The sequence below is a fragment of the Lithobates pipiens genome, unplaced genomic scaffold (assembly GCF_037356315.1).
Source record: "Lithobates pipiens isolate NorthernLeopardFrog02 unplaced genomic scaffold, aLitPip1_a1.2 Scaffold_8, whole genome shotgun sequence".
NCBI classification, from domain to species: Eukaryota; Metazoa; Chordata; class Amphibia; order Anura; family Ranidae; genus Lithobates; species Lithobates pipiens.
In genome coordinates, this window is record NW_027507903.1 from 612,814,175 (window position 1) to 612,886,263 (window position 72,089).

At 45.4% G+C, this 72,089-nt stretch overlaps 1 protein-coding gene across 1 annotated transcript; it reads left to right on the forward strand.

Annotated features, from left to right (window-relative positions):
* The first annotated feature begins 5,036 nt into the window (after positions 1-5,036).
* LOC143962345 (vomeronasal type-2 receptor 1-like) lies at positions 5,037-37,229 on the forward strand. The gene is made up of 8 exons (XM_077471643.1): positions 5,037-5,311; positions 6,663-6,954; positions 15,201-15,293; positions 16,835-17,020; positions 26,458-27,294; positions 27,385-27,612; positions 35,611-35,734; positions 35,822-37,229. Exons 1-8 carry the CDS (start codon positions 5,037-5,039, stop codon positions 36,724-36,726), a joined length of 2,940 nt encoding a protein of 979 aa, XP_077327769.1. The 3' UTR covers positions 36,727-37,229.
* Positions 37,230-72,089: the final 34,860 nt, after the last annotated feature.

The window sequence follows — 72,089 nt, forward strand, 5'->3', positions numbered from 1 at the left end:
ATTTGTTGTTTATTGTTCTGAATTTATGTGTGAAGGAGCAGTAGAGAGGGGTCTGACACTCATAAGAGCCATTCCTCTGCTCTCCTCTAGCCTGTTCACATAGGCATTATATGCGATTGACATCCAATTTGGTCCGCTAAAAAACAGACGGATGGGGATACGTTTGCCATCCATTTGGCCGATCGGATGACAGTTGGATGGAAAACAGACAGGCGGTCTGTTTCCATCTGACCACTCCATGGAGAACAGCGGACCATGTCCGCTTCTGCTCTGCATAGTAGAGCGAACACAGGCCTGTCATCTGCCTGATCAGCAGATAGATTCCCTGCTGAGCGGGTGGATCTGCTTGGCGGAGTCCCCCCATCTGAAAGGGCCAAACAGAACAGAAAACTGAAATATGTCCTGGACTGAAAGGGGGTAAAACAATCCGGTATTGAAGTGGTTAGGAGGATAACTGAGTAATTAAAGTGTAGGTAAGCCCAAACAATAAAGTTGTGTAGATATCTCCCTTTATGGCTTGTAAATGTAGTTATGCAAGTTTTTTTGTTCTATTGATTTACTAACATTTTTAACAAATACCCACTGATACAGCCAGTTTTTGCTTTTTATGAGGCCTCTTTTATAATAGGGTGCCCATCAGCTACCAGTTCTGCAGGACAGTGCTTACCCGTGACTTTCATCCCAACCGCTGCAGTCAATGCCCTTTGCTGTTTAATTGACAGCTGCTCTGGCCATTTAGCAGTTGAGGCTGAGACCTCTTGTAACCTTACCCAATGCTTTGCTTTTTTTTAACTCTTTATTTTCAGATTTTTTTAAATAAAGAGTCATTTATTTTTTTAAATAAAGAGTCATTTAGAAGTTATGCAGGCCATACACGGTCGAATTTCAAACAAATTTTCTTTTCAAAATCAGAAAATTCGTTTTTTTTGTGATCCAATGGTGCCACCATTGATTTTCGAAATTCGGCCGACCAAGCCTTCAATTTCACCTCATGTTGCTACAGAAAAGAATTTTTTTGGCTGGGAATCTTCTTTTATCTCCGTACATTTTCTTTTATCTCCGTACATTTTCTTTTCTTATTATGTTTCTCGCACGATTCTCCCATCATTGATTAGAAAATCGTTTGTTCTTCTAAAAATTTCCAACATGTCCGATTCCTCAAATTTTATTTCCACATGAAAATCGGCTGTTGCTGCAGCCCACTAATGGTGCGAAATTCATACGAAAATTCTTAGATACGATTTTCGAAAAAAAATTCTATCGAAATTCGAACCGTGTATGGCCGACATTAGATAAACAATCAAATTACAGTAAAACAAGTTTTCCCCCTAAAACTCAGGGAATGCCAGGAGACCATCTACCTATAAAGAAAAGATAAAGGGAAGAGAAAACAGAGACAAAGAAAAAAGAGTCAAGACAAAAGGCAGAGGGGGTATGTGTGTAACCTGTGCCGAGCGAACCAGGACTAAGTCAATCAAAGACCAGGGTTTCCCAATCTGTAATAATCCTGCATAAAAAAACCCTATTGATATGTCTGTTGCTGGGAGTTCAAAATGTTGCATTAATCTGCTGAGCAGGTATGATCAGTCCATGCAAACCCCATTTTTCGGAAACACCCCGCCCAACATTTTTGCTGGACAGCTTGACCCATTACAGGAAGTGGAAAATAACAGATATCATGGCAGGATCAAAAGGGTAATACAAATCTCTTACAGGGGGGAGCTTAGAAGGATAAATCCATCATTTTAAAGCTACTGAAAGACTGCATCATACACACCTTTGTTTTTATGTTGCCTACAGTTACACTTTAACCCAGCCTTTGTCAACCTTTTCAACACAGAGGAACCCCTCAAATAGTTCTCCGGACTCGGGGAACCCCTGCTAAAAATTAGAAATCTATAACTCATGATACATTAGTGTGATGGTCAGTGGGAAGAATGGTCCTCACACTTGTGGTCATTGGGAAGAATTACCTCCTTACAGATAGCTAAAAAGATCAATGGTGTCGGTGGGAACTTATCTGAGAGTCAGAAATTGCCCAATGCTGAAGGAACCCCTAGCAACCTCTGGAGGAACCTGGTTGAGAATCACTGCTTTAACCACTTGGCGAACAGCTCACACTGATATACGTTGGCGGAATGATGCGTACAGGCATATTAACGTACCTGTACGTTGACCTTTAAGACACGGCATTGTGCCCGCCGCGAGCAATGCGAGTGTAATCGTGTACTTGATATCCGCAGGGATGCCCGCGATCGTCTCACGGAGAGGAAGAACGGGAAAATGCTGATGTAAACAATTTCCCCATTCTTCCTAGTGACAGGACACTGATCACAGCACCCTGTGATCGGGAGCGGTGATCATACGTAGCCCACCCCCCCTACAGTTAATACACATCCCTAGGACACACTTAACCCCTTCAGCGGCCCCTAGTGGTTAACCCTTTCACTGTCAGTCACATTTGCACAGTAATCAATGCATTTTTAATCGCACTGATCGCTGTATAAATGTGAATGGTCCCAAAATAGCGCTAAAAGTGTCCGATCTGTCCACCATAATGTCACAGTCATGCTAAAAATCGCTGATCGCTGCTATTACTAGTAAAAAAAAATTATCAATAAAAATTCCATAAAACTATCCCCTATTTTGTAGACGCTGCAACTTTTGCGCAAACCAATCAATAGACGCTTACGGCAATTTTTTTTACCAAAAATATGTAGAAGAATACATATCGGCCTAAACTGAGGAAAAAAATTAAATTGTATATATATATATATATTTTGGGGATATTTATTATAGCAAAAAGTAAAAAATATTGAGTTTTTTTCAAAATTGTCGCTCTTTTTTTGTTTATAGCGCAAAAAATAAAAACCACAGAGGTGATCAAATACCACCAAAAGGAAGCTCTATTTGTGGGGAAAAAAGTACGTCAATTTTGTTTGGGAGCAACGTCGCACGATTCACGCAATTGTCAGTTAAAACGACGCAGTGCCAAATCGCAAAAAGTGCTCTGGTCTTTGGCCAGCCAAATGGTCCCGGGCTGAAGTGCTTAAAGCGGAGGTCCACCCTAAAGTGGACCTTCCGCTCATCGGAACCCTCCCCCCCCCCCCCCCCCCTCCGGCAATTGGCACCTTTCAGGGGGGAGGGGGGTGCAGATACCTGTAAAGTACAGGTATCTGCACCCACTTCCGGGATAGCTCTCTGTGGAAAGGGGCGTAGATTACGCCCCTTTCCGCAAGTGCCCGCCCCGTTCCGCAAGTGCCCCGCTGCCTGCTGGGAAACACACAGATCCCAGAGGCAGCGGGGACCGTCCTTATTGCGCAGCACAACTCGCGCATGCGCAGTAGGGAACTGGGAAATGAAGCCGAAAGGCTCCATTTCCTGATTCTCATACCCAAGATGGCGGCGGCAGGACCCGAGAGACGATCTAGAGATCGGCTTCGGGTGCCGACATCGCGGGCGCGCTGGACAGGTAAGTGTCACTATTTTAAAAGTCAGCAGCTGCAGTATTTGTAGCTGCTGGCTTTAAAAAAAAAAAAAAAACGTGGAGTCCCTGCGGACTCCCGCTTTAAAGCCCATCTCTGGGCAAAAAAAAAGGTTTTCCCATGCAGGGGGGCACTGCACAGGTTAACTGCTTGTTTTTGTCTAGGGGGCGATCCTCCAATCTTCCCAGCCAGCACGAGACCTGTTCTTCACCCCTGCACTCAAGTGGTCTTGAATTGTGGACTGTGCCTGATGTGATCAAGCCCAGAGCAGGGTCTATTGACCAGAAACAGTCCACCACTGGACCATGGGGGAGCCCTGTTTTCCAGTGGAAGGATTGGGTGAGTATAAGCTTTCCAATCACCCCTAGACAAAACGAGCAGTTGTCCTGTGCGTTGGGTTTGCCCGGCGTTGGGTTTTAAAGCATTTTATCATACTAACTGTACATTACAGAAGAGCGTGAAACATTATTGTTAACACAAAATCAGGGACTGTTACGCAATTGTCAAAGTGTCCTTTGATACTGGCAGCTGTGACAAGGGAAAAATAAAATGAAGTAATGATGGTAATAATATCCTGGGAGATTTTTACTCCTTAAAAAAAACTGCATCATATAATCAGATCCAGTCTTATATTCCCTTAAGTCTAATTACCTGAAGTGTATAAAATACCTGTCAGATACGCTCTGCTGTGGTGCTGCCACGCAAGTGATTGTGTATGTGATATCTGCTTGTAATGAAGTCTTGCCTGATAGCTGTTGGTATCTGAAAAAGCAAGAGACAAAGGTACCTCAATTCGAGTGTCACTGGTATTCTCCACCCCAAGCCTATTTTTGCATTCGATTAAGGTAACTAACAGAGTCTTCACACAAGTGACTACCAAAGACAACCATTTAAACGTTAAATCTGACAGCAGAAAACTCACATCACATATATGGAAATCTGTTATTCATAAAAAGTCTGGTTGTCTGTTTCTTTGTTTGTCTTCTCTCCAAGTTTCTTACTTTTACTCACAATGAATAACGTACAATAATCTTCAGCTTTAAGACCAACAAAGATCAAAACATAGCAACCTGTCAATTCCTTCTTTTGTTATATAGTCAATTTGGTGGTTTTTATACAGAAGGTCGCTTGTATATAATGGAAATATAATGATTAAGGTTTTTTCTTGCATGTATTATTGGTGGAACTGGGAAGTCTTCTCTTGTACGTTACACTAAAAAACATAAAACAACTCTTGTTTTCCAAGACATAGACAGAATAAAGAAGGTGTTGCCTTGTGTGTAACACTAATAGAACAAAGAAGGTTTTGTGTTGTGTGCAACACTGATCTCTCAAGGCCTCCTTACATGTGCAATTTTACCTAAAGGCCAAAATGTAAAGTTTTTTGATGGCACTGAAGGTCTACTCTACACAAATAAATAATGGGTCTGTAGAAGTATATAATATCTGGAGCTTCATACTAGAAAATAAATATAATGGTCTTCTTCTGTGTACGTTACTAGCAGGTAACAGAAGGTATAGCATACTTAATTTCGGAAAGGCACATTCTACATGGCCTACAGAGCGGAGATGTTTTTCAGCTACAATGGCATGACCGGTACTATGTGCCTGCTGTTCCGTAAGTCTTGGGTGTTTTATATAGTTTTTATGGATGTGTTGGATTGTCTGGAGCCTATGCATGGTTGCCACTTGCCAGTTGTTCCTATCAATGGGTACCTGAGGCAGCCAGGAGATCTGGTGATTGGAGGAACTTTCCCTGTTCATGTGGACAGAAGCTATACTGAAAACACATTTACCAGCAGGCCAGAGGACCTCAAATGCAAGCTGTAAGTCTATGTAACTTTTATAACTAAATAAATGATTGCTTAATGAAACATTAAAGAAATAAATACAATAGGTATGATGTCACAAGTGGGACAAATCTCCCCTTTTAGTTAAGTATAGCCGCTTATGATTGGTCAAGTACATTTACAGCATTCTGGTGGGATAGCTCAGGTTGGCTTGGACTATGATCTGCACATGCCTGAGCTCATCCCTAGAAGCAACATAAGAAAATGCACCTCATTTGTACCATATCATGCCTACCTTAAGGCCGCGTACACACGCGGGGACTGTTCGCTCAACTTTGTTCGTCAAACAGTTTCAGCGGACAGTCCGCTCAAAATTAGCATGGACGGACTTGGCCACACACGACGAACGAACAGTCCGCTGAAACTTGCGCGATGACGTGAACGGCACGTACGACGGGACGAAAAATACGACGTCCTATACACTGCAATACAACTTTCGGCGTGTAAATCCTTTCTGAGCATGCGCGGAACGTAGTTTGACGAACAAGCCTACACACGAGGGGACTGTTCGCTGAAACAAAGTTTCAGCGGACAGTTTTTCGGAAATTCCGAAAAACTTTGTTCAGCAGACTGTTCGCTGAAACTGTCCGCTGAAGCCCACACACGAGCGGACTGTCCGCTGAAACACTGTTCAGCGGACAAAGTTGAGCGAACAGTCCCCGCGTGTGTACGCGGCCTTAGTGGTAAAGAGTTAGCTCACCATTAAAATAATATTTAAAGTAGCACCCACTGGGATCCATGTCATCCTATATATAAGGAAGAATGCATACCTTCTTCCCTATACTGCACATGTGAAGATTTGTGGATGAGGGCAAGGACTCATTTCATCCTCTGTCCTGTGATGATGGAGCTCAACATAACGTTCTATGATGATAATGTGCTCAACATAAAGTCTATGCTAGCTTATATGAAGGATGACTAAAATGGGTCTGGGTGCTACTTTTTTGGTCAAGATTTGTGGAGGGTACACTTGGCTTATAGGTAGGTAATTTAAACAAAGTTCAACTTTACTGCTCTGCACCATGATTTGTAACCTACTGGGGACAATTGACTGTGTTGAAAATTTTATTTTAAAGGTAGACTACCCTTTAAAAACAATTAGTCATTATAAAACATTTATTATGTTAGTACAAAATAAATAATCTATTAGCACTAACTCTCACTGTCCTTCATGTTGTATATGATAGTGGCATGTGTAGAAATGGTACACTAAATTCATGGATGTGCATAGATTGGAGGAAACTGGATATTGACTAATTAAATCTGGGTTTTTTTTGGATGCTTTATGAAATATATAGAGCATAATTATTTTTATTCATTTCACTAGCCTTGAACTTGACAATTACCAGAGAATGCAAGCCATGATATACGCCATAGAGGAGATTAACAAGAATCCAGATCTTCTTCCCAATATCACCCTGGGCTACCAGATCTTCGACACTTGTACTGTACTCAGACGGGCAGTAGAAGGAACTCTGTGGATGTTATCTGGAGGAAAAGAAAGCATTCCAAATTATCAGTGTGAACAAACAGGAACTCTTGCTGGTATCATTGGTGATTCTGCGTCTACACGCTCCATTCTAATGGCACACATTTTAGGTCTTTATAGATATCCACAGGTAATAAATAATACTTTTCTTATAGCTGAACTCTGGGCAGATATAAAAGATACACCTTAATGCTACTTAATGCTACTTAATGCTACTATATATAATTTTTTTTTTCCATAAAGATTTTATTGAGGTTACAATAAAAACAGAAACAGATACGTACAATCAAACTGATACAGCATATGATACAGCCAAAGAAACATTATATGATAGGCCAGGAAGAGTCTCCTGGGTGTACCCAGTTAGATAAAGGGGGAGGGAGACCCAACCTGAAGTCTTTGTTGTCTTAATTCTAATTTTGCTTGCGTATGACCATTACTATTGGAAAGGGTGACACAGGCGGCTACCAGTACACACCTGCGGCACCAGAGAGAAGGTTTAAGGGCAGGAGGGTAGGGTAGGAGAAGGCAAAAAGGAGGGTGGAAAGAGAAGAAGAAACGAGAAAAAAAAAGGACTAAAAAAGAGAAAGGGAAAAAGGTAAAGGGAGAGGGGACAGTGGGGACGGGAATGGGAGGGCCAGATGGGGGAGAGAGGGGGGTGGGTCAGAAAAGGGGGGGTAAGGGGGGTAGCACCTCGCCTTGCCCCGTAAGGTGGGGTGGGGTTGCAATACCCCATGAGAGAGTTGTCTCTCAATCTGGAGGGACATGTTGCTTGTATTCAGGGGTAGTTGTGAAGTGAGATCAGCAAGCCCAGGTAAGAGAAAATTTCTCCAGTCTCTCCTGTGAAATGTGGATCAACGCTTCCATGTTGCCAATCCTTGGAATGCTCGTAAACCATTCGTTGAGAGTTGGGGTGTGGGTAGTGCGCCAATGCTTGGGGATACATAGTCTTGCAGCATTGACCATGTGCATGGCCAAGGACTTGAAGTAAGCCTTTTTAGATAAGGACACGTGATGAAGGAGGAATAGTGCCGGTGTAAAGTCTAGAGTAAAGGTGGTTATTGCTGAAATAATTCTATGGACCTCCCTCCAGAAGGGTTGGATACCTTGGCAGTCCCACCATATATGAATCATGGTCCCTATCTCTGAATTACATCTCCAGCAGGTATTGGGTATGGCGGGCGAGAATTTGTGAAGGTGGGAGGGGGTCCTGTACCACCTAGTAAGAATTTTGTAGCCATTCTCCTGGATGGCGACATTCAGTGAACCGCCATGTGCGTATTCATGGACCCTGGTCCATTCCCCTGGAGATAAAGGAGTAGTCAGGTCTCTATTCCATGAGGATTACGATGGAGAAAGGGTCAAGTCACCGCGGTCAAGGAGGAGAGCATACAGGAGGGAGATGAGATGTTTTTGAGGAGTTTTACGATTGCACAGGTCCTCAAATGGAGTGAGTCGTCTCGTCCAACTGTCTGGGGCAGCATGGGTGGATAAAAAATGGCATACTTGTCTGTACGTCCAGAACAAGAAGGACGAGGTCCTCGAGAGATTTCTAAGAGTATCTATGGAGGTGAGTCTACCCTCTGGGTAAAAGTGAGAGGCAAGGACATCGTCAAAAGGCCATTGCCGTCTGAGGAAATTAGGTGAATTTCCAGGGGGGAAATCAGGATTGCCTCTCAGTGTGGTTAGTGGGCCTGGAGTCGATGCGAGAGCTCTGCGGGCGGGAATTTTCTTGCATAGCATTAACGAGGTGTAGATTAATGGGTGTGTGGCAAGTGTTTGCGGCCATTGTTTCGGGAGCAGCCAGGGAAGAAGGTGAATAGAAGTGGGGGGAAAAAGCGTTTTCAAGGGAGACCCATGCCTTTTCAAGGGGGTGGATGTTCCAATCCGCAATTCTTGTGAGATGGCAGGCTACATAGTATTTATGTAAATCCGGAAGCGCAATACCTCCTTTGGATTTGGGTAAGGTGAGTCGGGCGTATTTAATCCTTGGGGGGGAGTCCCTCCAGAGGAAGGAAGAGCAAGCCTTCCAGTAGGAGGAGAAGAAGCAAGCAGGTAGGGCAATAGGAATGGTTTGGATCAGGTATAGCAAACGAGGTAGAACAATCATTTTGATCAGGGCTAAGCGGCCAAACCATGATACATTTAAGTTCAGCCAATCCTTAAGATAGTTTTAGGCCTGGACCAAGGCAGTGTGAAAGTTGAGTGAGTAAAGGTCTGAGAGGCAGGGTGGAATCTTAATCCCTAGGTAGGAAATTGCAGTTCGTTCCCAGTGAAATTGGAAGGACTCTTGGCAGTGGGCCACTTCCTGGGGGGGTAGGGTTACGTTCAAGGCGTGAGATTTTGTGTAATTGATTTTGAGGTTTGAGATCTTCCCAAAGGCCTCCAAATCCTGGAGGAGTGATGGCAAGGAGGTGCGGGTAGACGTCAGGGAAAGCAAGATATCGTTGGCAAAGGCTGAGACCTTGAACTCCCTACCCCTCACCAGCACTCCCCTGATATCTGGGTTCACTCTAAGTTTGTTTAAGAGGGGCTCTAAGGTGGGAATATAGATCAAGGGGGAAAGGGGGCAACCTTGGCGAGTGCCATTACTACTGGGGAAGGCGTTCGACAGGTGGCCGTTAACTCTCACCGCCGCAGTGGGGCCGGAGTACAGTGCCATTATGGAAGCTAGTATGCGGTCTCCCAGTCCTATCACTTCCAGGACTGCCCACATGTAGTCCCAGGCCACCCTATCAAACGCCTTCTCAGCATCTAGTGAAAGGAAGAAGCCTTGGGTTTTGGAAGAAGTAAGCCTGTGGTGTAAGTTCAGCGCATGGGTAGTGTTATCCCGGGCTTCCCTGCCCGGAACAAAACCCACCTGGTCATTGGGGATCAGACCGGAGATCAGGGGCAACAGTCTATTAGCCAAGATCTTGGCATCAATTTTTATGTCCATGTTCAACAGTGATATTGGCCTATAATTTGCTACTAGAAGGGGGTCCTTGCCCTCCTTAGGTATTACGGTGATGTGAGCCGCCAACATCCTACCTGGTTGCACTTGTGGGTCGGCCAGGGCATTAAAAGTGTGTAGAAGGTGTGAGGAGATGACATCTAGAAAGGTCCTGTAATATTGGAGTGTATACCTGTCAGGCCCAGGACTTTTGCCAATTTTCATTTGTTTCAGGGAAGTTTCTAGCTCAAGGGGCGAAAACCGAGTTTCTATAGATCGCACACACTGGGGGGAAATGGCTTTGGGGCCGTGTAGGGAGGGAAAATCTGTGATAAGAGTTTTATGCGCATTGCGGGCGGTCTGGGACAGTTGGTGCGGCTGAAGGTTATAGAGCTTGGTATAAAAGTTTTCAAACGCGTTTGCAATGTCCTCGTTTTTTAGCGAGGAGAGAGCCTCTGGGGTTGCGTAGGTTATGGACAGCGGAAGACAGCTTGGCCGATTGAACTGATCGCGCCAGGAGGCGGCTAAATCTTGTTACCTTGTTCGTAAAAGATCCTTTGGCCAAGAATATACCGTCTTCTAGTGCGCCTGCCTAACTTCTCCGCAAGTAAAGTGCGAGTGCGGATCAGTTCTTGATGGGTAGTTTGTGCTTGTGCTTGTTTGTGAGACAGTTGTAATGTTTTCAACTTCCTCAGGAGGGCAGTAACACGTTCCTGATGAAGTTTTTTAGCCTGTGAGGACAGGACTAACAGTTCTCCTCGGATCACGCACTTGTGCGCCTCCCAGAGGGAGACAGGGGAAACATCTGAACTGGTGTTCTCCTGGAAATATAACTTAATGCGGGAGCGTATGCATTCCAGGGAAAGTGGGTCCTTTAATAGAGATGGATTAAAGTGCCAGACCTTAGTTTTGGGGCAGGATTTGGGGAAAGACAGCATAATTGTGATGGGGTGGTGGTCGGAGAGGAACATGGGTTCGATGGAGGAGTGTTGTAAGAGTGGGAGGTCAGTCTGAGACAGAAAAAAAATTCAATTCTGGAATATTTTTGGTGGGGGGCCGAAAAGTAGGTGTAGTCCTTAGTGGAGGGATAGAGAGTGCACCAAGCATCATGGAGAGACAAGGCTTGGAGTTGGGCTTTGATCTGGCGTAAGGCCTTGTATGTCAACGAGGACATCCCCATGAATGTGTCTAGCAGGGGGTTCAGGGGCACATTGAAGTCGCCAGCCAGAAGGAGTAGCCCGCTCTGGAAAGAGGATAAGAGGGCACAGGTTTCACGGTAAAAAGTAACCTGATGTTCATTGGGGCAGTAGATGTTAGCCAATGTGATTGGTGTGGAAATGTATGTGCCCTTAAGGAAGATATACCTGCCCTCTGGATCTATTAGGCCGCGTACACACGGGCGGACTGTTCGCCCAACCCTGTCCGCTGAACAGTGTTTGGGCGGACAGTCCGCTCGTGTGTGGGCTTTCAGCGGACAGTTTCAGCGGACAGTTGGACGGACAAAGTCTTTCGGAAATTCCGAAAAACTGTCCGCTGAAACTGTGTTTGAGCGAACAGTCCGCCCGTGTGTGGGCCTGTCCGCTGTACTTTCGAAATGAGCGGACTGTTGCCGCTCGGAAAGTCCGCCCATTTCGAGCGCGTGTACAGGTAGGCGGGGCCCGCGAAGGAGACGTCGCGGGCTCCGCCGCCTGGAATGGGCTTAAAGGGGAACCCCAACGCCGAAAAAAATCGGCGTGGGGGTTCCCCCAAAGTCCACACCAGACCCTTGTCCGAGCACGCTACCCGGCCGGCCAGGAAAGGGGGGCGAGCGAGCGCCCCCCCCCCTCCTGAGCCGTACCAGGCCGCGTGCCCTCAACATGGGGGGGTGCCTTGGGGAAGGGGGGGCCGCGCGGCCCCCCCACCCCAAAGCACCTTGTCCCCATGTTGATGAGGACAAGGGCCTCTTCCCGACAACCCTGGCCGTTGGTTGTCGGGGTCTGCGGGCGGGGGGCTTATCGGAATCCGGGAGCCCCCTTTAAGAAGGGGGCCCCCGGATACCGGCCCCCCACCCTATGTGAATGAGTATGGGGTACAATGTACCCCTACCCATTCACCTGTGAAATAAAGTACAAAAAAAAACACAACACATGGAAAAAGTATTTTATTGCACAGCTCCGGGGGTCTTCCGTCTTCGGGGGTCTTCTCGCCGGACTCCTCCGCTATGTGTGTGTAGCTCTTTTGCTAGCGGAGGAGTCCGGCTTTCTTCCTCCCCGCCGCCGGCCTCTTCTCCCGACTTCGGGGGTCTTGTCCCCCTCTTCGGTTCTTCTGCCGGGCCACCGCGCCTTCTTGTAGCTCTTTTACAGGCGGTGGCCCGGTCTTCTGCCGCCGCTGTCATCGCCGCCGCCGCCTTCCGTTCTTGTTCTTCTTGTTCTTCTTCTTCTTCTCCTGGAGATGTTGACTCGACGAGCTCTCCGGCCGGAATGCCAGAGCCGCGCTGTGCGGTCACTTATATAGTGACAATGGGGCGGGGTCACATGGTATATGTCACATGGGTTGGTCACATGGTGACCCCGCCCCCTTACGATGTCATAGTCCCCATGTGACATCAACCCATGTGACCAACCCATGTGACATATACCATGTGACCCCGCCCCATTGTCACTATATAAGTGGCAGCGGAGCGTGTCCCTGGCATTCCGGCCGGAGAGCTCGTCGAGTCAACATCTCCAGGAGAAGAAGAAGAAGAACAAGAAGAAGAACAAGAACGGAAGGCGGCGGCGGCGGCGACGACAGCGGTGACAGAAGACCGGGCCACCGCCTGTAAAAGAGCTACAAGAAGGCGCGGTGGCCCGGCAGAAGAACCGAAGAGGGGGACAAGACCCCCGAAGTCGGGAGAAGAGGCCGGCGGCGGGGAGGAAGAAAGCCGGACTCCTCCGCTAGCAAAAGAGCTACACACACATAGCGGAGGAGTCCGGCGAGAAGACCCCCGAAGACGGAAGACCCCCGGAGCTGTGCAATAAAATACTTTTTCCATGTGTTGTGGTTTTTTTTGTACTTTATTTCACAGGTGAATGGGTAGGGGTACATTGTACCCCATACTCATTCACATAGGGTGGGGGGCCGGTATCCGGGGGCCCCCTTCTTAAAGGGGGCTCCCGGATTCCGATAAGCCCCCCGCCCGCAGACCCCGACAACCAACGGCCAGGGTTGTCGGGAAGAGGCCCTTGTCCTCATCAACATGGGGACAAGGTGCTTTGGGGTGGGGGGGCCGCGCGGCCCCCCCTTCCCCAAGGCACCCCCCCATGTTGAGGGCAAGCGGCCTGGTACGGCTCAGGAGGGGGGGCGCGCTCGCTCGCCCCCCTTTCCTGGCCGGCCGGGTAGCGTGCTCGGACAAGGGTCTGGTGTGGACTTTGGGGGAACCCCCACGCCGATTTTTTTCGGCGTTGGGGTTCCCCTTTAAGCCCATTCCAGGCGGCGGAGCCCGCGACGTCTCCTTCGCGGGCCCCGCCTACCTGTACACGCGCTCGAAATGGGCGGATTTGCCTCCTCCTTACGTGGGCGAGTCCGTTCATTTCAAAAGTTGAGCCAACTGTTTGGCAAACAGTTCGCTGAAACAGTCCGCTCGTGTGTGGGCAAGTCCGCTCATGCAAATTTTGAGCGGACTGTTTGACAAACTGTTTGCCGAACAAGGTTGGGCGAACAGTCCGCGCGTGTGTACGCGGCCTCAGGGAGTCGGTCACATGGAAATTTGCATGTTTAGAAACAAGGATGGAGACGCCCTTTGATTTAGCGTCAGGATTGGCGGCATGGAAGGCAGACCGGTATACGTGGTTTGATAGCCTAGGGATGGCGTCAGATCGGAAATGAGTCTCCTGTAAGAGAATAAAATGAGCTTTGAATTTAGTGAGGGAGGAGAGAACTTGGGACCTCTTTTCCGGCAGGTTGAGGCCTTTCACATTAAGTGATACACACTTCAGCTTCAAGGGACTGTTAACTTGGATGGTGGGCTGCATTGTAGGAGGCTAAATGGTGGGAGATGCTATCTCCCGGTAGTGAAGATGCTGGGTTCTGCACAGAGGAAGGGGGGGCGAGGGCCATACCCCCAAAGCGAGGTAAAGGAGGGGGGTGGGGGGGGCAAGGGGAGGTCTGAAAAAGGGGGGATGTAGGGTCTGGGGTGGGGGAGATGAGAGATCAAAGCAAGGGAGGAGAAAAAGGGAAGGCAAGAAAGAAGAAGAAGAAGAAAGGAGAGGAGAGGAGAGGAAAGATGGGGGGGTGGGGGTAGAAATCTGGGGGAGAAGTAAACCAGAGGTGGGGTTAGTCCAGCTACCCACCTGAAGGGAAGGGGGGGAACCTGGAGTGTCAGCCTTGTCTCAGAGAGACCGCTGTGTGGGGACTGTAGAAAGGACGGGGACCACGGGATGGCCGCGGTCCGGGGGACCAGATAAAGATAGAAAGGACCTCACCTAAGATGAAGTAGGCCATAGCATAGTGGGGAGCCTACCATTGGGAGAAAGCTTAGAAAAACATACATATAAATAGTAAGATAAAACAGTAAAAACAATATAACTTAACGAGCAGGGTTTTCGGGCCATGGGCCACAGAGTATCAACAGTATATACCCAGTGTATAAACATTTCGGCTGATGATCGGATCCTTGACATTTCGGCCGATGATCGGATCCTTGACATTTCGGCCGATGATCGGATTTCCTCTTGACCGGATTTCCTTGACATTTCGGCCGATGATCACATCCTTGACATTTCGGCCGATGATCGGATTTCCTCTTTGACCCCATAGAAATATCCAATATCCCGGGGATGCCATCTTGGCGAGGAGCTTGAAGAACTCTATGCGCCCTATCCAATTCCAGCCTGTGGTCAGGGATATCTGGGATGAGGTCTTTAATCAGGGCTTTGACTGTGTCCTGCACATCTAAAGTGGATTTGAGGATGCCTCTGACACGGAAATTGTATCTTCTGCTTCTAGTTTCCAAATCTTCCAGTTTGGAATGGGCAGTTTCAAGTTGGTCTTGAAGTGATTGAATACACAGGGTATTCTGATTTGTGCGTGCAGTAGAATCATCTACAGCTTGCTCAATCGCATTTATCCTGGCCCCCAGGCTTTGAATGTCTGCTTTAATTGAGGTGGTGATCTGTGCTGCATTTTGAGCCAGGCCCGCTTCCAGCATGACAGAGAAGCTGTTCAGAAGCTGGGCCATGTCAGGGGTATAATTAGGCTGCATGGCGGAGACCTGCGGGGAGGCTGGGATACTGCCTGGTGTATTGCTGAGGGGGGAATAAGGCATGCCGGCCTGCAGTCTGCCTAAAAGTGATTCTGTGGATGCCGGGGACACACAGTCCAGGGTAATTCCTATCCTGAACTTGTTCTCCCCCCACCCTCTTCTCTTCTTCTTCCCTTTCTGGCTTTCCCTCTCTATCTTTGCCTCTACCTCCCTTCTTCCTCAGGTACCTCCAAGGGAAGCTCTCCATCCGATCTCCAAGAGGCCCAGGGGCCAGCTCTGCTTGTCTTCACCAATGAACTCTCCTCAGCCGGATCAGGTGAGACCTTTAAGACTTTCTTTGCTCCTACACCCTCATGTCCATGGCTGACGATACTCCCACACTCCCATCCCTCAGCATAGCGACACACAACACGCAGGGCCTGAACTCCCCAATGAAAAGACGCAAAGCCTTCCATAGTAATCACTCGAAAAAAATTGACATCATTCTACTACAAGAAACCCACTTCCCGAAAAGCTTCAGCCCCACCTTTTTACACCGAAATTATCCTACCTTTTTCCCTGCTAACGCAGAGGATAAGAAGCGAGGCGTAGCCATCCTTATCTCCAAACATATCCCTTTCACCCTCTCCAAGATAGTCAGAGATGATGAGGGGAGGTTCCTCCTAGTCAAGGGTCATATAAACGGAACCTTGTTCACCTTCATCTCCTACTATGCCCCTAACAAGGGCCAGACCCGCTTCTTCTCCTCTATGTTAACCTCCCTCTCTCCTCATATAGAAGGTAAAGTAGTCCTAGGAGGCGACTCAAACGTCGCCTTTGACCTCCTTTTAGACAAATCGTCCCTCCACAAAACCCTCCTCAAAAGCCACCCAAACAGAGCCTCACTATCGCACGACTTTTCTATTCAATGGGCATGATAGACACTTGGAGGGAGCTTCACCCAACAACTAGGGACTACACATATTTCTCTGCACCTCATAACATGTATGCCCGCATTGATCATATTTTCCTGCACTCCTCAGATATCCCATTGGCCTCTCAGGCTACCATAAGCAAAATCCCCTGGTCAGACCATTCCCTAGTCTCTCTCACACTCTCAGGTCTTTTGAATAAAGCTAGCACCCCTCAATGGCGCCTTAGGGAATCTCCACTCTCTAATACTGTACACCGCACTATGCTTGAGCGCGAACTGAAGGAATACTTCCGCCACACTACTGATATCTCTCCTAGCATCTTATGGGAGGCTCATAAGGCGGTCATGAGGGGCAAAATCATACCACTATCCTCACGCCTGAAACGAGAAAAACAAGTTGACATCACAAAACTTGAGGAAAACTTTCATTCTATTAGCCAAGCCCACAAGGCTAACCCTTCCCCCTCCTCACTCGCATTCCTGGATGCAGCCAGGCTTGCACTTAATACAGCTCTCACCTCTAATGCAGAACAACACCTGCACTGGGTAAGTGGTAGATTCTATCTTAACTCGGATAAATTTGGTCCCCATCTTGCGGCAAAACTCTCCCCAAAATATAGAGTACAGGCTCTACCAAAAATCAGATCCCTGTCTGGCCCTCTGACCCAAAATCCCAAACAAATTTTAGAGGCCTTCCACAAATTCTATTCCAATCTCTACTCGGGTCCTAGCCCAGGTAACAGCCAAATGATCGACTCGTTCCTTGACAGCATCCCCCACCCTAAAATCTCTGATGCCCACCGCTTAATCATGGATGACCCTTTTTCTGAGGAGGAAGTTAGTGCAGTAATTAAGACTCTGGCGGATTTTCCAATTGTTATTATAAATCCTTCACGGAGGTCCTTTCCCCTTATCTGACCCGGTTCTTTAATTCTCTTGACCAGAACTCGCCTATTGACCCTGCTTCCAATCTTGCATACATCTCTGTCATACCCAAACCCGGCAAAGATCAGAGCCTAGTAAGCAACTGTAGACCCATTTCTCTAATCAACAACGACCTCAAAATAATGACAAAAATTCTTTCTAACAGACTGGGTTCTTTTATAGGGTCCTATGTCCACAAAGACCAGGTAGGCTTTATCCCGGGGAGACAGGGCCCAGACCAGATAAGAAGAGCTGTGGACATCATCTCTTTTCCTCCTCTCACTTGACTTACAGAAAGCCTTTGATACTATTACTTGGCCATTTTTATGGGGCTTCGGCTCTCATTTCACGACCCACCTGGGGACCCTCTATTCCCAACCCAGGGCCCAAGTCAGACTTCAGGGACACCTCTCCGACCCTTTCCCGATCTCTAAAGGTACCAGACAGGGCTGCCCCCTATCCCCCCTTCTTTTTGCCATAGGCGTCGAATCACTAGCGATTGCCATTAGGAATCACCCAGACATCCGTGGAGTCCAATGCGGCCAATCCGTACACAAATGCGCATTATTTGCTGACGACGTCCTCCTTTTTGCTACCTCCCCCCTCATACAGTTCCTTGCGAAAGTATTCGGCCCCCTTGAACTTTTCAACCTTTTGCCACATTTCAGGCTTCAAACATAAAGATATAAAATTCTAATTTTTTGTGAAGAATCACCAACAAGTGGGACACAATTGTGAAGTGGAACGAAATCTATTGGATATTTTAAACTTTTTTAGCAAATAAAAAACTGAAAAGTGGTGCGTGCAAAATTATTCGGCCCCTTTACTTTTAGTGCAGCAAACTCACTCCAGAAGTTCAGCGAGGATCTCTGAATGATCCAATGTTGTCCTAAATGACTGATGGTGATAAATAGAATCCACCTGTGTGTAATCAAGTCTCTGTATACCTGCTCTGTGATAGCCTCAGGGTTCTGTTGAAAGCGCAGAGAGCATCATGAAGACCAAGGAACACACCAGGCAGGTCCATAATACTGTTGTGGAGAAGTTTAAAGCCGGATTTGGATACAAAAAGATTTCCCAAGCTTTAAACATCCCAAGGAGCACTGTGCAAGCGATCATTTTGAAATGGAAGGAGTATCAGACCACTGCAAATCTACCAAGACCTGGCCGTCCCTCTAAACTTTCAGCTCAGACAAGGAGAAGACTGATCAGAGATGCAGCCAAGAGGCCCATGATCACTCTGGATGAACTGCAGAGAACTACAGCTGAGGTGGGAGAGTCTGTCCATAGGACAACCATCAGTCGTACACTGCACAAATCGGGCCTTTATGGAAGAGTGGCAAGAAGAAAGCCATTTCTCAAAGATATCCATAAAAAGTCTCAGCTAAAGTTTGCCACAAGCCACCTGGGAGACACACCAAACATGTGGAAGAAGGTGCTCTGGTCAGATGAAACCAAAATCGAACTTTTTGCCCACAATGCAAAACAATATGTTTGGCGTAAAAGCAACACAGCTCATCACCCTCAACACACCATCCCCACTGTAAAACATGGTGGTGGCAGCATCATGGTTTGGGCCTGCTTTTCTTCAGCAGGGACAGGGAAGATGGTTAAAATTGAGGGGAAGATGGATGCAGCCAAATACAGGACCATTCTGGATGAAAACGTGTTGGAGTCTGCAAAAGACCTGAAACTGGGAGGGAGATTTATCGTCCAACAAGACAATGATCCCAAACATACAGCAAAATCTACAAAGGAATGGTTCACAAATAAACGTATCCAGGTGTTAGAATGGCCAAGTCAAAGTCCAGACCTGAATCCAATCGAGAATCTGTGGAAAGAGCTGAAAACTGCTGTTCACAAACGCTCTCCATCTAACCACTGAGCTCGAGCTGTTTTGCAAGGAAGAATGGGCAAGAATTTCAGTCTCTCGATGTGCAAAACTGATAGAGACATACCCCAAGCAACTTGCAGCTGTAATCGCAGCAAAAGGTGGCTCTACAAAGTATTAACACAAGGGGGCCGAATAATTTTGCAGCACGGCACTGTATCTACTCCTAATATTCTCCATCTCCTCAGCCTCAGGGTTACAGGTTAACATGTCCAAATCCATAGCCCTCAATATCTCCTCCCCCCCAAGCTTTGGTTGACAGGCTAAAAGAACACTTCCCCTTCTCCTGGAGCTCTACTTCCATTCCCTACTTAGGTGTTCACCTTACTCCCAACTTTGGCCAACTTTATAAACACAATTATCCCCCCATGTTCAAGAAGCTTAAGACTGATCTGAATCAATGGTCACTCCACAAATTGTCATGGATCGGTAGGGTCAGCGCGGTCAAAATGACCCTCCTCCCTAGGACACTTTACCTATTCCGCTCGCTCCCCATTTTTGTTCCCCAATCCCACATCCAAAACCTTCAATTGTCCATTAACCGATTTATCTGGGGTAACTCCAATCGTAGACTCCCCAAAAGCACTCTTTTCCGACCCAGACAGAAAGGAGGCCTGGGCCTACCTAACCTCCGTTGGTACTATCAAGCTGCTCAATTAAACCAAATCTCAACTATTTACTCGAGAGGCCCTAAACCAGATTGGATCGAAATGGAGAGACAGGCAATCCCCAAGTTCACCATTGACTTCCTCCTATGACACCCCCCGAAATCCAGACCCCCGATCATGTCCCCTACCCGCTCTCACTCCTTTGCAATTTGTGACACTCTACACAAACTAAATAGTGTTATTTCCAACTGGCACCCCCTAGCCCACATCTTTAATAACCCCGCCTTCCCCCCTGGGTTAAATATTAAAGCCTTTCAATGGTGGCTAGATAAAGGCCTTTACAGAATTGGGCACTTTTTTAACATGAATGGCCCCATTACTTTAAGTCAATGCACATCACAACTTGATATGCCCCCCACGGAGCAGTTCCTTTTTTACCAGATAAATCACTTCCTACGTACACTCCCTCTCACAAAATCAGGTCGCCTAGGGGTCACTCCCTATGAACAATGGTGTGTGTCGGCCATGGACATGAGGGGGGGAATCTCCCTGATCTACTCGGCTCTCTCCACTCCTTTGGAGAAAACAAGTTATATGCAGAGCTGGGAACGAGACCTCGGTTTAGAATGGGACTTGGACACTTGGCACTCCTATTTCACGAGGGCCTTCACAGGGATCCTAAACGTCTCTCTCGTTGAAGCAGACATTAAGGTCCTCACTAGGTGATATCTGGTCCCGACTCGCTTGGCTAAATTCTACCCTCAAACCTCGCCTCTATGCTTTAGAGGCTGTAGCCATTTGGGCTCTCTTCTTTATATCCTATGGGAGTGTCCTCGGGTCAGAAGCTACTGGAACAAGATCTTCTCCTTAATCCACAAAGTCACTGACATTGCGGTCCCCCAAAATCCGACTATAGCCCTCCTGAACCAGTCTATTCCTAAAATCTCCAAATACCACCAATGCCTGATCCACTACATACTCATAAGTGCCAAAATGACCATTGCCCGATCCTGGAAGTCCCCAAGGGTCTCTTTCCCGGCAGCTAAACAAAAAATCTCCTGGATCATGTTCTAAGAAAAAACTTCTAGTCTTATCCTTGACAATTCGAAAAAATTCAAAAAAGTTTGGGAGCCCTGAGCTCGCTACATTGGGGTGCTCCTTTAGTCCTGGAGCTGAACATAATCTTGACGAATAGCTCTACAGCGAGACCCCCTTCTCCCCTCGGGAGCTCCCCTTGACATAGGTACCTCCCCTACCCACTCCTCCTCTTTCATCCCCTCTCCTCTTCTCTTCCCCTTCTTTCTCTCTTGGCTTTCTTTCCTTTCTTGCTCCACTCCTCCCTACGAAGCCTTTCGTCGGGAGGAGGTGGGTACATGGCACAAGATCAGAACTTAACCTGAGCATTGGTGCATTCCCCTACCTATCTGCTTGCCATGGCACCGCTAATTTTTTGCCCGCAGGGCCAATCCCACTCTGTCCCCCCTGTTGGGGCACCAAGTCGGGCTCCATTAGTTAACTTGTTAATCCTTTCTCAGGTTGTACTAGTTATATTCTTCTTCTCTGGTCGTCCTATGTTAGGTTTGATGCACACAGTCATTTTGGAGGGTCTGGGGGTCGGGGGGTTTGGGTCCCAGGCACAGTTTGAGCCCATTTGGGGTGCCTGGGAGCCGGGCTTCCCGAAGAAACTCGGATACCCTCCTCCTATTTATGCTGTACCCCCTCCTTCCTCTCCTTGATTAACCTTTAGGTCGTTGAACCCCCTGTGCATCATTCATACCTAGTTTGTATGAGCCCTGCACCCATAGCTGGAGGAGGCCGCTAATTAGGCGGTCGCTGGAGGAAGCGTCAGGTAGTTGAGAGCACACCCTCCCGGCAGCAGTAGAGGGGGTGTAGGGGCAGTCTAATGAGCAAACTGAACTGCAAGGGAGTTTGGAGCAGAAGCCCCCCCCCGGACATCGTAGGGCCAGGCCCCGGGACCCAGGATGCGCTGAAGATGTTGTAAAAAAAAGTTCAGCAAAAATGATAGTCATAGGGGGGTGCAGTGTATCTCAATGGAGCAGGAGATCCGGGCGGGGGCCAAGGGTATCATGGCGAAGCCATCGTGAATGCAGAGGCAAGTTGGATACAAGAATCATCTTAGTGAGCATTATTTGTTAAGTCCCGGGTGTCTCTGGCTGACCCCCAGACCCCGGTGGGGCCACAGAAACACCCAGTAGAGCAGCATCGTCATTGCCGGGGGGCAAGGAGGGCAGCAATAAGTCAACAGGTGCAGGTAAGGTGGTAAGAGATGTTGTGAATATGTCCCAGAGGTCCCGGACACTCATGGGGGTTTAGAGTTAGAGAACGCCAGGGTTCCGTCGGGAAGAAGATTGCGTACCAATCCGGCAGCTCGATGTGGGGAAGGTCGAGTTGGTCACAGAAGGCTGGAAGGTCTTCAGGAGTGTGGAGGAGGGCGGAGTGCCCTCTGGAGGATGCAGACAGGCCAAAGGGAAATCTCCAATGATATTGGATATTTCTAGAGAGCAAAGCATCTAGCAGTGGTCGCAGGGCCTTCCTATTCTGGAGGGTGGTCTGCGAGAGATCTTGAAACAATTTCACCTCTGCCCCATTAAAAAGGATACGACTGCGTATCCTTGCCTTGCAGAGAATTTTCTCCTTGAGGAGAAAGTTCACAATGCAACAAATAATGTCCCTAGGTGGCTCAGAATTGCTGGGTGGGGGACGGAGGGCACAGTGAGATCTTTCCATATCGATGGGGGAATCCGCCGGGCGTTCCATGAGATCATTAAATATGGCACATAGAGCTGGTTGAATTGCATTGGACTCAACGGTTTCGGGGACTCCCCGCACCCTGATATTGTGCCTCCGTCCTCGATTGTCCAGATCTTCCACATGTCTATGGAGATCAAAGACCTGGGAGAGTTGGGCGTCATAGGCAGATTGTACCTGACGAATGTCTGCAGCATGTGTCTGGGCTCCACGTTGTCGATGCGGTGGGCGACAGCGAGCAGGTCCGCCTTCAGATCTGCAATCGCCACTGTTACCGTGCTTTTAATGTCCTGGGTGACTTTCTCTAAGTCCAAAAGGCTAGGGGGAAGGGCCCCCCCGGGGCTAGTAGAAGACGCTCCAGGCATGTGTGCGGGCAGCGATCCGTCAGACGAGGCTAGGGATTGGGCCTGAGGTGGCGCGCGTGCCTGGAGTTTCTGTGATCGGAATATCTCCGGGATATTTCTCCCCTGATGGGTCTGGGATTCCTGGCGATTGCGGATCTAAAGGCGGACCTGCTCGCTGTCGCCCACCGCATCGACAACGTGGAGCCCAAACACATGCTGCAGCCATTCGTCAGGTACAATCTGCCTATGACTCCCAACTCTCCCAGGTCTTTGATCTCCATAGACATGTGGAAGATCTGGACAATCGAGGACGGAGGCACAATATCAGGGTGCGGGGAGTCCCCGAAACCGTTGAGTGCGGGAGGTGGACGAGCTTCTGGTGGACCTGTGCATAGCAGGAAAGGGTGGTAGGCTTCCACACAAGCAGGCAATATGTCCCCAGAACGCAGGAGCTCCGAAGCTAGGCAGCCACCTCGGTCTCCATCCAAGCCACGCCCCCCACTACTATATATTCATTATTACATCATTAAATGTATTCTCTTAATACAAGCAATGTACTACCTGAATTTGACCAGATAGTACCCTCTTGTAGACCCTGAATAACAAAGCTGGAGTGTAAGAGGAAGAAGCAGAACAAACTGCCAATCATTTCTTGTGCTGACAAGAATCATGCTGATAGGAGAAGAGAGCAGAGTGGCAGAGAGATGAGCACACTGTGGGCTAATTCTCTTTTCACTATCTAGTTCTAGTCACAGGCTGGGAGAAAGAAGGTCTAGGATAACCAGTGGCATGGTGCTGGCCATCAGACTGCAGACATCTAGCAGCAGAAAAAAGTATTGTTAGTTAAATGTCCAAATTAGAGCTAAACATTGCAGCTGGTTTTGTTATTTTGTTTCTTAATGGACTATTTGTTATTATCTTGTTTATTGCTGGCTGAAGTTCTGCTTTAGGCTGGGTTCAGACTATTGCGAATTGGATGTGGGTTTCAAAGCATCCAATTCGCATAGCAGGAGATTGTGATTGGCTCTCTATGGAGCCGGTTCACACATCTCCACAGGGGCTCCTGTGTAAATTGCGCAGGAGCCCTGTGTGTCTTTTGGTCCATTTCAGGTCCAAATTCAGCCCAAAATTCTGAAATTGGAACTGTAATGGTGAATGGAGACGCACCAGACTCCGCTGCGTTCTCCAGTGAACCCAGCCTGAAATATCTAGTATTGTCCAGACAAACGTGGACCCAAATTAAGACAGAATAGATAACTGATAGCTAATATTGAGACATGGGAAAACGGTACGATTTAGAAACATTGTGAGAAACTTTCTGGAGATGCAATAGAAAGTGAGAGCATATTGCCAGAAATATCCTCTTAGACCGTTGTCACCAAAACAAGTGTCTTCAGTGAAAGATTTCCCCTTTGTTGCTGTTCATTTTATAGTCATACCCGAAGGCCATTTGGACCCCCCAGAAGCCAGGCCAAAAAAATTCCCATTTAGCAACACACACATCCCATTTTGTTGCTAGTATGGGAAATCATTTGCTGCTAACTTCCAGAATAACAGAAATGAAAAACAATTGTTTTCAGGTCCTAGCAACAAGGCAGGATATAGGGGTAGCTAACTGTGAGTTTTGTGGCCATTCTGCTGGGACATGGTTGGGGGGGCAAATGGTCTACTGGTATGACAAGAAAATTAATGAACATAAAAATCCTAATAAGCTTTACCTCTTTTTTTTTTAATGGGCCACATTTATTTATTTAATGCTTTAGAACTCAAAAGACTCTCCTAGACATTAAATTATTCTATGTCATGTACATTCAAGTCAACTTGACTGGAAAGACCCCACCCCATGATTTGAAAACATACTGTGGGATCCACAGATTTCATAGAATACTGCAGTGAGGCACAGTGATGCCACCCTTGCCTAGGTGAGTACACTGGGGGGCCAAATATAATATAGCCTTTTCCTTACAATGTTGATGTCTTATACCTTTTTCTAATCAGGTGTTGATGTTCTTCCCAAGAAACGAGATCCTCTTAAATGTACATTGCATCCTATACATACATAGGTGGAACCAAACTACCACGAGCCAGTTTCCTTGTTTATTCAGAATGTCTAATACAGTTACACAGTTACATAGTTAGTCAGGTTGAAAAAAGACGCAAGTCCATCTAATTCAACCAAAAAAAAAATACAATACCATATACACAATCCTTCATCCACAGTTGAAAAAAACACCAGCAAAGCATGCTACAGCAGGGGAAAAAAATTCCTTCCTGATCCCCGAGAGGCAATCAGATTTTCCCCGGATCAACTTTACATATATATGTTAGTACTCAGTTAGTTATATTATGTAAATTTAGGAAAGAATGTAGGCCTTTTTTAAAGCAATCTACTGAGATTACCAGAACCAGTTTGGAGGGTGTCTATTACACATTTTCAGAGCTCTTAGCCCTTGTACACACGGTCGGACATGTTGGATTTTGTCAGATGGATTTTGTCCGAAACTGGTGTTGCATACACACAGTCGGACAAAGTTGTCTGAAAATCCGATTGTTCATAACGTGATGACGTTATTTAGTTATGACTGGACTACGTTCAGGCTAGTAGCCAATAGTTTTGATCTAGGAATTTGATCTGAGCATGCGTGGCACTTTGTCCGATCGGAATTCTCTACAAACGATTGGACAAGGTCCGATCAGATCATGTTGTCGGAAAATTTTATAGCCAAGCTCTAAAACTTTGTCGGTCGGATATTCCGACGGAAACAGTCCGATGGAGCCCATACACGGTTGGATTATCCGACAACATGGTCCGATCGGACATTTTCCGTCGGAATATCCGCCCGTGTGTGCAAGGGCTTACTGTGAAGAAACCTTTCTGTATTTGGAGATTAAATCTTTTTTCCTCTAGATGTAAAGAGTGCCCCCTTGTCCTCTGCGATGATCGTAAAGTGGATAACTCAACACCAAGTTCACTATATGGACCACTTATGTATTTGTTTCCTCTAATCTTTCCTCATAGCTGAGCTCCTCCATGCCTCTTATCTGTTTGGTTGTTCTTCTCTGCACTTTCTCCAGTTCCCCCATATCCTTTTTGAGAACTGGTGCCTGAAACTGAACTGCATATTCCAGATGAGGTCTTACTAATGATTTGTACAGGGACAAAATTAGATCTCTCTCTCTGGAGTCCATACCTCTCTAAGATCCCTTTCACACTGAGGCATTTTTCAGGCGCTTTTGAGCTAAAAAATAGCGATGCGCTGGCAGGACATTAAAAAAAACTCTTGCAAGCAGCATCTTTGGAGCGATGAAGGAGCGGTGTATACTCAGTGGCGCTTTGCGAGTCGTTTTAATACTTTTTTGGCCACTTTCAGGGGTTAAAAGCTCCCTGCTAGCAGCCGAAAACCTCCACAAAAATGACGGTAAAATTCTGCTAAAAAATAGCGGTGCTTTACCACCAACGCCCCAGTGTGAAAGCAGCCTTAATGCAAGAAAGGACTTTGCTTGCTTTGGAAACCGTAGCTTGGCATTACATGATATTATTGAGTTTATGACCTGCCAAAAGCTTCAGATCCTTCTCCACTATGGATTCACCCAGTTGTACTTATGCCCCCTAGTATGTATGATGCATGTATATTCTTAGCCCCCAAGTTCATAACTTTACATTTATCAACATTTTTTTTATGGTTGAACTAGATGGACTTGTGCCTTTTTTCAACCTGACTAACTATGTAACATTAAACCTCATTTGCCACTTAGTTGGCCAATTAGACAGAGCATTGATGTTGGCTTGTAAATTGGAGACACCCTGTAAGGACGTTATTCCACTGCATAGAATAGTGTCATCTGCAAAGACTGAAATTATACTTTTAATCCCTTTGGGTACATCACTGATAACCTTAGACCATTCAAAGTAAGAGTCATTAACCACTACTCTCTGAATTCTGTCTTTTAGCCAGTTTTCTATCCATTTACAAATTGATCTTTGAAAGCCTGTAGACTTTACCTTACACATGATAATATGATTCCTGTATTTTTATTTACATCCACAGATAAGCTACTCCTCAACCAGCCCAACTCTCAGCAACAGAAAAATATTTCCTTCTTTCTTTCGTACTATACCTAGTGATGTTTTTCAGTCCCGAGGTCTTGCTAACTTAATCCTGTATTTTGGTTGGTCATGGGTTGGCTTTCTAGCAAGTGATAACGACTATGGTCAACTAAGTCTCCTGGCGGTAAAGCAGGAATTAATCAATGCTGGTGCATGTGTAGCTTTCATAGAAACAATTATGACCGGCCAGGCCAACAGAAATGCTCCACACATTGTCAACGTTATCAAGGGTTCAACAGCCAAAGTTGTGGTAGTGTTGGCCACCAAACCAGAATTTTTAACAGTTGTAGAAGAGTTAGCAAAACAGAATGTGACTGATAGAATTTGGATAGCCAGTGAAGCATGGTCAACCTCTAATCTTCTTTCTAAAGAAAGGTATCAGCAAGCCTTGATGGGCACTCTTGGGTTTGCTGTCCATGCAGGGCAGTTGCCGGGATTTATGGAGTATCTGAACAGCTTACACCCATCAAAAGCTCCAAATGATTCATTCATAATAGAGTTTTGGGAGAAACTTTTTTCTTGCAGATGGATTAACCACATGAATTTGGATGACAGAACAAGTAACAAAACAGCACATGACTGCACTGGAGAAGAAAATCTGGGGAAGTCAATGCTGAAAGTTGATTTTGGCGCAACCTTCATGGTCTACACTTCAGTTTATGCGTTTGCATGGGCCTTAGACAGTCTACTTCACTGCCAGCCAGGAAAAGGTCAATTTCATAATGGATGTGCAAACATTTTGTCATTTGACCCTTGGCAAGTATGTTACTTGAATTTTTCACAAAGTCGATTAATTATATGTTTTGTTTGTTTTTCTTTAAATCCCTTTCTTCTCAATGTTGTTTTCCAGCTTCTGCATTATATTAAAAGAACAAGATTTCAGACTAAAGACAAGACAAACATATTTTTTGATGACAATGGGGATCCTCCTGCCTTTTATGATATTGTGAACTGGCAGATAAGTTCTACTGGGTCCTTGGAGCAAGTTATAGTAGGAAGATATGACTCCAGCTCCACAGATGAGAACATCATGAGTCTAAACCATGCTGGCATTGTATGGGTTAATAACAAAACAATGGTACGATTGCACCAGATGAAAAAATAAGACACTCTTTCTATGTAGATGTATCTTCTTTAGGAAGCTTATCATTTATTGTTTTTCTGTCTATATAGTTTACAAAATACGAAGAACCATATACAGTATATCTGTCCCTTCCCTTGAAGAACTTCAAATTTTCTGTCACCACAACAGTCATACAAACACTCACAGACAGTTTAATGAAATACCAGCTAGAGCAGGAGTGTCCAACCAGTGGCCTGGGGACACATGTGGCCCACAGAGCCCTCTGATGTGGTCTGTGACCTCCTGCCCTGAGATGGCTGGTTGACAAGCACATATCGCGGCTTGCAGACCCACCATCCCAAGTATCAGTGTTGTGATTGAAGTGGTAGAGGAAGCAAGTGGTTGCAGAGCAGAGCTACATAAGCCTGGATAGAGCCGGTGTCTTGTCAAATAATGTCCTCCATCCGATAGTGTCCGCTGCGTACTGCGCATGCGCAGTACACAGCAACACAGATTCCGAAAATTGCCGAGGATGAACGGCGCCTGTGCCATGAGTCCAGGTTCTATCCCCACTATCCAAGTGGACATAGAGTAGGAATAGAAAAGAGCCGAGCGCAGCGAGGCCGAGCCCGAAGCGTGGCGAGCAAAGCTGGCCCGCGAGGGGCCCTCTAATATTCACAACCCTATGTCCGCTTGGATGGTGGGGCTACCACCTCCACTCATGGTGCAGGCGTCGTTCAGCTTCGGAGATTCTCCGAAGCTTCGTCTGCAGTACGGTCCGGACACTATTTGATGGACGGACACTATACGGCAAAACCCGGCTCCTGTCACAGAGTGTAACCAAATGCACTCCCCCCTGGCACAGCAACAGCCTGTGATACCTGAATGGAAGGCTATTTTAGGTCAGTTTATTACTAAAATCTTGTGGAGTTGTAAAGCATGTAATGTGTACGGCTAAGAACGTGTTACATGGTGCAATACCATATTGTGATTTTCCTTTCTTTTGGTAACTGGGAAGAACAAAAAAACAGGTAAGAAGTGCTGAAAATGTGTATAAAGTAAATGATATTACGAAGTGCCAAAAATAACAGATATACGGTTGGCCAGGTGAGATTTTGGGACCACAGAGTTCCAGATGCTCAGGGTTCTTTCTTTCTTTCTTTCTTTCTTTCTTTCTTTCTTTCTTTCTTTCTTTCTTTCTTTCTTTCTCTCTTTCTCTCTTTCTCTTGCTCTCTCTTCTATGGAAGCCTGCTGCTGAGTGAAAAGGCTAGATACTGGCAGGACACTAAGTAGTGCTGCTAGTTTGTTCTGGGAAACTTATTGGAGGGGGGGTTATATTATCCCGTTAGGAAATGAGCTGAGTTTTGTTAGTGGCTCAGATGAGCAGACCTTCTTCTATGCAATGGTCTTGCTAAACAAAGTTGAGCATCATTTAAACTGTGCTTGTTTGCTATCATGTGGAATAAAAGTGCAGGACAAACTTGCTTGGTCTGTTCCAAGGTGCCCCTGTCACGTGCATTGTTCACCACTGTCAATACCAGTTAATCACAGGTAATTAGGATGTGGAATTCCCTTCCACAGGTGGTGGTCTCAGCAGGGGGCATTGATAGTTTCAAGAAACTATTAGATAAGAACCTGAATGACCGCAACATACAAGGATATACAATGTAATACTGACATATAATCACACACATAGGTTGCACTTGATGGACTTGCATCTTTTTTGAACCTCACTACTATGTAACTATGTAATCATGTCCCCCTTACAATATACAGTCAGGTCCATAAATATTGGGACATCGACACAATTCTAACCTTTTTAATTCTATACACCATCACAATGGATTTGAAATGAAATGAACAAGATGTGCTTTAACTGCAGACTTTCAGCTTTAATTTGAGGGCATTAACATCCAAATCAGGTGAACAGTGTAGGAATCACAACAGTTTGTATTTGTGCCTCCCACTTTTTAAGGGACCAAAAGTAATGGGACAATTGGCTGCTCAGCTGTTCCATGGTCAGGTGTGTGTTATTCCCTCATTATCCCATTTACAAGGACCAGATAAAAGGTCCAGAGTTCATTTCAAGTGTGCTATTTGCATTTGGAATCTGTTGCTGACAACTCTCAATATGAGATCCAAAGAGCTGTCACTATCAGTGAAGCAAGCCATCATTAGGCTGAAAAAACAAAACAAACCCATCAGAGAGATAGCAACATTATATGTGGCCAAATGAACTGTTTGGAACATCCTTAAAAAGAAAGAACGCACAGGTGAGCTCAGCAACACCAAAAGACCTGGAAGACCATGGAAAACAACTGTGGTGGATGACCGAAGAATTCTTTCCCTGGTGAAGAAAACTCCCTTTGCAACAGTTGGCCAGATCAAGAACACTCTCCAGGAGGTAGATGTATGTGTGTCAAAGTCAACAATCAAGAGAAGACTTCACCAGAGTGAATACAGAGGGTTCACCACAAGATGTAAACCATTGGTGAGCCTCAAAAACAGGAAGGCCAGATTAGAGTTTGCCAAACAACACCTAAAAAGGTCTTTACAGTTCTGGAACAACATCCTATGGACAGGCGAGACCAAGATCAACTTGTACCAGAGTGATGGGAAGAGAAGAGTATGGAGAAGGAAAGGAACAGCTCATGATCCAAAGCATACCACCTCATCAGTGAAGCATGGGGGTGGTAGTGTAATAGCTTGGGCATGTATGGCTGCCAATGGACCTGGTTCTCTTGTATTTATTGATAATGTGACTGCTGACAAAAGCAGCAGGATGAACTCTGAAGTGTTTCGGGCAATATTATCTGTTCATATTCAGCAAAATGTTTCAGAACTCATTGGACGGCGCTTCACAGTGCAGATGGACAATGACCCAAAGCATACTGCGAAAGCAACCAAAGAGTTTTTAAGGGAAAGAAGTGGAATGTTATGCAATTGGCAAGTCAATCAACTGACCTGAATCCGATTGAGCATGCATTTTACTTGCTGAAGACAAAACTAAAGGGAAAAAGCCCCAAGAACAAGCAGGAAAAGAAGACAGTTGCAGTAGAGGTCTAGCAGAGCATCACCAGGGATGAAACCCAGCGTCTGGTGATGTCTATGTGTTCCAGACTTCAGGCTGTAATTGACTGCAAAGGATTTGCAACCAAGTGTTAAAAATTAAAGTTTGATGCATGATTGTTAATCGGTCTCCTTACTTTTGGTCCCTTAAAAAGTGGGAGGCACATATAAAAACTGTTGTAATTTGCACATGAACTTTAATGGCATCCCAGACCTAGTCCGTAGAGTTTAATATTGAGTTGGCCCACCCTTAGCAGCTATAACAGCTTCAACTCTTCTGGGAAAGCTGTCCACAAGGCTTAGGAGTGTATCTATTGAATTCTTCCAGAAGAGCATTTGTGAGGTCAGGCACTGATGTGGACGAGAAGGCTAGGCCTGCAGTCTCCGCTTAAATTCATCCCAAAGGTGTTCTATCGGGTTGAGGTCAGGACTTATCCATGTCTTATTGGACCTTGCTTTCTGCACTCGTATGCAGTCATGTTGGAACAGGAAGGGGCCATCCCAAAACTGTTTCCAGGTTGGGAGCAGGAAATTGTCCAAAATATCTTGGTATGCTGACTCCTTAAGAGTTCCCTTCACGGGGAACGAAGACAGGTGTCCCAATACTTTTGGTATATATATATATATATATATATATATATATATATATATATATATATATATATATATATATATATATACACATACATACATACACACTCACCAGCCACTTTATTAGGTACACCGTTCTAGTACCAGGTTGGACCCTTTTTTCCCTTCAGAACTGGCTTAATTCTTTGTGGCATAGATTCAACAAGGTGTTGTAAACATTTGTAGCCAGGTGCTGGCTACATTGCCTATGTCACCGGGGGATTCTCTTCAACATCAGCCACAGTAAGTCTGTTCCCTCTAGTGCTCAGCTTGGACACTGTATTGTCTCTTCCTGAATGCAAAGCAAGTGAGATCCAAGAGAAGAGCAAAGGATCTTGAAAAATGTAGTCTGAAGAGCCAGCTTTACCCTGGGGTCAGACCATTGTGGACTACAAGTTCCAGTCAGCTGGAGAGAGAGAGCAGAATTCTCAGAGTTATATATAACCTGGGTTTCGGAGGAGGCACTCTCTTGGGGCCATGGCCTTAAGCTGGGAGCAGGGACCCAGACTCTGAAGGTTACGAACAGCGCTGTGGCCTTGTCAGTGTGGAGAGTCTTTGGCGGATGTGTGAGCGGATCCCTTTTTGTCAGATTCCTGTCAGCCAAGTGACCATTGGGGACTCACCCTCCTTGTCCTCAACACAGATCCTGGTGAATCCCAGCATCTCAAGGTGTGCGGTCAGGCACCCTTCCCTGGAGACAGATTTTACAAGGGCCTATTCCAGAACTCCCTATTCTCTTGAACCTGGTATTGTCAGGATTGGTGAGTGGGCAAAAGCCCACCCTCTATATACGCTAATGCTGTGTACACACAATCAAACTATCTGGCGGAAAAGACAATCTGCCCGTGTGTGGGCTCCGGTGGATTTTTTTACCCAAAAGTCCGGCTGACTTAGAAAGTAAAATAATAAAAACAGTGTAGCGCTTCAATAATAATAAGTGTAATCAACACAAATTATAAAAATAATAATAACAAAACAAAAATCACACAAAACTAAATGCCTGAAAGTAAAAGTCCAACATAAGGCACTCATTCCACTATGTTGATGGCATAGGAGTGGCCAGACCGTCACATGGAAGGAAAATGGTGTACTGGACGAATATGTTCATGCAGGTAGACTTGATTGTAAACATCAGTGAATAGTAGATAAATACTTCTTACCGGAACAGTTGGACTCACACAGTCATATGACGGCTGAGTCTGGAAGGCTTGGGGTCACAGTCAAGGACCAAGGAGTGTGAGGAGAGAGGTCAGTTGAGCTAGTGGAGGAGCTCCAGGCGGTTGTAGGTTCAAAGATGGATCCTTTCAGATGGAACATCAAAGGTCGAAGTAATCAAGCTCAAACGCAGCCCGTTGGACCAATACTCCAGCCTCCCCCGAATGGGGAGGGGGGTGTTTGTAAAGTTTTAAACCAAAACCATGGAGAAAAAGGAAAAGGAAAAAGGAAAAGAAAAAAAGGCTCCCTTAGGGCGAGCTGTTGGTACCCCACATTGCTTTTAAGTTCATTTCGTTCTTTTATGTGATCACTAAGTCATTTATTACCTTTTGACTTCAATAAACCAACGTTTTTATATTGTTTGACCCGCACCATGTGGAGCCTTTTTTTCTTTTCCTTTTTCTCCATGGTTTTGGTTTAAAACTTTACAAACACCCCCCTCCCCATTCGGGGGAGGCTGGAGTATTGGTCCAACGGGCTGCGTTTGAGCTTGATTACTTCGACCTTTGATGTTCCATCTGAAAGGATCCATCTTTGAGCCTACAACCGCCTGGAGCTCCTCCACTAGCTCAACTGACCTCTCTCCTCACACTCCTTGGTCCTTGACTGTGACCCCAAGCCTTCCAGACTCAGCCGTCATATGACTGTGTGAGTCCAACTGTTCCGGTAAGAAGTATTTATCTACTATTCACTGATGTTTACAATCAAGTCTACCTGCATGAACATATTCGTCCAGTACACCATTTTCCTTCCATGTGACGGTCTGGCCACTCCTATGCCATCAACATAGTGGAATGAGTGCCTTATGTTGGACTTTTACTTTCAGGCATTTAGTTTTGTGTGATTTTTGTTTTGTTATTATTATTTTTATAATTTGTGTTGATTACACTTATTATTATTGAAGCGCTACACTGTTTTTATTATTTTATCTGTTGAACTTTGTTTGTTTTTAGTGTTGGCTGCTGCTTTGGCTGTTGTGGCCATCTTTTCACCAACTATAGCGCAGTGTTTTTCCCCTTTTATATTTGACTTAGAAAGTAGTTTTGACTCAAAAATTGTCCGCCGCACTCGCAGTCTGGCGAACAATACTGCCATATGTGTGCTAGTCCACCGTTCTTTTGAAATGAACAGACTTTTCCCGCACTGAGAAAAGTCCATTAATTTTGAGCGCAGCTCCAGGTAGCCGGGACTAGGGAAGGAAGTCAATAAGGGGGCCCCCAGATCCCAGCCCCCGACCCTATGTGAATGAGTATGGGGTACAATGTACCCCTACCCATTCACCTGTGAAAAAAATGTCAATAAAACACAACACACAAGGGTTAAAAATAATTTATTGCACAGCTCCGGGGGTCTTCTTCCGTCTTGGGGGGTCTTCTCACTGGACTCCTGCGCTATCTTCTGCTCTTTTACTAGCTCTTTTACTAGCGGAGGAGCCCGGCTTTCTTCTTCGTCGCCGCCACCGCCCGGGGGTCTTCTTCCGACTTCGGGGGTCTTGCCCCCCTCTTCGGGGGTCTTGTCCCCCTCTTCGGTTCTTCTTGCAAGGCCTCCGCGCCTTCTTACAACTCTTTTACAAGCGGTGGCCTGGTCTTCTATCGCCGCCGCCTTCTCTTCTTCTTGTTCTTCTTGTTCTTCTTGAGATGTTGACTCTTCGCTGTCTCTGGCCGCAATGACAGGGATGCGGCATGCGGCGACTTATATAGGGACATCGCCGGGTGATGGCCCCGCCCATTATGATGTCACAGTCCCAGAGTATGCTGGGACAGCGACGAGTCAACATCTCAAGAAGAACAAGAAGAGAAGGCAGCGGCGATAGAAGAGAGAACATGAATACAGTGTCCAAAGTAGGGACTGAGAAACAAACCCTATTGTGACAGGGCACATATGCAGCCCAATTAACCACCATTGTGCCCCAACACAACAAGGCTCTAGAAAAAAATTTTTTTGCCGGAACCTAGTATTATTAGAAGTAGAACATCTACCAGTTTTTGTATTACTGTCTGTGTTCTATTAGAGATATAACCTAATGTATACTATAGTATGAGCCAAAACAACATCCATCACTCCAAACGTCTTTGCTCTCCTCAGTTGCAGGGACACTGGGTGCCAGCCCTGGGGGCTCATTCTTATTCCACGTACAGGAAACAGAAAAGTGCACACCCATGGAAACCTCTATGCCAAAAACTGACTTGCTTTTAATTATTGTAATGTCACAGTAACCAGTGTGTCTATAATTCTGCCAGCAGTGAACACTGTTGGCACAATTAGCAGCATGTGATGGCACTAGCTATGACCTTGACCTCTCAATACATTCAGATAGGGATAATTGGATGGGGTCTTGAATGTCCTGGTACACTAAAATGTTGCTGTAGACACACAAAACAAGCACATTTCCAGCACTATTCCTTCTACCTATACCTACCTACTACCTATACGGCATTCAAATGACCACCCAGTATTTCTTAGAGTCTCAGCATTTTTGTAAGTGACCCTTCCTGTGAGGTCGTTGGGACAGGTAGTAAAAGGAAATTTTATGAATGAAGAGAAAGATAGCATGCCTTTAAGCAGGTGCAGTTAGATAGTCTGCCACTAGGTGGTTGTGTCCAAAGATAGTGTACATTAGGGAATTATGTAAGTGGGTGTAAGGCACTCTGTTAGACAAGGCCTCCCTGTAGTGGTGTGATGGATATAGTCATTGCCCATATAAAAGATAGGAGGATCTCTAATCATGCGGGGCATGGGAGCAAGTCAGCTCACACTTATGCAGATGCAGCCAACTACAGTCAACAGACTACACTGTGAATGATGCCAACAAAGCTGGATCCCAACTAGATGGCTATACTTAATGCACTGGCCTTCATCTTGGAACATTAGCCACCAGTCTCAACTCTACATTGTTCATTGGTCATCCTTTATTACTAAAATGACCGCTTAACCTGAGTGTTCAGAAGATGCATGAAAGTAAAAAGCCTTCAGCCTTTAGAACCACTTTAATCATGTTGCATGGCAGGGTTTACCCACATATTAGCATTCAGTTTCTGCTGCATTTTTTAGGATTTGTTTTTTGATTCCTTTATGCATATTCTATTTATTTTCATTAAGGTTCCACCATCAAAGTGCAGTTCTAGCTGTTCTCCAGGATTTATGAAGGTGACCATTCCTGGAAAGCCCATCTGCTGTTTTCAGTGCGTAGCATGTCCTCAGGGACAAACCTCCAATGAAACAGGTGCTTTATAAGATTATGTTTGATTATGTTAGGTTTCTACACACAAACTGTGTTTTTTACAATACTGACACTAGCTTTCTTTTCTAGATGCTGTCAATTGCCACCCTTGCCCCTGGGATATGTGGCCCAATCTCCAACAAGATGCATGTTTGCCAAGGCCCATTGAGTTCCTCTCCTACAGTGAAGCACTTGGCATGAACTTGGCTACCATTGCCATATTCTCCTCGGTTGTCCCACTTGGAATTTTGGGATTGTTCATCCGTTATAGGACCACACCAATAGTGCGAGCCAACAACTGGTCTTTAAGCTGTCTTCTACTCATATCTTTATGTCTCTGCTTCCTTTGCTCATTGGCGTTTATTGGATACCCACAACTAGATAAGTGCCTTCTCCGCCAGGTTACATGTGGTTTGGTCTTTTCATTGTGTATCTCTTGTGTTCTAGCCAAAACTATTACAGTCGTCATTGCCTTCAAAGCCACCAAGCCAGGAAGTCAGTTAAGAAAGTTTACTGATGTACGAGTATCCTACACACTTATTGTCCTTTGTTTACTAATCCAAATATCCATCTGTGTGACTTGGCTTTCTTCTTCACCTCCTTTTACAGAGTATGACGTTAACACTCAGTCAGAGGTGATTATTTTGAGCTGCAATGAAGGATCTCCTACAGCATTCTGGTTCATGTTAGGATACCTTGGTCTCCTAGCCACCATCAGTTTTATTGTTGCGTTCTTGGCTCGAAGATTACCTGACAGCTTCAATGAGGCAAAGTATATTACATTTAGTATGTTGGCTTTCCTCAGTGTTTGGATTTCCTACATTCCAGCCTCTCTCAGCTCACGGGGGAAATATACTGTGGCCACAGAGATCTTTGTAATGTTATCTTCTAGCTGGGCTCTTGTGGTTTGTATTTTCCTGCCAAAATGTTTCATTATATTGTTTCGACCAGATATGAACTCTAAAGGACTATTGATGAAGAAAAACTATGGCTGAAAAATTTTTTAGACATCTATCTTATGCGGGACTAGTTATTTATTCATAGAACAGTTTTTTTTTGTATTTTGTAGATTCATAACTTTCTCTGTTCCTGAAGGAATTGTTGTTTGTTTCACCACGTTCTTTCTCTTACTGATTTCTGAATGGGAAAGTCTGAATTCATTATATAGTAAAACCTTGGTTTGAGAGTAACTTGGTTTGGTAATAAATTATGACTTGATATACAAGCGATGTCTTGATATACAAGCAGCGTCATGCCACAACTGAGTAAAAAAGAGGAGAGAGGCACCACTAAGTGTAGCAGTTTGGTTACATTTAATGAAGGTACAACATTTAGCAACTCACATGGTTGATGTTTAAAACAGGCACATCTAAGTATGTAGGCATCCAGGGTAAAGCTGTGCACATAGACAAAAAAAAGTTGCAATGATCACCATTGTATTCTCTAGGGTCTTTGCTAAAAAACATATATAATGTTTTGGGGTTCTATGTAATTTTCTAGCAAATAAATGATGATTTTTACATGTAGGGGAGAAATGTCAGAATTGTCCTGGGTGCCCCAGAACAACTGATGGCGCTCCCTGCATGTTGGGCCTCTGTATGTGGCCACGCTGTGTAAAAGTCTCACATATGTGGTATGGCCATACTCGGGAGTAATAGCAGAATGTGTTTTGGGGTGTAATTTGTGGTATGCATATGCTGTGTTTGAGAAATAATCTGATAATATGACAATTTTGTGAAAAATAAAATAAAAAGGAAAAAAAAAATCTTGATTTTGCAAAGAATTGTAGGAAAAAATGACAACTTCAAAAACCTCACCATGCCTCTTACTAAATACCTTGGAATGTCTTCTTTCCAAAAAGGGGTCATTTGGGGGGTATTTGTACTTTTTTGGCATGTTAGGGTCTCAAGAAATGAGATAGGCCGTCAGTCCTTTGGGTGTGATCAATTTTCAGATATTGGCACCATAGCGTGTGGACTCTATAAAGTTAACAAAAACCAAATAATATCCACCAATTTGAACTTATTTTTACCGAAGATACATAGTAGTATAAATTTTGGCCAAAATTTATGAAAAAAAATTACTAATATGCTAAATTTTATAACAGAAACAAAGAAAAATAAATTTTTTACAGAATTTTCGGTCTTTTTTCTTTTAGCCCCTGTACACATGGTCGGAGATTTCCACAACCAAATCTGTCAGATTTTGCCCGTCGGATCTTGTCCGAAACTGTTGCATACACACGGTCGGACAAAGTTGGCGAAAAATCTGATCTTTCAGAACGTGATGACGTAATTTAATTACGATGGGACTACATTCAGGCTAGTAGCCAATAGCTTTGATGTAGGAATTTGATCTGAGCATGCGTGGCACTTGGTCCGATCAAAATTCTCTACACATGATCGGAGTATGTCCGATCGGCCCAGTTGGTCGGGAAATATTTCCAACATGTTGGAAAATTGGGTCCGACAGATATTCCGACGGAATCAGTCCGATGCATACCACACACAGTCGGATTATCCGACGACACGGTCTGATAGGACACATTCCGACGGATTCTCCGGCCGTGTGTACAAGGGCTTATAGCACAAAAAATAAAAAACCCAGCAGTAATTAAATACCACCAAATAAAAACTCTATTTGTGTGAAAAAAAGGACAAAAATTTTATATGGGTACAGTGTTGCATGACTGAGTAATTGTCATTCAAAATGTGAGAGCACCGAAAGCTGAAAATTGGTCTGGTTATTAAGGGTGTTTAAGTGCCCAGTGGTCAAGTGGTTAAATGTAACCATATTGCTACACTTATGCCCCGTACACACGGTCTGATTTTTTGATGGAAAATGTTCAATGGGAGCCTTTTGTCGTAAATTCCGACTCATGTGTAGGCTCCATCGGACATTTTCCATCGGACAGTTTCCATCGTAATTTCCATTGCACAAAATTTGAGATCTGGTTCTCAAATTTTCCAACAACAAAATCTGTGCAAATTCTGATCGTGTGTACACAATTCCGACGCACAAAGTGCCACGCATGCTCGGAATCAAGCAGGAGAGCAGCATTGGCTATTGAACTTAATTTTTCTCGGCTCGTCGTGCATGTTGTACGTCACCGCGTTCTTGACGTTTGGAATTTCCGACCAACTTTGTGTGACCGTGTGTATGCAAGACAAGTTTGAGCCAACATCTGTTAGAAAAAAATTATGGATTTTGTTGTCGCAATGTCCGATCGTGTGTATGGGGCATTAAGAGGGGCCTCTCTTCTCTTTTATACTCTGAATCTCCTGCTGGATTTTGCTTCAAATCCCCTTGTGGAGGCTTCCATTTATGGATGGACATTTTATGGTTATATAAAATAGTATTGCTATAATCTTTTTATATGGACTATAAATGGAAAGACCTATGAATGAATGGTTGTGGAACGAATCATCTGAGTTTCCATTAGTTCTTATGGGAAAATTCGCTTTGATATACAAGTGCTTTGGATTACAAGCATGTTTCCGGAACAAATTATGCTCGCAGTCTAAGGTTTTACTGTAACAACCTGAACAATATTTGTGTTGTAATGGGAAAACCTGCAGTGTCTGCATCTAGAAGTGGATGATTCTTTTAGAGTGGCTCACCAAATAAAATTCTTATTGCAGGGGATGACTGAAAAAAATGTTGTATCAAATTAGGGTAGACTTCTGTGAAAAGCAGTGAGCCAATTACATAAGCAGAGTATGAGATTTAGGCAGGAATAAGGGATAGGGATATGCTTATTAATTTTTTTTTTCTTCAGAGCTGTTCCTACATTGTATGGAAGTGACATTTGATTTTTTTGTACATTTTCTACATATTCTACTTTTCTTGATCATACATCATGGGACACAGGAGCTCCAATACATAGTGGGTTATATAGGCACCTCTGGTGATTGGACACTGGTTAACCCCCAATTAAGGAGAATTTCTCCCCTATATTACCCCTCCGATATGGGAGGCACCTCAGTTTTTTCGCCAGTGTCTAAGGTGGTTGGTCACATAAAACATGTGCTATGAAGAAAGCTCTTTGCAGGTCCCTGCGAGGGTCTAAGGGCTATGATAACCAGATCCATATCTCGGGCCGACTCCCAAGATGATATGGTACCCGGGCCTCGTCATCCGAAGAAACAAGGTTTTTCCTGTAAGTCCTCTCCTTTTGGAAGACTGGGTTCTGGGAAAACCAGACTTGGTGTACTATTTACACAGTGGCACGAAAGTTTCTGGTAGTCTTTTACAAGGTCCAGGTAAGAGGTTCCTCTGAGAAGGAACCCAAAAAATCCTGAAGGTTGTCACAACTCTGCCCGCCGTGATGGGTGAAGGCTGGAAGCTGTCTGTTTTCAGCAATTTCTGCGGCGGGGACAGGTAAGAGAAGTTAATCCTATATAAATTATATATTATGGATTTCTTCATGTGAGTAGTTGTATGTCTTACCTGGTTTCCGCCACTAGAGGGAGTAAGAGCAGCCTGATGCATACTTGCATGCCTTTCAGATATACATGCTCAGTGAAGCCAGTCTCTAGATGGTTCACATCTTCCGCTGCAGACTCTGCCACAATAAAGGTAAAATAGAGGTCTCACGTAGTCTGGGGGTCCCGCGTGGCTCTGTAGGTGACTCTCTTACCCCCTCGGATGACCGGAAGTCCTTGTACGCGTACGCACGCTGGGCGCGCTCCCATACTAATGGAAGAGGGGGGTGTTGTTGCGGGCGTGCACGGCGCTTTACTGCGCAGGCGCCAATGCAGCGATTTTAAAAAGCCCAGAACGCCAGGGGGCTCTAAGTGGAGGACACAGAGCTGTGGGCAGTAAGCATCCAAGAGGATTGGATCCAGGCAAATCTAAGACACCTACTCAGCATCAGGTTGTGCAGTTTAAGCATATATGTTTATTGTGAAACTTGTAGCAAAACAGTGATTGCACTTTGTACTAGTACCTCTGCTTTGTAGCTTAGGACTATATCTCCTTGTAAGAGGGTCTCAGGGGGAGGTAACAAGGGCACTGGTAAATCACTGCCTAGGTCTAGCGGTCCTAAAGATGCCTGTAGATTACCACCCCCCCCTGCAAGACTGGAGCCATCCTCACAGGATGAGTCAGTGCCCCTGTCAGGTTTTGCAGCCTTTCCTAATGTTTCAGCCCCAGTGTATGTCACTGAAGACTCCCTTAGGGCTACATTGGAGGGGTTTGAAGGGAGAACCGTGAATTTTATTTCAGCTTCCCTAAAAGATAGCAGAAAAAGGGGTAGATCCCCTCCCTCTGCTGAGATTCCTCTTTCAGGTGACACCTCTGACAATGAGGAGAGATCCCTATCATGGGATAGGGATCAAGAGCAGTCGGATGAATCAGAGGAAGAGGAAAGAGTCCCCTACTCCCAGGCTCTTAGAAAGCAGGTTCAATATTATACCGAGTTGGTGCGTACCACTTTCAGGATGCCCGCTGCTGAGGCCGCTACATCCTCTGTTTCTTCCCTGGGGGTCAGGATAATCCCACAGACTGCCTTTTCCTTTCCAATTCATCCCTTAATGGATAAATTGTTGTATGAGGATTGGGGACATCCCGATAAACTGTTTGCTCTTCCTAAAAGGTTTTCTATGCTTTATCCTCTGGAGGAAAGTTTCACCAAGAAATGGGGGGTCCCATCTGTCGATGCGGCTGTTTCTTGTGTGAAAAAGAGCAAACGTCCATCATTTAGGCGTTCTCTTTCTCCTGGAGCATCAAGCTCTAAGCAGTGGCGACGGCCTTCCCAACCTCCCTCTAGAGGAAAGGCCCAAGGTCACACCCAGGGGCAGAAAAAGACTTGGGGGCGAAAGCCTGCCAAGCAGAGCCCAAAAGCTTCCTTGTGAAGGGGTGCCCCAGAGTGGGGGGAAGGCTCCTGCAGTTTGCAGAAGCCTGGCGGGAAGAGATTCGGGACAAGTGGGTAACCTCCTCGATATCTCTGGGCTACAAGCTAGAGTTTCAGGAGATTCCACCTTCTTGCTTCCTAAGGTCAAGGATCCCCAAGGATCCCCAAGGATCCAGTAAAGCAAAACCACTACTTCTGGCCTTAGATCACTTGCTATGCCAGGGAGTGATAGTGGAAGTGGACCCAAAAGAACAGGGTTCAGGCTTTTACTCAAATCTCTTCACCCTTCCAAAGCCAAATATGGGTGTCAGACCTATCCTGGATCTAAAGGATCTGAATCAGTTTTTGCACATTCGGTCTTTCCGAATGCAGTCAATACGCTCTGTGGTCTCTTCCCTGCAAGGGGGAGAGTTTATAGCATCGATAGATATCAAGGATGCATATCTTCATGTGCCAATTTTTCCCGCACACCAAAAATATCTAAGGTTCATGGTAGATCAGAGCCACTAAATTTGTGGCCCTGCTGTTCGGTCTCGCTACGGCTTCTCGAGTCTTCACAAAGATTCTGGACCCTCTCTTGGCAAACCTAAGAGCTCAGGGTATAACCGTGATAGCTTATCTAGACGATTTTCTACTCATAGAGAAAACAGTAGCGCTCTTGAACCACAGTGTTACCAAAACATTAGAGCACCTGAAACACCTAGGTTGGATTATAAACCTAGAAAAGTCATCCCTACAGCCTGCTACCAGGTTGGAGTATGTGGTTATGGTCATCGACACCGCTCAGGGCAGGGTGTTTCTACCAAGGCCAAAGGCCATGGCTATCGGGGCTCTGGTGCGCCTAATTCTAGGTAGAAGGACTTCCCCCATTCGGCTGTGTATGAGACTGTTAGGGAAAATGGTCGCCTCCTTCGAGGCCGTTCCATTCGCCCAGTTTCACTCAAGGCCTTTGCAAAGATGCATCCTTGCGGCTTGGACCTTCCTATGGGTCTATCCCCAGGGACTCGCAAGAGTCTTGTTTGGTGGTTACAGACCAAGAATCTGCTGAAAGGCAAAACTTTTCTTCCCCTCCCATAGAAGATTATAACTAGATGCCAGCCTGACAGGCTGGGGAGCAGTGTTGGAGGAGGTATACACGCAGGGAAAATGGTCTGCGACCGAGAAGTTACTGCCCATAAATATTCTGGAAATTCGGGCAGTTTATATGGACTGGTTTTACAGACTACAGGGTCTCCCTGTTCAAGTTCAGTCCGACAATGCCACAGCTGTGGCCTATATCAATCACCAGGGGGGCACCAGGAGTCTGGTTGCACAAAGAGAGGTGAATCGCATACTTGCTTGGGCATAATCATTATATTATCTGGCAACACCGCTGTTTATTCTCATACTGGCCACTTTGAAATGAATCTGTACCATTATTGATTCAACTGCCCAGGTAATCTCTTCTCTATATTTATATATATATATATATATATATATATATATATATATATATATATATATATATATATAACCCCCACTTTAAACATCATTAGGATCAATTCATCATGGTCCAGTATATATAATATATTGTTTTTCTCTACAGACCTTTGGGTGACGCGTCGCTTCTAGTTTATGTACCTACTGGCCAGTACTGGTGCACCTTTTTTCCAACTTCTCACTTATTTACTATTAACGGCAAACATACTCATAGACCGGTGGGATTCTGACTCAATTGGTAAGAGAAATTAAATGATATCTTTACAAATTTTTTAGAAATTATCTCTATTTGATTGAATAGGTGGATTATCACCTCTTGGCATATGATATCTGTGATCTGAAATATTTACAGCTGTGAATAAAAATTTTTGTAAAAAAAAAAAATGTTTCCGTATATACTTACTTTGTAAATCATATATGTCTTTGAAATCTGTATTATAATTTTTGGAAACATTGTTTACGAACTAAACATATGTTGTTCTTGTGTTTCTTTATTTTATCAGTTATGATCTGCTGCTGCGCCAATTCCTGATGAAGCTCGAGCTATGAGCGAAACATGTTGAATAATTGCAGCCCAGTATTCATGCTTTTATGTATCAAAGTGGGGTAACTCTGGAGATGTTCTATACTGTATCTGGCCTCACTATGTGTTTTATGGTTGTACTATGTAGCTTTGTTCATTATTGATGTTTATTGAATAAATAAAAACACTTTTAGCAATTATTATCTGATTGCAGATTTTGCTGATCTGATACCGGTAAAAATCCCTGGGTTGGTATTAGGGATGGCCGAACGGTTCGCCCAGCGGTCGTTTTGCGGCGAATTTCGGCTGTTCGCCGTCCGCCCGATCGACGGACTATTGACGCCGTTCGCCCAGCGGACTTCCGTGTTTACTGTGTAAAATGACTTTGACCTATGATGACACATCCATCATGTGGTACAGGACAGCCAATTGAGACATTACAGCACATGGACACTTGGACATTCCCCCTAACTTATAAATAGACCAGATCCGGCGGCCATTTTACATTCTTTCATATGTCACTATAGGGAGAGGTTGCTGTGTGGAGCAGGGAGAGACTACAGTGACCCAAATCGCTAGCTATTAGGTCCACAAAAGTTCTTTTAAGGACTGGTATCATGGTATAGGTGTTAGGTGTAGTTCAGGATATAGGTTTGAGGCACTGCTGTGCTAGATTGTTGCAGCAGCCTGTTTTTTGTCAGTGTAGAGAGAGGGACGGGACACTGTGTGCAGCAGGGACAGTCAGTTTAATCATTAGCTGTTACTATTAGGTCCACAAAAGTCCTTTTCAGGACTGGTATGGTAAAGTAGTACAGGATATAGTTTTGAGTGCTATTCAAGTTATTGTTCCAGCAGCCTGTGTTTTGTCAGTTTAAATAGGGACAGGCAGGAAGCTGTGTGTGGCAGTGAGGGACAGTTTAATCAGTAGCTGTTACTATTAGGTCCACAAAGGTTCTTTTCAGGACTGGTATGGTAATAGGCTTGTACACGTATAATATTCTTTCTTCCAAATATAGAAAGAATATTATACTTGACTGCTGCCCTTCTGCTGCAGCAGTCCTTTATCAGTATAGGGACTGAGGTACAGTCTGCTAATCATTCACAACCTACTAGTTCCACAAAGGTCCTTATAAGGACTGGTAAGGTATAGGGTACTACAGTACATAGGGTTAAGTGAGGTACAGTCTGCTATTTCTTAAGGACTGGTACAGGTCCACAATATATAGGGTTGAGGTGCACTACTGCTGACTGCTGCCCTTCTGCTGCAGTAGTCCTTTATCAGTATAGGGACTGAGGTACCGTCTGCTAATCATTCACAACCTACTAGTTCCACAAAGGTCCTTATAAGGACTGGTAAGGTATAGGGTACTACAGTACATAGGGTTGAGTGAGGTACAGTCTGCTATTCCTTAAGGACTGGTATAGGTCCACAATATATAGAGTTGAGGTGCACTACTGCTGACTGCTGCCCTTCTGCTGCAGTAGTCCTTTATCAGTATAGGGACTGAGGTACCGTCTGCTAATCATTCACAACCTACTAGTTCCACAAAGTTCCTTATAAGGACTGGTAAGGTATAGGGTACTACAGTACATAGGGTTGAGTGAGGTACAGTCTGCTATTCCTTAAGGACTGGTATAGGTCCACAATATATAGGGTTGAGGTACACTACTGCTGACTGCTGCCATATACTGCAGCAGTCCTTTATCAGTATAGGGACTGAGAGTTTTGTCACAGGGTCATTTAAAAAATGACAGGCAGAGGAAGAGGCAGGCCCTTCCACAGGGGTGGTAGGGGTAGGGCAGGAGCAACAGGCTTGAGCCAAAGTGGGAAGTTGCAGAAGGTGCGTTCAATTCATTTAAAGGAGGCACCAGACTTGGTTGAGTGCTCACTCAGCCTTACTCTTCTGCACCCTCCTCATCCTCTTGATCTGCACCCTCTTCTTCACTCTCTGCTATGTGCACCCCCAAAGACACTACCACCAACAACACCACCACCACCACATACCTTCCGCTTGAGTCACAGGAATTATTTTCCTATCCATATCAAGACATTTCTGATGCGCAGCCACTCTTGGTATTGGATCAGGAAGAGGAGGTAGCAACAACCGCCACTCAGCAGTCTGACAACAGTACCCAGATCAGCCCAAGGAGGAGGTTGGTCCCCGGTGTTGCTGACTACTCCGAGATCTCTACTTATAGCGGTGGGGAAGGTGACGTCGATGATGACGTGTCTAGTGATGTCACGTGGGTGCCCACAAGAGAGGAAGAGGAGGGGAGTTCAGAGGGAGATATGGACCAGCAGATAGGGAGGAGAAGCAGGAAGAACTTAGATTGCACAGGAGGGACAAAGCAGACTGCGACTGTATCAGGAGCGAGTCATCAACCATGTACGATCACATCTGGGGCTCCCAGGACCCCGACACATGGCTCCGCAGTGTGGGCTTTTTTTAACGTGTCCGCTGCTGACAATAGCGTTGCCATCTGCAATCTTTGCAGTCAACGCCTTAGTCGCAGTAAGCCCAACACTCACCTAGGGACGACCGCCTTAAGAATAGTGATGGACGAACTTCCGACGGGACGTTTCGCGAACGCGGACCGCGAACGCGGACCGCGAACGCGGCCAATAGTTCGCGAACCGGAACGTTTGCGGCGGGCCCCATTGACTTCAATGGGAGGTGAACTTCGCAAACCTACAGGTCAAATTTGCAGCCACAACATAATTAATAGCTGTGCAAACATAGTCCCACCACATGGCCAATGACATAACACATGTATGAGGTGAATCTGGGATCGACAACTACAAGCATTCTTTTTTATATGGGAAATTGTTGTGACAATTCAGGACTGTGGAGCGCATGAAGGCATTGGGGGAGAGGGAAGGTCAGGGTAGGCAAAGAGGGTGCAGGAGATGATCACCAGCAGCGTGACATACAGCAATGACACCTGCACTGTGATAGAGTCATCTGACAACAGCACAGTGATAGAGAGCACTGACATCAGCAGCATGACATAAAGCACTAACACGAGCACCGTGATATACAGCACTGACAGCAGCACCGTGATAGAGAGCACTGACATCAGCAGCGTGACATAAAGCACTAACACCAGCACCGTGAAATACAGCACTGACAGCAGCACCGTGATAGAGAGCACTGACATCAGCAGCGTGGCATACAGCAATGACACCTGCACCGTGATAGAGTCATCTGACAACAGCACCGTGATAGAGAGCACTGACATCAGCAGCGTGGCATAAAGCACTAACACCAGCACCGTGATATACAGCACTGACAGCAGCACCGTGATAGAGAGTACTGACATCAGCACTGTGATATACAGCACTGACACCTGCACCGTAAGCAGCCCCAGGAGGAAGTCAGCATAGCGCAGGGATGGTGGGAGCCCCTCATAATAAGCATAGCACAGGGATGGTGGGAGCCCCTCATAGTGAGCATAGCACAGGGATGGTGGGAGCCCCTCATAATGAGCATAGCACAGGGATGGTGGGAGCCCCTCATAATAAGCAACCCCAGGAGGATGTCAGCATAGCACAGGGATGGTGGGAGCCCCTCATAATAAGCAGCCCCAGGAGGATGTCTGAATAGCACAGGGATGGTGAGAGCCCCTCATAATAATCAGCCCCAGGAGGAAGTCAGCACAGCACAGGGATGGTGGGAGCCCCTCATAATAAGCAGCCCCAGGAGGAAGTCAGCACAGCACAGGGATGGTGGGAGCCCCTCATAATGAGCATAGCACAGGGATGGTGGGAGCACCTCAAAATATGCACAGCAGAGGTACAGCCCCAAGAGGAAGTCAGCACAGCACAGGGATGGTGGGAGCCCCTCATAATATGCACAGCAGAGGTACAGCCCCAGGAGGATGTCAGCACAGCACAGGGATGGTGAGAGCCCCTCATAATAAGCAGCCCCAGTAGAAATATGACACCGCTCAACCTCTTCAAAGAGGAGGGTACGGGCATATAGTACGATGTGCTTTTTTTGGACAAGGAAATGAGCCAAATGAAGAAAGAAGGTCTCTGTGCTTGATTAAAAAAAATTGTTTATAGAGAGTGCGCATGCGCGGGCGGCCGGAGCGGATGCAAAGCTAGACTGCTCCGCACTCTCCCGGCACTTTCAGCTACAATACACTGCCCATCGGCCCCGCTCGTCCCCATATACTTACGGGACAGCGGGCACTGCACGAGCGGATCGTCTCCCCATGCCTACTAGGTCGTCGGGGAAGGCGCACGGCGGCACTTTTCAGCAGCCTCGTGGATCCGGCCGCAAATCCAAGATGGCGGCCGGCAAATACACAGGGCCCGGACCGGAGCAACAGCCGCAACTACAGCGGGACAGGAGACGTTTAGCTGGCTGCAAGTCCTTTGATGAAGGCTCCCTCACAGCTTCTCCACCTTCAGGTGAGCGGATGGATCATCCCTGTCCTGCATCCAGCCCTGTTAGATCTCTCTCTCAGGCCTCTGCTCCATCCCCGGGCCCTGTTTCTCAGGACTCCTCTGCTCTGGAAAAGGACCTATCAGATATATTTCTTAGCCAGGCCAGCAGCCATGATATGGATCCTGATAGTCCTGAGGGGTCTCCTGACCCTTTGCCTGCACCATTACCATATTCCCCTGATACTGTTTTGCTTGCTCGCTTTGCGGACATGCTGAGGAAGGAGCTAGAGAAAGCTACATCCAAATTAACCTCTGATCTGCGGCAGGATTTCCAGAATTTGGGTTGCCGGTTGGATAGTATTGAATCTAAAGTTGATGAGACTGTCCATAGAGTGTCACAGAATTCTGACATGATTACCGAACTCCATGATCGTTTAGAGGAAGCCTATAATAGAATTGACGACCTGGAAAACCGTGCCAGACGTTATAATTTCCGTATTCGCGGTCTACCGGAATCGGTTAAAGATATCACCTCCTTTGCTTCTTCTTTGATGCATTTAGCGGTCCCAGAGATTGATGACATTCATATGGAAATTCATATTCGCATTCGCATTCATAGAGCTTTGGTTCCCCTGAAGCCTGATGGACCACCCCGTGATGTGATTGTAAAGCCCCATTTCTTTGGGATTAAAGAAGCCATTATGCGGTATGCCAGGGATCACCCTGATTTGGAGGTTGAAGGTCACCATATTCAAATTTTCGTGGATATATCGCAAGCTACCATTCAGAAGAGGAGGGCATTTAAACCGCTGCTATCCCCTTTGATTCAGCACAATATTCGCTATCGCTGGAACTATCCTTTCCGACTACAATTTACTTATGACAATCGATCCTATGCTTTTTCTACATTCGCAGATGGGGAAAAAATCTTGTTGAAATTGGGGTTCATTTCCCAGGCCACAGTTTCTGGTCCGCCCACAGCTGTTGATCCCCCCCCCCCCCCCGCTTTTGCCGCTCTGGTCTTCCCCGACTTCGAAGAAATCCGCAACCTCGCGTCAAGCTACTTGAAAGACTATTTTTTTCTTTTTCTTTTTTTTGATTTTTTGATCCTACTAGTACACCGGACTCTGGGGGGAGGGGGATAATATAAAGAGTTATAGATTTATGTTTTGTGTTGTTTTTTCCCCTTCTTCCTGGGGTCTGGGGATGTTTTTTTTGTGCGGTAGCTTCTCTGTGGTCCTTATATAGGACATTAGCTACCGCTTGCATAATTTTTGTCGCTTGCTCGGATAATTGTATCCCTTTTTTCTTATATTACTTAGAGTTTTCAAGTATGGATATATGGGCATAACATTTGCTGTTTCATATTGTGCCGGGAGGTGGCTATGTGCTCTCCCTGTTGATAGGACTCTCCCCATTGATTTTCTTTGGCGGAGACACCCACACTTCCAGACTTAGATTCTGGTCTACGTTGTTATATTATGTTTACTTATTGTTGCTTAATGTTTTTTATCTCTGTTGATACTGGGTGTCGTTGCACCCATGTATCGTTTTTTTTTTCTCTTCTTCTTTCTCTCTTTGTTTTCCTTCCAGTCTTCACTATTAATTCTTTTTTTTTTCCTTGAGGATCGACCAGCGGCATTCTGGTTCATCAAAGAGGTCCATGTGTTGCCATCGTTAGGTGAGTCTATCTATCATGCAAATTTATATTTTTTACCATGTCCCGGTTAACTGACTCGACTGGAACCATTCGACTGCTATCCCATAATGTTCAGGGATTGGGCTCCCCATCTAAGCGAATCCAGGTATTTAACTATTATAAATCTCTGCATGTAGATATTGTAGCTCTCCAGGAAACCCATTTTCCCTCTTCTTTTACCCCCCGCTATATTCATAGAGATTACCCTGTGTGTTACTTTGCTAATGCCACAGAGAAAAAGCCTGGGGTAGCACTCTGTTTGTCACGGCGACTTTCATTTACAGAGACTAAAGTACTGCGGGATCCAGAGGGGAGGTTTCTACTGGTTAAAGGTCATTTGGGGAGCAATTTGGTGACAATTCTGGTTTATTATGCCCCCAACACGAATCAAGTAGCATTTTTTAAAGCCTTGCTCCGGTCCTTAGCGTCGGAATTTGAGGGTGATGTGATCCTAGCCAGAGATTCTAATTTAGCATTAGATCATGTCCTGGATAAATCACATTTATCTTGTCTTCGATCCCCTCCCAAATGTAGCCGAATTTTTGCTCAGTTATTACATCGTTATGATTTAGTTGATGCTTGGAGGGAGGCCAACCCTACCGCCCACGATTATTCTCATTTTTCTAGGGCTCACAACCGCTATTCGCGCATTGACCATGTGTTTCTTGCCTCGGGACTGTTGCCTAAACTGACTGCAGCTAAAATTGTTTCTACACCTTGGTCAGATCACGATCCAGTAGTATTACTGTTTTCGAATTTAACGTTTAAATTGGCGAAGTCCCACTGGAGGCTGAATGAGTCTATCCTGGGCAATGAATCTCACTGTACGGAGATTGTAACCCACCTAAAAGCATATTTTGCGGTTAACAAAGCAGAGGATACCAACCCTGCTGTTAATTGGGTGGCTCATAAAGCCTCCATTCGGGGCTCTCTAATTCAGTTGACGTCCAGACTTAATAAGGCTAATAGCACCATGATCTTGACCAAAACTAAGGAATACGAAACCCTAGCTGCCCAACATAAACGACTCCCTCATCCGGACTTATTGCTTAAGCTTGAACAGGCCCGCACCGAACTTAATATATGCCTTACTACGAGGGCCGAAAAATGTCTTCGCTGGACCAACCATAGGTTCTTTACATGGCGTGATCGTCCAGGTTCATTGCTGGCGCACAAACTTACCACTAAACATACGCATACAGCTCTCCCTAAAATTAGACTTTCAGGAGGTAATCTTTCTCAAAATCCCCAGAGTGTCCTTGACGAATTTCAGAATTTTTATACTACACTTTATGCCCCAACTCACGACAATACGTCTGTTTCTATCAATACTTTCTTAAGCACCTTATCGCTACCGTCTCTTACGGAACCTCATAGAGAAATTATGGACCAACCTATTACTTGTGAAGAGTTACACCATACCATTAAATTATTATCTTTGCATAAATCGCCTGGTTCTGATGGACTCCCTAATAGCTATTATAAAAAAAATTCAGAATACCTGGTCCCCCATATGGCTCTCTATTTTAATTCCTTACAAGACGGTGGCAAAGTACCTTTAGATGAAAATAGGGCCCACATTAGTGTTATACCTAAACCAAACAAAGATACTACTGATATTCTTAATTATCGCCCTATATCATTGATTAATTGTGATCTCAAAATCCTTACGAAATTATTAGCATTACGATTGGGTGCCTTTTTACCACAATATATACATAAAGACCAATCAGGTTTTTTATATCAACGCCAAACTTTAGACCAAATTCGCTGATCCATAGCTTTGATTTCTGCGGTTCGCTCCCAATGGGATGCTCCTGGATCTCGGGAACTGCTATTGCTCTCATTGGACCTTCATAAGGCCTTTGATAGCCTTAATTGGGACTATTTATTTACTACTCTTGGGGCCTTTGGTTTTGGTCCTGTTTTTATTTCATTATTACGAAAACTTTATAGCAAACCGTCGGCCCAGGTTGCTATCCGGGGTTATAGATCATCCTCCTTTCCCATTGGCCGTGGCACGAGACAGGGCTGTCCACTTTCCCCATTACTTTTTGCGTTGGCAATAGAGCCTTTAGCGGTAGCGATTCGATCTCATCCCCGAATTTATGGAATATGTTGTGGACAGCAGGAACATAAATGTTCTTTGTTTGCCGATGATGTTCTTATGTATATTACCAACCCCACAATTACCCTGCCTAACTTGTTATCGTTATTTCGCCAATTTTCCCAACTTTCCGGACTTACTTTAAACACTCAAAAAACGATGGCCCTTAATGTCTCTTTGCCCCCTTTAATGGAACAACAGTTGCGACACGATTTTCATTTCCAATGGACCTCAACCTCTATTCCCTATTTAGGTATTCAATTGACATCCTCAATTAGCACTTTATACAAAGCCAATTATCCCCCACTTTTTCGCCGTTTACGTGAGGACCTTCGGTGTTGGGCGGATTATTCCTTATCTTGGTTTGGTAGGATTAATTCCGTCAAAATGACGTTTCTCCCCAGACTACTCTATTACTTTAGGACCTTACCCATTGCAGTCCCGAGGAAAGAATTGCAACAGTTACAAGGAGATGTTCTCCGTTTTGTTTGGAGTAATGGGAAACCCCGCATGAATAAATCAACGTTATATACCTCAAAATTGCGCGGTGGGCTTGGCCTCCCTAATTTGCAAGCTTATTATCAGGCGGCTCAAATAACACAGCTTTCCTATACCACGGCCAGGGGGCCTCAGCCCCTTTGGGTATCTATTGAAGCCCTTTCGTGCCATCCTCTTGCTATTGGCTCCCTGATGTGGCTGCCAAGTCGCCTTCGCCCTCCTATCTTATGCCCCACCCTATCTCACTCCCTTGAGGTTTGGGATAGGGTGCGCCATCGTAAACCATTGGTGTCTTCACATACTCCCTTGGCTCCGGTGTTTTGTAACCCAGAGTTTCCACCTGGCTTGACCCCACAGATATTCCAGTGGTGGCTCAATAAGGGCCTCTTACGGATAGGTGACTATTTGACTGGAAGCCGACCTCATTCCTTGCAGTACTTTGTAGAGACAATACAGATGCCACCTAGTGAGCTGTTTCGGTACAATCAGATTGTATCCTTTATACATTCTAAACTTGGTATGCTTTATAGACCGTTTACTCTTACGAATTTTGAATTATCTTGTCAATCACAGGACCAAATAAGGGGACGTATATCTACTATTTATGCTACTATTACGGACCCACTTACTAAACTTCCCTATATGACCCATTGGGAACGGGACTTGAATCTTACCTTTGACCTGTCTGATTGGCAGGATATAGCCTATGCTTTATCTAAAGTATCTGTTAATACTGCACTGATTGAAGCAAACTACAAAACTCTACTACGATGGTATTTAGTGCCAACCAGGATAGCTAAGATGCATCCATCTGCATCCCCCATGTGCTTTAGACGGTGTGGTCAGATGGGTACAATGTGCCACATTTGGTGGCAGTGCCCGATCATAGTCAGATTTTGGATTCGTATATTTAACCTTATATACACGGTTACTGGGGTTAATATTCGTAGAGCTCCGGAGGTAGCGCTTTTTCAAAAGCTCCCAGATGGGGTTCCCAAGAAATCTTTCAAACTGATCACATATATAATTCTAGCTGCTAGGATTACTATAGCTAGATACTGGAAGCAGTCGGTGGTTCCTCTTGATTCTGTAAAACTTAAGCTTAACTGGATTATGGTCAATGATAGACGCACCTGGACCCTTCGTAATAATTCCAAGAAATTTAACGTGATTTGGGATCCGTGGATCAAATATATTTCTCCACTGTGACTTGCCGCTGGTTGACCCTCCCTCTTTTCCTCTTTTCTTTTTTCTTTTTCTCTTCTTTTCTTCTCTCTTTCCTTCTTCCCTATACCTACTGTCTAACGAGATATTTTTATAATTTGTAAAAAGGTCAGGCACCATTCTGTGCGGTCGTTCCTAGTGGAAGGGGGGTGTAGGGGAGTTCTCCCCACCCTCCTTGTTTTTTTTTCTTTCTTTTTCTTTTCTCCCCTCTGTTCTGCTCCGTTTTCTGTTCTGTTATTATTCTTGACAATATGGGTATTAAAGATTCTCTGGACAAGATCCAATTGGGTCTAACAGAGGGTGGGATGTGTTTGTATATTTGATTGGTGGAACACCATAATTTTTTGAGCTACTTTGTAATGCGTAATCTGCCATTATATCGATTACGTTTAGCCTATTTGACTTATGGTTTTACACTCTCATGTTTTACTGTTGATTGACCCGGCTGCGGTGTGGGATAAGGGTCATATTTTTCAGATTTTACTTGTTCATTGACCGTATTACCTGTGATATTTTCTTACTGTCTCACCTTGATTCATAAATAAAAATATATTGAAAGTAAAAAAAATTGTTTATAGACATATACATGGTCTACTGGTCACATGTGTTGAATTCCTCCGAGATCCATGCCTCATTCATTTTTAGAAATGTGTGGTAGTTAACACTGTCGTGAGCTAGGCGAGTACGCTTATCGGTCACAATCCCCTCTGCTGCGCTGAACGTCCTTTCGGACAGGACACTGGATGAGGGGCAAGCCAACAGTTCGATTGCAAATTAGGCAAGCTCTGGCCAGAGGTCAAGCCTGCCCACCCAGTAGTCCAGGGGTTCATCACTCCTCAGAGCGTCCACATTGGCCGTTAACTCGTTGTAGCAGGACACCTGACGGTCTAGGCGTTCCCTGATGCTGGATCCGGATGACACCTGTCAATTGGTCGGCTGAAAGAATGACCTCATATCCGAAGTCACCAACACATCTTCAAACCGGCCTCTTCTTGCAGGCGCTGTTGCATTGGTACCCGCAACTCCTTCTCTGGGAGTGGGAATTGCTCCTCTGCCAGCGCACGCAAAGGCAGAATGCAGCATTTCTCGAAGCAAGGCCTGGAAGTTCTCCATTCTGCCAACCCTCTGTGACGGCGGTAACATTTCCGCCATTTTGTGTTTGTACCGGGGGTCTAAGTACGTTGCCACCCAGTACTGGTCCTTGACCCTTATGCTTTTTATACGGGGGTCCCTATTAAAACACTGGAGCATGAAGGCCCCCATTTGCACTAAACTGGAAGCGGTGTGGTGGCCTGGCTCCTGCTCATCATCCAGGATAATGTCGTCCTCTTCCTTCTCCTCTCCCCATCCACGCACAACAGGGATCCCAGAAAGGTTTAAAGCATGCTCTTCTTGCTCCTCCTCATCCGCCCCGGCACCATCCTCCTATGACTCCTCTTCAGACTCCTGTTGTTGACTTGTCTCAGATAGAGTAGCCCCCCCTGGGAATTCATCCAGCATTGCAACTTCCTCATCTTCCCGCTCCTGCTCCTCTACAGCTTGATCAATGACACGACGCAATGCACGCTCCATAAAGAAGGCATAAGGTACCATGTCACTGATGGCGCCATGGCTGCGACTGACCAGTTTGGTGATCTCCTCAAATGGGCGCAGGGGTCTGCATGCGTCGCGCATGAGCAGCCACTGGCGCGGTGAAAAAAACCTCAGCTCTCCAGAACCTGTTCTGCCGCAGAGTTCATACAGGTAGACGTTAACTGCACGTTTCTGCTGGAGCAGCCTATCAAGCATATAGAAAGGTTGAGTTCCATCACGTCGGGCAATCACAAATAAGATGTCTGACTGGCAGATTGTGTCGCCGCTGAATGTCAGCAAGGCGAGCCATGGCCGTGTAAGATCTTCTGAAATGGACCGAGATTTTCCTTGCCTGTCGAAAGATGTCCTGGACCCCAGGGTATTTGACAACGAATCGCTGCACGACCAAGTTTAAGACGTGTGCCATGCATGGCACGTGCGTGATTTTGCCCTGTTTCAATGCGCTAAGCAGATTGGCACCGTTGTCACACACCACTTACCAACTGTCAAATTGAGCGGTGTTAGCCACTGATCTGCCTGTGAACGGAAAGCTGAAAGGAGTGCCGGGCCAGTGTGGCTCTTGGCTTCCAGGCACAACAGACGCAGCATGGCATGGCCACGTCTCACCTGGCATGTCGAATAGGTTCTGGGGAGCTTGGGCGGCGCAGCGGAAGAGACGCTAGCAGCGGAAAAGGAGGAGTCAGCCGAGGAGGAGAGGGAGGAGGATGGAGTAAGAGGAGGAGGAGAAGAAGAGTCAGGCCTGCATGCAATCCGTGGCGGTAAAACCAAATCTACACGCGTGCCACGGGTTACATGCTTGACAGCCGTCAGAAGGTTCACCCAGTGGGCAGTAAAAGTGATATACCTTCCCTGCCCATGTTTGCTAGACCACGTGTCTGTGGTCAGATGTATCTTGGCACCGACACTGTGTGCCAGAGATACGTTCACTTGCCGCTGAACATGGCCATATAGCTCTGGGATGCCCTTCTCTGAGAAATACTTCCTTCCTGGGACCTTCCATTGTGGTGTTCCAATGGCCACAAATTTGCGAAAGGCCTCCGAGTCCACCAGTTTATATGGCAGTAGTTGGCGAGCTATGAGTTCTGACAAGTCAGCCGTGAACCGTTGGGCAAGAGGGTTATCCGACGTCATCATTTTTTTACGCTCGAACATTAGGCCCACGGAAGCCTGCCTTTTTGCAGAAAAACGTGAGCTTGGCGTGATGGAAGGTGGAGTGGAGGACAATTGTGAGGAGAGAGGAGAAGGAGAAGTAGAAGACGAGGCTGGACGGTGAGAGCCTGGAGTGTGGCTTTATGTGTTCCGTTGTTCCCACTGGGCTCAGTGATGGCTGCTCATGTGCCTTCTTAAGGCGGTCGTCCCTAGGTGAGTGTTGGGCTTACCGCGACTAATGCGTTGACTGCAAAGATTGCAGATGGCAACGCTATTGTCAGCAGCGGACACGTTAAAAAAAGCCCACACTGCGGAGCCATGTGCCGGTGTCCTGGGAGCGCCAGATGTGACCGTACATGGTCGATGACTCGCTCCTGTTACATTTGCAGTCTGCTTTGTCCCTCCTGTGCAATGTAAGTTATTCCTGCTTCTCCTCCCTATCTGCTGGTCCATATCTCCCTCTGAACTCCCCTCCTCTTCCTCTCTTGTGGGCACCCACGTGACATCACTAGACACGTCATCATCAACGTCACCTTCTCCACCGCTATAAGTAGAGATTTCGGAGTAGGCAGCAACACCGAGGACCAACCTCCTCCTTGGGCTGATCTGGGTACTGTCATCAGACTGCTGAGTAGCGGTTGTTGCTACCTCCTCTTCCTGATCCAATACCAAGAGTGGCTGCGCATCAGAAATGTCTTCTTGATATGGATCGGAAAATAATTCCTGTGACTCAAGCGGAAGGTATGTGGTGGTGGTGGTGGTGTTGTTGGTGGTAGTGTCTTTGGGGGTGCACATAGCAGAGAGTGAAGAAAAGGGTGCAGATCGAGAGGATGAGGAGGGTGCAGAAGAGTAAGGCTGAGCGAGCCACTCAACCAAGTCTGGTGCCTCCCTTAAAGTAATTGAACTTACCTTCTGCAACTTCCCACTTTGGCTCAAGCCTGTTGCTCCTGCCCTACCCCTACCACCCCTGTGGAAGGGCCTGCCTCTTCCTCTGCCTGTCATTTTTTAAATGACCCTGTGACAAAACTCTCAGTCCCTATACTGATAAAGGACTGTTGCAGTATAGGGCAGCAGTCAGCAGTAGTGCACCTCAACCCTATGTATTGTGGACCTATACCAGTCCTTATAGAATAGCAGACTGTACCTCACTCAACCCTATGTACTGTAGTACCCTATACCTTACCAGTCCTTATAAGGACCTTTGTGGAACAAGTAGGTTGTGTGTGAGTGATTAGCAGACTGTACGTCAGTCCCTATATCGATGAAGGACTGCTGCAGTATAGGGCAGCGGTCAGCAGTAGTGCACCTCAACCCTATGTATTGTGGACCTATACCAGTCCTTATAGAATGGCAGACTGTACCTCACTCAACCCTATGTACTGTAGCACCCTAGACAGACCAAGTTACCAGTCCTTATAAGGGCCTTTGTGGAACAAGTAGGTTGTGTGTGAGTGATTAGCAGACTGTACATCAGTCCCTATACCGATGAAGGACTGCTGCAGTATAGGGCAGCGGTCAGCAGTAGTGCACCTCAACCCTATGTATTGTGGACCTATACCAGTCCTTATAGAATGGCAGACTGTACCTCACTCAACCCTATGTACTGTAGCACCCTAGACAGAACAAGTTACCAGTCCTTATAAGGACCTTTGTGGAACAAGTAAGTTGTGTGTGAGTGATTAGCAGACTGTACGTCAGTCCCTATACCGATGAAGGACTGCTGCAGTATAGGGCAGCGGTCAGCAGTAGTGCACCTCAACCCTATGTATTGTGGACCTATACCAGTCCTTATAGAATGGCAGACTGTACCTCACTCAACCCTATGTACTGTAGCACCCTACACCAGGTTATTACCAGTCCTTATAAGGACCTTTGTGGAACAAGTAGGTTGTGTGTGAGTGATTAGCAGACTGCAGCAGAAGGGCAGCAGTCATGTATTATATTCTTTCTATATTTGGAAGAAAGAATATTATACGTGTACAAGCCTATTACCATACCAGTCCTGAAAAGAACCTTTGTGGACCTAATATAGTAACAGCTACTGATTAAACTGACCCTCACTGCCTCACACACTGCTTCCTGCCTGTCCCTATATAAACTGACAAAACAGAGGCTACTGGAACAATAACTGGAATAGCACTTTTGTGGACCTGATAGTAACAGCTAATGACTAAACTGACTGTCCCTACAGCAGACACACCGTCCTGTCCCTTTCTCTAAACTGACAAAAGAAACTCAGGCTGCTGCAACAATCACTAGCACAGCACTGCCTATCCTGAACTACACCTAACACCTATACCAGTCCTGAAAATAACTTTTGTGTACCAAATAGCTAGCGATTTGGGTCACTGCAATCTCTCCCTGCTCCACACAGCAACCCCTCCCTATAGTGACAGAAGAAAGAATGTAAAATGGCCACCGGATCGGGTCTATTTATAAGTTAGGGGGAATGTCCAAGTGTCCATGTGCTGTAATGTCTCAATTGGCTGTCCTGTTCCCCATGATGGATGTGTCATCATAGGTCAAAGTTCTTTTACACAGTAAACACGGAAGTCCGTCAGGCGAACGGCGCCAATAGTCCGCCGAACGGACGGACCGCGAACAGCCAAAATTCGCTGTGAAACGGCCACCGGGCGAACCGTTCGTCCATCCCTATTCTTCACCCCTGCACTCACGTGGTCTTGAATTGTGGACTGTGCCCAGGGGTCAAGTCCTGGGGAAAAAAAGTGTGGGAACTCCCACCCAAGATCCACTCCCCACCAAAATTTTTTTTTTAAAATGATGTGCTCATATGCACGAATGCTTCAAAATTGTATTTTTCATCCAATTTTCGTATTGTGTGTATGAAGCTTAACTGTTAGTACATAAAAAAAAAAACAATCCTCAATAAACATAAATACGGTAATTCTCTGAATAATCAGCATCCATTCAATTGTGCTTCCATGCAAATGTGAACATCATGTTCTGATCTTTATTGGGGAATGTTATTTTGTATATAGAGTGTTTATGCTGTGAGTTTACACTTTTCATTGAACAGAGTTTGGATAACACAAGGTTAAATGGAAAGGTCATAAATTAACTGCACATTATCTGGACAAAATGCTTGGGGAGATAGTGATATGTTCCTGCTTAGGAGATGTATGTTAGCTTGGGGGGCTGCAAACTCTGCAGGGCTCCAGCACACACTCGCTGCTATTCCAACCCTTCACATATTTCCACATAAACTTCCCTCCTGGCATTAAACTTTGCCAGGTATTGTGCTCAGCTTACCACCCCAAACTGATGTTCCTCCCTCAGCTCACCTCTCTCCCTACATGTAGCTGATCTACCCATCAGCTAGACCTAGACCTGATCTACCCATCAGCTAGCTGCGATTGACAGGTAGATTGAAGCGGAAGCTGTCATGGGGCCCCTACTGGCAATGCCTGAATGGTCAGGTGTGCGGCACTTACTATTGTGAGCTGTGTCGGCAGCTGCTGGTGTAGCACCTGCCACACAGCTCGCATACTTCAAAGTCTTGCAGGACATGGCTGCTAATGGGAACTGAGTACCTGTTGTGGAAAAAGTACAGGAACTCTGTTCCCATGAGTTCCCGCAGGACTTGAGCCCTGACTGTGCCTGATGTGATCAAGCCCAGAACAGGGTCTATTGACCAGAAACAGTCCACCACTGGACCATGGGGGAGCCCTGTTTTCCAGTGGAAGGATTGGGTGAGTATAAGCTTTCTAATCACCCCTAGACAAAACAAGCAGTTGACCTGTGCGTTGGGTTTGCCGGTATTGGGTTTTAAAACATTTTATCATACTAACTGTACATTACAGAAGAGTGTGATACATTATTATTAACACAACATCAGGGACTGTTACCCAATTGTCAAAGTGTCCTTTGATACTGGCAGCTATGACAAGGGAAAAATAAAATGAAGTAATGATGGTAATAATATCCTGGGAGATTTTTACTCCTTAAAAAAAAAAGCTGCATCATATAATCAGATCCAGTCTTATATTCCCTTTAGTCTAATTACCTGACGTGTATAAAACACCTGTCAGCTACGCTCTGCTGTGGTGCTGCCACGCAAGTGATTGTGTATGTGATATCTGCTTGTAATGAAGTCTTGCCTGATAGCTGTTGGTATCTGAAAAAGCAAGAGACAAAAGTGCCTCAATTTGAGTGTCACTGGTGTTCTCCACCCTTCCAAAGCCAATTTTTGCATTCGATCAAAGTAACTAACAGAGTCTTCACATAAGCGACTACCATAGACCACCATTTAAACGTTAAAGCTGGCAGCAGAAAACTCGCATCACATACATGGAAATCTGTTATTCATAAAAAGTCTTGTTGCCTGTTTATTTGTTTGTCTTCTCTCCAACTTTCTTATTTTTACTCACAACAATGACTAACGTAAGATAATCTTCAGCTTTAAGACCAACAAAGATCAAAAGATAGCAACTTGTTAATTCCTACATTTGTTATATAATCGATTTGGTTTTTTATACAGAAGATCGCTTGTATATAATGGAAATATAACGATTAAGGTTTTGTCTTGCATGTATTATTGGTGGAACTGGGAAGTCTTCTCTTGTACGTTACACTAAAAAACATAAAACAACTCTTCTTTTCCAAGACACAAACAGAATAAAAAAGGTGTTGCCTTGTGTGTAACACTCATAGAACGAAGAAGGTTTTGTGTTGTGTGTAACACTGATATCTCAAGGCCTCCTTACATGTGCAATTTTACCTAAAGGCCTTCTCCAAAATGTAAAGTTTTTTGGTGGCACTGAAGCTCTACTCTACACAAATAAATAATGGTTCTGTAGAAGTATATAATATCTTGAGGTTCATGGTAGAAAATATCTTGATCTTCATGGTAGATAATATCTTGAGCTTCATGGTAGAAAATAAATATAATGGTATTCTTCTGTGTACGTTACTAGCAGGTAACAGAAGGTATAGCATACTTAATTTCGGAAAGGCACATTCTACGTGGCCTACAGAGCGGAGATGTTTTTCAGCTACAATGGCATGACTGGGTTGCGCAGTACTATGTGCCTGCTGTTCTATAAGTCTTGGGTGTTTTATGTAGTTTTTATGGATGTATTGGATTGTCTGGAGCCTATGCATGGTTGCCACTTGCCAGTTGTTCCTATCAATGGGTACCTGAGGCAGCCAGGAGATCTGGTGATTGGAGGAACTTTCCCTGTTCATGTGGACAGAAGCTATACCGAAAATCCATTTACCAGCAAGCCAGAGGACCTCAAATGCAAGCTGTAAGTCTATGTAACTTTTATAACTAAATAAATGTTTGCTTAATGAAACATTAAAGAAAAAAATACAATAGGTATGACGTCACAAGTGGGACAAGTCTCTCCTTTTAGTTGAGTATAGCCGCTTATGATTGGTCAAGTACATTTAGAGCATTCTGACGGGATAACTCAGGTGGGCTTGGACTATGATCCGCACATGCCTGAGCTCATCCCTAGAAGCAACATAAGAAAATGCACCTCATTTGTACCATATCATGCCTACCTTTGGTGGTAAAGGGTTAGCTCACCATTAAAATAACATTTAAAGTAGCACCCACTGGGATCCATGTCATCCTATATATAAGGAAGAATGCAGACCTTCTTCCCAATACTGCACATGTGCAGATTTGTGGATGAGGGGAAGGACTCATTTCATCCTCCTTCCTGTGCTGATGGAGCTCAACATAACGTTCTATGATGATACTGTGCTCAACATAAAGTCTATCCTATAAAGGATGACTGAAATCGGTCTGGATGCTACTTTTTTGGTCAAGATTTGCGGAGGGTACACTTGGCCTATAGATATGTAATTTAAACAAAGTTCAACTTCACTGCTCTGCACCATGATTTGTAGCCTACTAGGGACAATTGACTGTGTTGAAAATTTTATTTTAAAGCTAGACAATTAGTCATTATAAAACATGTATTATGTAAGTGTATTTAGAAAGATTTACTTTTCTAGGCACATAAAATTCTATGCATCCTACAAAATAAATAATCTATTGGTACTAACTCTCACTGTCCTTCATGTTTTATATGATAGTCGCAGGTTGGAGGAAACTGGATAATGACTAATTAAATCTGTTTTTTCTTTTGTATACTTTATGAAATACACAGAGCATAATTATTTTTATTCGTTTCACTAGCCTTGAACTTGACAATTACCAGAGAATGCAAGCCATGATATACGCCATAGAGGAGATTAACAAGAATCCAGATCTTCTTCCCAATATCACTCTGGGCTACCAGATCTTCGACACTTGTACTGTACTCAGACGGGCAGTAGAAGGAACTCTGTGGATGTTATCTGGCGGAAAAGAAAGCATTCCAAATTATCATTGTGAACAAACAGGAACTCTTGCTGGTATCGTTGGTGATTCTGCGTCTACACGCTCCATTCTATTGGCACACATTTTAGGTCTTTATAGATATCCACAGGTAATAAATAATACTTTTCTTATAGCTGAACTCTGGGCAGATATATAAGATACACCTTAATGTTACTATGTATTCATTATTACATCATTAAATGTATTCTCTTAAAAAGGAAGTAAACCCTGATGAATTTACTTCCTCTTTCATTCCCTACAAAGGTAAAGCATAATGGACTACTATGCATCGCATAGTAGTCCATTATGTGTCACTTACCTGACACAGGAGCCAGTGATGTCACCGCTGTCCCCTGTAGTCCGGCGCATCCATCTTCTCGGTGAGTCTTGCTGCTTCGCTGCTGTCATTCGGCGAAACCGCGATGACGTCACTCCCACGCATTGCGCACGGGAGCCGCCACTCACGGCATATCACCGTTGACTGCAGTGCGCCTGCACGCTGCTGTCTACGGCGCATACGCCGTAGACAGCGGTGCCTGTCTTTCGGGAAATATCTCCTAAACCATGTAGGTTTAGGAGATATTTCTTGGACCTACAGGTAAGCCTTAATCTAGGCTTACCTGTAGGTCAAAGTTGGTTGTAAGGGTTTACAACCACTTTAATACAAGCAATGTACTACCTGAATTTGACCAGAGAGTACCCTCTTGTAGAACCTGAATAACAAAGCTGGAGTGTGAGAGGAAAAAGCAGAACAAACAGCCAATCATTTCTTGTGCTGACAAGAATCATGCTGATATGAGAAGAGAGCAGAGTGGCAGAGAGATGAGCACACCATGGGCTAATTCTCTTTTCACTATCTAGTTCTAGTCACAGGCTGGGAGAAAGAAGGTCTAGGATAACCAGTGGAATGGTGCTGGCCATCAGGCTGCAGACATCTAGCAGCAGAAAAAAGTATTGTTAGTTAATAAGGATGAGCTCTGGCGTATTTGCATGGTCCATGTGCAGAGCCCGCCAGGAAGTCGGCGCAGAGCTGCGCTAATCACAGGCAGTGAGACATTGCTCTGATGCGCGGCTGCAGAGATCGGGGCAATGTCTCACTGCCTGTGATTAGCGCAGCGTTGCGCCGACTTCCTGGCAGGCTCTGCACGTGGACCATGCGAACGCGCCTGAGCTCATCCCTATTAGTTAAATGTCCAAATTAAAACTAAACATTGCAGCTGATTTTGTTATTTTGTTTCTTAATGAGCTATTTATTATTAGCTTGTTTATTGCTGGCTGAAGTTCTGCTTTAGGCTGGATTCACACTATTGCAAATTGGATGTGGGTTTCGCATCATTCAATTCTCATAGCAGGAGATTGTGACTATCTCTCTATGGAGTTGGTTCACACATCTCCACAGGGGCTCCGGTGCAAATTGCGCAGGAGCTCTGTGCGTCTTTTGGTCTGTTTCATGTCTGAATTCAGCCCAAAATTGACTCCTGCTGTGAGCCGCTGCGTTCTCCAGTGAACCCAGCCTGAAATATCTAGTATTGTCCAGGCAAAGGTGGACCCATAATGAGGCAGAATACATAACTGGTAGCTAATTTTGAGATATAGGAAAACGGAACGATTTAGAAACATTGTAAGAAACCTTCTGGAGATACAATAGAAAGTTAGAGCATGTTGCCAGAAATATCCTCTTAGACCGTTGTTACCAAAACAAGTGTCTTCTTTGAAAGATTTCCCCTTTGTTGTTCTTCATTTTATAGTCATACCCGAAGGCCATTTGGACCCCCCAGAAGCCAGGCCAAAAAAAATCCCATTTTGCAACACCCACATCCCATTTTGCTGCTAGTATGGGAAAATCATTGGCTGCTCACTTCCAGAATAACAGGAATGAAAAACAATTGTTTTCAGGTCCTAGCAACAAGGCAGGATGTAGGAGTTGCTAACTGTGAGTTTTGTGGCCATTCTTCTGGGACGGGGTTGGGGGGGCCAATGGCCTACTGGTATGACAAGAAAATTAATGAACATAAAAATCCTAATAAGCTTTACCTCTTTTTTTTTTAATGGGCCACATTTATTTACTTAACCAGTTGCCGACCGCCGCACGACGATGTACGTCGACAGCATGGCACGGGCAGGCATATGGGCGTACATGTACGTCCCTTGCCTCCCACGGGTCGGGGGCCCGATCGGGCCCCCGCCCGGTGCCTGCGGCGGTCGGTTTTCGTCCGGGAGCGATCCGGGACGAGGGGGCGGCCATTCATTCATGGCCACCCCCTCGCGATCGCTCCCGACGAATAGAAATCCCCCGTGACATCACTTCCTCTCCTGTAATGTAAACACAGGAGAGGAAGTGATGTATTCTCTCCTCCGTGTCGGTATTTTTCGTTCCGACACGGAGGAGAGCGGATCGGTGAGTTGCACCAACACTCTACACACACAGTAGAACATGCCAGGCACACTCACACCCCCCCGATCACCCCCCCAATTACCCCTGCCCCCCAGTCACAGTGACACCAATGTCATTTTTTTTTTTTTTTTGCATTGGTGTCATTTGTGACTGTAATAACTGTTAGGGCAGTTAGGGTTAGCCCCCTTTAGTTCTAATGTACCCCCCTAACCCCCCCCCAATAAAGGTTTAACCCCGTGATCACCCCCCGTCGCCAGTGTCACTAAGGCTGGGTTCACATTGCAGTGGTTTATGAGAACAAATGTGATTCGCACCGCACTGCAGTGCAAATCACATCCGATCTCTGTGCGATTCGAGTTCAGCCATTCGCCGCACCCGCCACACCCGCCGCACCCGCCGCAAATTCGCACGGGACCCTTTTTTTGGCCCGCAGCAGAATCGGATCGCATGGGTGTTCACACCATGTGATCCGAGTTTGCAGATCGCACTGCGATATGCGAACTGATCTGGGGGTGTCAGTAACATTTCACTGACACTCCCAGCAGTTCGCATAGGGCAGTGTGAACTGCCGCCGGGAGGCATGCGATGCGGGAACCCGCCGCGGATTCGCGGCATTTCCGCATCACTCCAGTGTGAACCCAGCCTAATAAGCGATCATTTTTCTGATCGCCGTATTAGTGTCACAGGTGACGCTAGTTAGGCAGGTAGGTATTTAGGTTCGCCGCAGCTTTTTATAGCGCCAGGGACCCCCATATACTACCGCATAAAGCCCCCTGATTGCCCCCTAGTTAACCCTTTCACCAGTGATCACCATATAACTGTTACAGGTGACGCTGGTTGGTTAGTTATTTTTTTATAGTTTCAGGGCACCCGCCATTTATTACCTAGTCTCACTAGTGTACCCCTAAATTTAGGGGTGTCTACTTTCCAAAATGGGGTCATTTGGGGGGGGTTTGTGCCATCTTGGCATTTTATGGCCTTCAAAACTGTAACGCCCTTAGAAAGCCTGAAGGCGGTGCTTGGTTTTCGGGGCCCCGTACGCGGCTAGGCTCCCAAAAAGTCCCACATATGTGGTATCCCCGTACTCAGGAGAAGCAGCAGAATTTATTTTGGGGTGTCATTTCACATATGCCCATGGCATGCGTGAGCAATATATCATTTAGTGACAACTTTGTGAAAAAAAAAAAAAAAGTTTGTAATTTTCCCGCAACTTGTGGCAAAATATAAAATATTCCATGGACTCAACATGCCTCTCAGCAAATAGCTTGGGGTGTCTACTTTCTAAAATGGGGTCATTTGTGGGGGTTTTGTGGCATCTTGGCATTTTATGGCCTTCAAAACTGTAATAGGTAGTGAGAAGTGAACTCAAAAATTTACGCCCTTAGAAAGCCTGAAGGCGGTGTTTGGTTTTCGGGGCCCCGTACGCGGCTAGGCTCCCAAAAAGTCCCACATATGTGGTATCCCCGTACTCAGGAGAAGCAGCAGAATTTATTTTGGGGTGTCATTTCACATATGCCCATAGCATGTGTGAGCAATATATCATTTAGTGACAACTTTGTGAAAAAAAAAAGTTTGTAATTTTCCCGCAACTTGTGGCAAAATATAAAATATTCCATGAACTCAACATGCCTCTCACCAAATAGCTTGGGGTATCTACTTTCTAAAATGGGGTCATTTGTGGGGGTTTTGTGCCATCTTGGCATTTTATGGCCTTCAAAACTGTAATAGGTAGTGAGAAGTGAACTCAAAAATTTACGCCCTTAGAAAGCCTGAAGGCGGTGCTTGGTTTTCGGGGCCCCGTACGCGGCTAGGCTCCCAAAAAGTCCCACATATGTGGTATCCCCGTACTCAGGAGAAGCAGCAGAATTTATTTTGGGGTGTCATTTCACATATGCCCATAGCATGTGTGAGCAATATATCATTTAGTGACAACTTTGTGTAAAAAAAAAAAAAAAATTTTTTTTGTCATTATTCAATCGCTTGAAGCAAAAAAATAAAATATTCAATGGGCTCAACATGCCTCTTATCAATTTCCTTAGGGGGTCTACTTTCCAAAATGGGGTCATTTGGGGGGGTTTTGTACTGCCCTGCCATTTTAGCACCTCAAGAAATAAGATAGGCAGTCGTAAACTAAAAGCTGCGTAAATTCCAGAAAACGTACCTTAGTTTGTAGATGTGACAACTTTTGCGCAAACCAATAAATATACAATTATTGACTTTTTTTTTACCAAAGACATGTGGCTGAATACATTTTGGCCTAAATGTATGACTAAAATTGAGTTTATTGGATTTTTCTAATAACAAAAAGTAGAAAATATCATTTTTTTTCAAAATTTGCGGTATTTTTACGTTTATATCGCAAAAAATAAAAATCGCAGAGGCAATCAAATACCATCAAAAGAAAGCTCTATTTGTGGGAAGAAAAGGACGCAAATTTTGTTTGGGTACAACATTGCATGACCGCGCAATTACCAGTTAAAGCAGCGCAGTGCCAAAGTGTAAAAAGACCTCTGGTCATTTACCAGCAAAATGGTCCGGTCTGAAAGTGGTTAATGCTTTAGAATTCAAAAGACTCTCCGAGACATTAGATTATTCCATGTCATTTACATTCAAGTCAACTTGACTGGGAAGATCCCACCCCATGATTTGAAAACATACCGTGGAATCAACAGATTTCATAGAATACTGCAGTGAGGCACAGTGATGTCACCCTTGCCTAGGCGAGTACACTGGGGGCCAAATATAATATAGCCTTTTCCTTACAGTGTTGATGTCTTATAACTTTTTCTAATCAGGTGGTGATGTTCTTCCCAAGGAACTTGATCCTCTTAAATGTACATTGCATCCTATACATACATAGGTGGAACCAAACTACCATGAGCCAAAGTTTACTTGTTTATTCAGTATGTCTAATATAGTTACACAGTTACATAGTTAGTCAGGTTGAAAAAAAGACACAAGCCAATCTAGTTCAACCAAAAAAAAAAATACAATCCAATATACACAATCCTTCACCTACAGTTGATCCAGAGGAAAGCAAAAAAAAACCCAGCAAAGCATGCTACAGCAGGGGAAAAAATTCCTTCCTGATCCCCAAAAGGCAATCATATTTTCCCTGGATCAACTTTACCTATAAATGTTAGTACCCAGTTAGTTATATTATGTAAATTTGAGAAAGAATCCAGGTCTTTTTTAAAGCAATCTACTGAGCTTACCAGAACCAGCTTGGAGGGAGTCTATTACACATTTTCAGAGCTCTTACTGTGAAGAAACCTTTCTGTATTTGGAGATTAAATCTTTTTTCCTCTAGACGTAAAGAGTGCCCCCTTGTCCTCTGTGATGACCGTAAAGTGGATAACCCAACACCAAGTTCACTATATGGACCACTTATGTACTTGTACATGTTGATCATATCCCCCCCCCCCCCTTAATCTCCCCTTCTCAAGAGGGAATAGATTCAGTTCCTCTAATCTTTCCTCATAGCTGAGCTTCTCCATGCCTCTTATCAGTTTGGTTGCTCTTCTCTGCACTTTCTCCAGTTCCCCCATATCCTTTTTGAGAACTGGTGACCCGAAACTGAACTGCATATTCCAGATGAGGTCTTAGTAATGATTTGTACAGGGGAAAAATTATATCTCTCTCTCTGGAGTCCACACCTCTCTAAGATCCTTTTCACACTGAGGCATTTTTCAGGAGCTTTTGGGCCAAAAAATAAAGTTCCTGAGAAACGGCTCCCTTGCAGTCTCAGTGTGAAAGCCCAAGATGCGCTGGTACGACATTAAAAAAAACTCTTGCAAGCAGCATCTTTGGAGCGGTGTATATGCAGTGGTGCTTTGCGGGTCGTTTTAACACTTTTTGGGCCACTAGCAGGGGTTAAAAGGTCCCTGCAGCAGCCGAAAACCTCCACAAAAATGACAGTAAAGTGGCACTAAAAAAAAAAGCGGCACTTTACCACCGACGCCCCAGTGTGAAAGCAGCCTTAATACAAGAAAGGACTTTGCTTGCTTTAGAAACCGTAGCTTGGCATTACGTACTATTATTGAGCTTATGATCTACCAAAACCCTCAGATCCTTCTCCACTATGGATTCCCCCAGTTGTACTTACTCCCCCTAGTATGTATGATGCATGTATATTCTTAGCCCCTAAGTGCATAACTTTACATTTATCAACATCTTTCTTATGGTTGGAAGGGGTATGGTCCGGAGGAACCCTCCTGGGTTTCATCCTCTGACGTACATGCCCCTGTCCTTCTCCGCGAGTTCCATAGATGGTTTCCCCTCAAGCCCGGTGGTCCTCCGAGGGAGAGGGGTCATTGAGGAGGGGGTACTGTCAGGTCTGGCTTAGCCCTTCCTTCTCTGGGCTGGCCGCTCAGCTGTCGACTCTCAAAGCTCCCTTTGTTTCTGCTCCTGTGTTGGCACATCCTGATCCTACGTTACCTATTATCCTAGAAGTTGATGCTTCTGAGACTGGAGTTGGCGCCCTTCTGTCTCAACGTCCTAACACTGAGAGCGCTATGCATCCATGTGGCTACTTTTCCAAGAAATTGTCACCTGGTGAGTGCAATTATGAGATTGGTGACAGAGAGCTGTTGGCAATCATTTTAGCCCTGAAAGAATGGCGATATCTCCTTGAAGGTACCACTGTGCCTGTTCTTAGTCTTACTGACCATAAGAATCTTACATTCTTGTCTGAGGCTAAGCGACTCTCTCCCAGAAGGGCGCAATGAGCTCTTTTCTTGTCAAGCTTTAATTACATTGTCTCATTCTTACCCAGTACTAAGAATGTAAGGGCTGATTCCTTGTCGGAGTCGGTTCCGGTTCCTATGATTCCTCCTGATCGTATCTTGGCTACAGTTCACACCAGTCTTACTTCTCCTTTGGGTGACAAAATTCTTGCTGCCCAGGTCCATGCTCCTCCTAATAAACCTTGTGACCACTGCTTTGTCCCACAGAGTCTCCGTACTGCTGTGCTCCAGACTTACCATTCTCCCAAGGCAGCTGGCCATCCTGGGAAGAATCAACAAATTTAGGCCATTTCCCAACAATTCTGTTGGCCTAGTCTACGGGCTAATGTTACTGCCTTCATAGCTGCCTGTCTCATGTGTGCTCAGAGTAAGACTCCACGGCACCTTCCAGTGGGCCTCCTACTACCCATACCCAATGGAGAGAGGCCCTGGACTCACTTGTCTATGGATTTTATTGTGGAGTTGCCCAACTCCCAAGGCAACACTGTTATTCTTATGGTGGTTGACTGATTCTCAAAAATGTATCATTGTATTCCACTTAAGAAGTTGCCTACCTCTAAGGAACTGGCTTGCATTTTTGCTCGGGAGATCTTTCGCTTACATAGGCTACCCAAGGTGATTGTCTCGAACAGGGGCAGTCAGTTTGTCTCCTGTTTCTGGCGAGCCTTTTGTGCACAGTTGGGAATCCAGCTTGCGTTCTCTTCTGCATATCACCCGCAGTCTAATGGGGCCGCAGAACGAGCCAATCAGTCCTTGGAGCAATTCCTACGTTGATATATTTCTGACCATCATAACAACAGGTCTGACCTATTACCTTGGGCAGAGTTTGCTCACAACAGTGCCTTGAATTCTGCCTCCCATTGTCTCCATTTATGGTGAATTATGGTTTCGAACCTTCCATGGTGCCTGACTCGTTTGTTCCGCAGAGTATTCCTGCATTAGAGGAGCATCGTGGTCTTCGTTCCACTTGAGTACAAGTCCAGGAGGCTTTGCGTCATGCTAATGATAGGTACAGACTCCATGCTGACCGCAGACTCCTGCCTGCGCCTTCCTACCAGGTTGGGGACAGGGTCTGGCTGTCATCTCGCAACCTCCAGCTTTCTTGTTCCCTCACAGAAGTTTGCACCTTGGTTTATTGGGCCTTTCCGTATCCTTCGCAGGCTTACGAGTTGGACCTTTCTCCTAGTATGTGCATCTCAAATGTGTTTCATGTCTCCTTATTGAAACCGTTGGTCTGTAACCGATTTACCACTTCTGTGCCACGTCCTCACCCTATTCAGGTTGAGAACCATGAGGAGTATGAGGTACAATCCATTGTTGACTCCCGTAGGTTCCGTGGGTGCATACAGTACCTGGTGCATTGGAAGGGGTACGGTCCGGAGGAACCCTCCTGGGTTTCATCCTCTGACGTACATGCCCCTGTCCTCCTCCGCGAGTTCCATAGATGGTTTCCCCTCAAGCTCGGTGGTCCCCCGAGGGAGAGGGGTCATTGAGGAGGGGGTACTGTCAGGGCTGGCTTAGCCCTTCCTTCTATGGGCTGGCCGCTCAGCTGTCGGCTAATTGCCAGCTCTCTTCTCTCTCCACAGTTACGAGCTGTTCCTGATGATGCTCGTCTGACTTGCCTACTTAAAGCCTTCCAGCTCACTTCACCTCTGCCTTCGCCTTCGTAACATCACTAGAAACCATCTCCTGTTGTTTGTTTAAAGACTGGCTTGCTGACATCCCTTTTGGCTCCTTATCCTGCTTGCTGTTGCTCTACTTGGATCCCCGACTTCTGGCCTGGCTGACTACCCAATCCGGTTACTGGACTCTGGCTATGCTTGACTACACTTTTTCTATTTACCTTTTTATTTTTATTAATAAACAAGTGTGATTTAATTGTACTTCTGTCTCAGTCTGATTCATGGTTTCTGACAGGTTAAACTAGATGGACTTGTGCCTTTTTTCAACCTGACTAACTATGTAACATTAAACCTCATTTGCCACATAGTTGCCTAATTAGACAAGTGCATTGAGGTTGGCTTGTAAATTGGAGACACCCTGTAAAGACGTTATTCCACTGCATAGCTTGGTGTCATCTGCAAAGACTGAAATGGTACTTTTAATCCCAGACCCTATATCATTTATAAAGATATTAAAAAGTAAGGGTCCCAGCACTGAACCTTGGGGTACATCACTGATAACCTTAGACCATTCAGAGTAAGAGTCATTAACCACTACTCTCTGAATTCTGTCTTTTAGCCAGTTTTCTATCCTTTGCAAGCCTGTAGACTTTACCTTACACATGATAATATGATTCCTGTAATTTTTTTTACATCCACAGATAAGCTACTCCTCAACCAGCCCA

Coding starts and splice junctions, on each gene's coding strand:
- LOC143962345 (XM_077471643.1), top strand. CDS start 5,037: ATGGCCTACAGAGCGGAGATGTTTTTCAGCTACAATGGCATGACCGGT. Junction 5,312..6,662: donor GAGGACCTCAAATGCAAGCT/GTAAGTCTATGT, acceptor TCATTTCACTAG/CCTTGAACTTGACAATTACC. Junction 35,735..35,821: donor ACAAACCTCCAATGAAACAG/GTGCTTTATAAG, acceptor TTTCTTTTCTAG/ATGCTGTCAATTGCCACCCT.